The 71287-nt window shown below is 40.8% G+C and overlaps 2 protein-coding genes across 3 annotated transcripts in view; one reads left to right on the top strand and one right to left on the bottom strand.

Moving 5' to 3' along the window:
- Positions 1-11152: 11152 nt before the first annotated feature.
- On the bottom strand, positions 11153-45121 carry gabra6b (gamma-aminobutyric acid type A receptor subunit alpha6b). Of its 2 annotated transcripts, XM_084374430.1 has the most exons (11): positions 45017-45118; positions 44662-44901; positions 44361-44485; positions 43874-43941; positions 42674-42894; positions 42024-42106; positions 40973-41116; positions 40347-40499; positions 34157-34434; positions 23536-23792; positions 11153-15176 (listed from the first exon to the last, which is right to left on the bottom strand). In XM_084374430.1, the coding sequence occupies exons 2-11, from the start codon at positions 44748-44750 to the stop codon at positions 15164-15166; spliced, it is 1431 nt and encodes a 476-aa protein (XP_084230556.1). In that variant the 5' UTR covers positions 44751-44901; positions 45017-45118; the 3' UTR covers positions 11153-15163. The 2 variants fall into 2 exon arrangements, with proteins under 2 accessions (XP_084230556.1, XP_084230555.1); XM_084374429.1 differs by having other exon boundaries at positions 44662-45121.
- Positions 45122-61273: 16152 nt separating this feature from the next.
- The window catches only part of gabrb2b (gamma-aminobutyric acid type A receptor subunit beta2b), a 71500-nt gene continuing 61486 nt past the window's right edge, over positions 61274-71287 (top strand). Inside the window, exons 1-3 of the mRNA XM_084373670.1 lie at positions 61274-61527; positions 61680-61777; positions 62443-62510. Coding sequence (XP_084229796.1) covers positions 61445-61527; positions 61680-61777; positions 62443-62510 — 249 coding nt within the window. The 5' untranslated portion in view covers positions 61274-61444. The remainder of the gene's footprint in view (positions 61528-61679; positions 61778-62442; positions 62511-71287) is intronic.

Raw genomic sequence — 71287 nt, 5'->3', positions numbered from 1 at the left:
TCAGCGATCAACAAAGAAACACACTCGTTTATACGTGTCTGCCCACACACATATGTACACACCTATTTCCAGCAGAATCAGGCAGCACCCGCTGCGCTCCGAGTCCCTGTTGCCTCTTCTTATTCAACTTGCTTTCTAAACCCAGGGGAGGTCTCCTGTGTTCCTCATTAGCATAGGTTCTGTCCACAGCATGCAGCCTGTCATCAATCTTCCACTTAAGATATGCAAAGTTGGAGCAAAAAAAAAAAGACAAGAGGAGGAAAAATCAGACGACAGTATTTTACAGTGGAGCCTGATACTAGTTGACAGAGCGTACTGGAGTTTCTATGATTTCATTTACCCACATTTCAGTTGTTTTTGTCTGCTTTTTGTTCTTTATACTCCACAGGGTTTCATCGCTACGTGTTAAGAATTGGATTGTTTGCATTAAACATGTGTGTACAGTGTCACTTCTGTCAAAGTATGTTTACTTACATGTACTGCTGTTGTACAATGAACCTACAGCCACCTTAAATCCGAGCTGCTCAGCTTTCTTGTTTAAATTCCTCCTGTTTTGGCTACTGAACTCCCCCAGCTTCATCCTGCTGTCTTTATAGCCAATAGCTAAATGCCACAAAAAAAAGCTAAAAGCATTGATTTAAATGAGGAGCCCTTACTGCTATTAGGCTTCCAGTGAAACTCCTTTTCCCTCTTGAGTGCATGGAGCCAGGAAGCCCAGCTGATGTATAGAGATGCTTTAATGCAAAAGTCACGATGCCTAATGTACTGTTGGAGGCCATAAATTGCTTATATAGCTGTTTATGTACTGCTTAAAAGCGCTGGACAGGTTGGAGGTTGCGTGTGTATCGCTGTATTTTCTCTTTTCGATGTAAAAACAAATATAAAAATATACACAAACCATAATAATAGTTTACATTCTGATGTATTACACACGGGACATATCAGCTTGTTTCTTATGACATGTTATGTGGATTAATGGCCGAGTGCTTCCACTGCGCTGTATAACTACAGTATAATCTAGATGTTGAGGTCACACCAAGCTGCTTAATAGCACCAGTTCGTCTGTAAGTACAGATCGGATTTTCCCATCACCCAGTCTCTCTCTCTCTCTCTCTCTCTCTCTCTCCCCTGCTGTAATCCTCACAATGAATGTCTTTTGCCTAAACTGCAGTGTCAGTAGTAACACTACACTTCACACTCTGAATGAATGTGGGATTTAGGTGTACGGCTAGAGTTAAAACATACATTGCCGGACAGCTGAGCAATCAGCAGCCAGGACTGTGTGAACTGTGTGGTAGGTTTGTCAATAATGTGCAAATACAATTCAGCCATTTAGAGGCATGGGTGAATTTATGCCACAAATACAAGGACACATTGAACAAGGACTCCTTTAATGCAATCCTATACAATAGCCCTGCATTAATCAGAATCAAAAGTTGAACTGTTGCTGTGTTGTTGGGGTGCCCATTGGCTCAGTTGGTACAGCAGGCGTCCCATGTGCAGAGGCTTTGCCCTCGCTGCAGTGGCCTGGGGTTTGAGTCCGGTCTGGACCCTTTGCTTCATGTCAACCCCCCTCTCGCTCACCCTGTTTCCTGTCATCTCTCTGAAGCTATCCCATCAATAAAGCCCAAAAAAGTTGAATTGTTACAATTAGTATTTATTCACTATTTGAGACCGTGTCAGAGTGAAACAGCCTCAACTGGATAGGTCGATTGTCAGCATTCCCCAAATGACATGTATCACCGTTCCCAAAACAATGTCTTTGACTGTCCCAGTTTGGTTAGGTTTAGGCAAGAAAACTTGGTCAGGTTGAAGACAACATTGTTATTTGGGTTAAAATCCCAAGTAATCAAAAGTATTTTACATTACCCTATGTACATGACTTCACTACCTTCGTAAACTAAAATAATTCACCATTGACTCCCGCTTTTGGATACAAACCGCGGTCTCCTGAATGAAAGCCCTGTGCTTGTTTAACCGAAGCGTCCATCTCCGACCTCCTCCCTATAAAGACTTTTCACTATTTATACTGCTTCTCCTCACTTCTTACTTTGCTGCTGTAATAATTACTACAGCCATTAGAGGTCGCTGTTTAACAACAAACATAAGTAATGGTCGTAATAAGCTGCTTTCATTTTCTACCTATATGGTCATTTACCTTATGAGGACAGGCTCTGTCAGAGAGTAGGTTAGGTTTAGGAAAACATCATGTTTTGGCTTAAAATATCTGTTTTTGTCGCCACAAACACCACAAGAAATTGTCCCGAGGTCTCTTTAAAAATATGGTTTCACACGTGCAAATGTTGAAACGCAGACTTGAACAGTGATCACTGGCTTGTCGCCTGTGACTCCCACCCCCTTCATCATTGGACATGAAAGTCAGGTAACAAACATGTAATGTGAATGTAAAATGACATGTTTTGTAGAAATGTAAACACGGTATGTAGCCTGTAACGTGTATAAATGTGAACGTATCCGTGGTTTGCAGAAGTGTTAACCGCCGACATTTAATCCTGACAACTGCTGTGGTAAAAACACAACGCAAATTAAACATTTAATACTGATACTACAAATGCTACTACCTGTGCTGCAGTCCTTGAGGATCAATAAAAGTAATCAGGGGTCCTATCTCCAGTACCTCAGTGATTTTCCCCATTAATAAACCGACAAGGGAGTCAACCATCAGCGCTGTTTTGCCTGGCATAAGACACATCATCAATATGACCCATTAAGCGCTTAAAATCACTCCCTCTTGTCTCTTTAACCCCTTTTCACATGTACTGTACGTACTCAGAGTAGCAGGTCCTCACCCGTGGCAAATTTAAGCTCACTGAAGCCTTTGTCTACCGTGATCAGCTTTTCCTCCTCTTTGGTTTATGCACACTCCTGCACATATGAGGACATTTATCTGATGGCGTAGGCTGAGGTGTTAGGTGAGGCGTGGCTCCACTATGCGACTATTTACAGGTTTATTTTGTTGCCATAGTGTGATAAAATACAAGCACACACACACACACAAGCACAATTGACTGCGATTATTCTCTTAAAGTTTCTCTGCCACCACCTCCGGCTTGTCAGTTGTCTCACAATAGCAAATGTTTCAGGCTCAATTTATCACTTTTTACAGCATTTCCTAATGATGTCATAACTTTTAAATGAACCATTGTTTTTCCCATCTGCATATCTCGTTCTTTTATGCACCTACACTTCATTTAAAATGACATTTTCCAGGCATTTTGAGTAGAAAAAAAAAAGGAGGAGGTTTATTGTTTGACAGTTTTGTTTTGACATTTTTTTATTTTTTTTTTGTCTTCTACGGAGTCTAAAACAAACACAGAGAGAAGTGTTTGGAGCCAAGATGTCTTCATTTGTCATGCCTTGTTTAAATAAGATGATTTTGATTAGAAATTTAGTTGGCGAGTCGCCCGGGCAACAGAATCACATCTATTAATTCCTCCTCATATAAAGTGGTCGTACAAACCGCAGCAACTTCATTATTAAAATGTAGCCTTCAACTCAGATACATTCGTTACACTCGGTAATCAAATGCTATTTTGTTACCCTGGCATAGACGGGCTGTGAGTGATACTCTGATTTTAATCAATTAGAGGAGCTTGCTAGTCTGATATTTGTGAGCTCACTCACAAATGAAACATCAAACTGCGGGAAGCACATGAATAAATTACTCGTCTCTACGATAGTCTTGGAGATGGTGTTAAACCCTGCAAGAAACACAACAACAAGTCTGAATGTTGCATGCGATGAGAGCTATCGAGTGTCTATAGGACGAGAGTAACACTCATGAAGAAACAGATGTGTACTCATGAGTAATCGTCGGAGGAGAGTGCAAGCTCGCTGCAGAAGTTGAGATGTGACCTTTCCCCTGCCAGCGTGGGAGACCCAGCCGTTGGTACCCTGCCATCTTCCCTACGAGCTCCAACTGACCTCTTGCAACGAGAAAAACTTGGTTGCTATGGTATCTGGATGAATTTTAATGATATGCTCGGAGGAGTTGCTATGTAGAGGCTTTATAGAGACCAGTTTAGTGCGGCTGAGGAGCGCGCCGTATCTCCATGTGTGCAACGGCAGTAAGTTATTTGAACTGCCGACCGTGATTAGAACGACGCTTTGTTGGAAATGGGGCTCAGGTGGTGGCGCATGCTTTTGTCGTTTTGTCTGGATGTTGCACAGAGTGCCATTAAGCCTTAAATATAAGATGATTTAACCAAATTAATCTAGGGCAATACATATTTTGACACCAGTTGTATTGCAGCAACATCCTTACATTTTTCTATGTGTCTTCTTTCTCTTTTGTGAATTTGTCGGGAACGTCACATCACTTTTTTCTCATAGTCCCAACTCAGTCTAATCAGCAAACATGGATATCACACACATAGAATCAAACACACGGTGACACTTTATAAAAAACATCTAATTTATGGTTAATCAAGTTTCAGTTAATAGTTATGTCACTGTTAACAAATGATGAATTGGTTTATAAACCACTTATTAAGCATTTGTAAAGGTTTATAAACGTCAGTTGCAACTTTATTAAGGCCGTTCAAAAAATGTTTATAGATGAACTACACAGTATTTACAAAGTATTATTAACATCAGTTGCAACTTGTCAATAAACAGTTGCTTAACAGTTGTTTTTTGTAAAGCATTTATCATCATTTTGTTAACAGTTAAATAAGTGTTATCTAAGGTTTAATTAACCTTAAATCAACCATTTAATAGTGATGATTATAAAGTATGACTAATAGTAGCTTAGCAATACACCACTCTGTGACATTATGAGGTGCTGACTGGTGCTCCAGGCCAATATATGTCCCTTTTCTGGGTATTTGCCTCAAAAGAAAACACTAGAAACGAGCATTTAAAGTTGTGGAGAGGCACTCTATCATTATGTTTCAACTTTTATATTTGAAATTTAAGGATCCGTTTCATCAAAGGATTATGATCTTTTTGAAGTTCACATTTCAACATAAGTTTAACCAATTGATCAAATAAAGCTACAGGCTGTGTGCACATTTTTTTGATCTTTCATTATAGCGCTCATCAGAGCTCCTCATCTGCCCAGTGTGGTGCTTCCATTCCAAGAGTGCGTGGAGTGCTTGAGTGTATCGAAGGAGGTCGTTCTTCACTTATTCTGTGGGTTATTTTTAACCATCCCCCATGTGCAGGTCTAATCAGAACAGGATGTTCCTCATCAAATTAACCAGGAAATATATTTTCATGAAATGAGACTGGGTCTGTACGTGTAACCTACCATGATGTGGCTGACTAAGGTCAATTACACAGCGGGGTTACTGGGGCTAAGTGCAAATCAGGTTTTTGCAATTCCTCCACTTATAGCTTTGAATCAGACGAGGTTAAGCGTATTTGTTACTACATAATGTTGCAATAACCCGCAGAAAAAAGGCACATGTTGTGTACAAGTTTCTACTGTGTTTTTAGAAAATGGTAAAATTGTAATCTCCACCGTTTGCAATCTTGCAAGTACATTTTGTGGGATCAGGACTTTTGGCTTTTAACGAATAACTACTACTATATTGTGCCAGTACCATTAGATATATCATGATTGTATCTAGAGATACAGTATATCAATGTTTTACCTAAAAATTAACTAACTTAGGGATGAATTTATTCTTACCATAATATAACATTATATGACATGAGATGACATAGCATAGCATAGCATAGCATAGCTTGACATGACATGACATTATATAGCATAACATAGCATAGCATAACATAATATAGCATAGCATAGCTTGCCATACATGACATAGCATAGCATAGCATAACACAACGTAGCATAGCATAGCATGGCATGACATGACATGACATTAGATAGCATAACATAGCATGATATGACATGACATGACATTATATAGCATAACATAGCATAACATAATATAGCATTGCATAGCTTGACATGACATGACATAGCATTACATAGCATAACATAACATAGCATAGCATAGCATAGAAAAGCTTAACATGACATGACATGACATGACAATGGCATAGGTTAGGATAGTATAGTATAGCATAGCATAGCGTAGCATGACATGACATGACATGACATGACAAGACATGACATAGGATAGCATAACATAATATAACATTACATTGACTTTTAAACACAGGCCTGCTGACAGATTTTATTTATTGTGTTAAAAAGTTTGTACCATACTTGGATTGACATGAATTCCAACATCATTCTGTGAACTTTTCACCCATTTTAAACCCAAAAAAAACAGCTGCCAACTGAGAGATTAAGCTTATTTTATTCCGACAACCACAGAATTTTAGGTTTGGTATTTATGACAGTTCCAGTGGTGAATTTAAGCAAACAACCTCTGAAAACATGCAGTATGGTATCATTTTCCTCATGTCATATCAGTTTTACTTCCTGTATACAACCATCTCTGTAATCACATTTAGCAGACTTCCCCCCTGCTGCTGTGTAAGCAGTGTTTTCCTCTTGCAGTACCCTAAGATCAGGAAAATTATCATACTTGTGAAGTGAACAGGTAAAAAAAAAGGCACCTTGTTTATGTTGTTATCAACCTAAAGAGCAATCTCCTAGCTCAAAATTATTTCGCAAAAAGTGAGAGTTCGAAAGTCACTCCAGCTGTAATGAGACCTCATTTACATTTCAAACAGTGACACAGTGCATAAAATCACTAAAGACAGAATATTTGCTTCTTGGGTCGATGAAAGATACACCGAATAAGGCCCACAAACGCCTTACTGGATCAATGCTCTTCAAAACACTTCAGGCCCATATTATTCGATATATTCAACAGTTGAAATGTGACACTCAGCATCTAGAAAAAACCTCCTAAGCATTGTTTCATGCACCGTACTGCCACTAAGCAGCAAATGGAATTGGAGATCTGTGTGCATGACACCACATTACATCCTTCAGAGGAAAAGGAGATGGAACGAAATGAAATGAGATCCAGCCGGCACCTCCACACATAATACCACAGCGAGTGTTTCTGTGGCTCTGTCACACAGGGAGAGGCTGACAGAGAGAGCCTGAGTATGTTTCCCATCTGTGAGACACTCAGCGTTCCGGGTTATTGGCTGGTTTGCGCCGCCGTGTTTCTTCACGAGCACCAGCTCGGCATGTCAGGCACGGGAGAGCCAGAGTTCTGCTTGTGTGCCCCTTTTATTTATTCGTCTTTTATGTGAATCCCCTATCCCCCTCTCTCTTTCTTCTTGTTATATCTCATTCCTCCATCCACTCACCAGACTGTCCTCTCGCCTTTCCATCTTTCCTCTCGCCGTCCTCTTACTGCTTCCTCTCTGGCCCCTCCATCTCCCCTTCCTTCTGTCTCTCTATCTTCTTCCCTCCTGGGTTGACAGTGTGGAAAGTTGATGAATCAGACTGCATGTGACAGTCTGGCATGAGAGTGAATCTGATGTGGTTAATATGGTGCCTGCTGACAGCCCTGTGGAAATCGTTCACAGTGAAGGAGCACTGAGACACGGCTACACTTTGGCCTAGCTACTCACAATCACCCTGCTGCTGATAGTGTGACTGTGTAGGGGGGTGCATGTGTTTACTTCTGCATGCGTGTGTGTGTGTGTGTGCATATTTGTGTGTGTATAAACAATATTTCCTGGGGTTCAAAGGTCAGCAGAATAAGCCGCCTTCCTATTTCTCTGCCTACACATTTCGTCCTGCTGCTCCCTCAAGAGTTTACTATGACAGTGAAAGCAACGGAGCCTCACCGGATGGATTAAAGTGATACTTGCATCCACCTCTTGTCGTGGTGTTGGGCTTACAGGAAACAAAGTAGACGCTCAAAAGCTCATGTTAGACGACGGTTTGCTGTGGATAAAATCATCTCTAGAGAGGTGGTTAACTTTGGGTGTCTAATTCTCGTTTACGCCAACAAAACATGTGCAAAACATTTGATTTTCAAAAGCCCTTTCCTTATTCAAGCTCTACCCGTCACCTAAAACTAATAATTGATTCAGTGACACTCTTTAAAACATAAAAACTGAGCATTGCACTGATGTTTTGACATTTTTTTTGCTTCTAATATACAACATTTTGTTGTAGAATGTGTTGTTAGCTTCATAGATTTAAAGGTACAATATGTAACAATTGGCCATCTGTTAAATTTACACTCAAAAGTAGCTGACATTAGCTAGTTAGCTCAGTTAACCGTGCAGGTAGTGGTTAGTGTTAGTTAGTGTTTACACCACTAGCACAGGGACAGCCGTGGCTAGCTAGTTAGCATGGTAACTTCAGTAGATATCTCTGCAACACAATACAGTGACATAATAATAATAATAATAATAATAATTGTTGACTGAGTCAGCTCAAATGATTTCATCTTTAAATTCCATGAAATATTCGTTACAATGTTATTGTATGAAGTAGAAATAACTATCTAAAAATATTTTAACTTTGATGAATCACTTTAATTTGTGTTATCTTATTGGAATAAATAAACTGCTATAAAAAAGTTAAATAAACACATAACTAGAGGCCCAATATTCTTGACTGAAAGCACTGCTGGGCCTCTGTGGTGATCACAGGTGCTCTTTGGAATCTTGTTTCTTGAAATATAATCTTAATAAAAAACAATACAAAACGCAAGACTCTTTCAACAATTATTCAAGGCACACTGTAGGCTTTGTACAATATTACAGGTCTTACAATAGGTCAGCAGGTGACAACACACTGCTCATTTTCAATACACAATGCCATACACAAATAAAGGCATTTTTATTTTGCACAACTCCTACAGTGTGCCTTGGATTGTTTTGGAAAGAGACCTGCATCCTACATTCTGAATTGTTTTATTTTTTTCAGGATTAATACAAATAATGCCACATCATTGAGACAATCTGTTTCATACATATTTTGTGGGGGGCATTTTAAGCCTTTATTGTGGATTTGACAGATGAGCAATTACAGGAAATGAGGAGGAAGAAGGACGGGGAATGAAACGCAACAGAAGTCTCCAACCAGTCTGAGACAATCCTGCAAAAAAATGTTCTTGTTACTTTACTCAGCTGTGCAGCTTCATCCGAGCACTGATTGTCCAAATCGAATTCACTGTGTCTGTAATGCATTTGGTGATTTGTTGAGTTGTGAATGTTTGTCAGTTTCTACACTGGTATGAATCCATGTGCTGTCATTCTGCATATATTAGTGCATGCATGAGCATCTGTGTGCATCCTCGGTGTGTGCGTGTGGCCACTGCGTGTGCTCAAACTGTGATTTTCTCTGTGCGCGTGTAAAAACATATGGTGAGTCAGTGTGTAGGAGTTGAGTGCCAGTGCGGCTGTGGGAGGAGGGAGAGAGGAGAGGTGGTGGTGGAGAAGAGAGAGGATTCAGGTTGTGCACCAATAGGTGGCACTCTACCCTTTTGTGATTGGCTACGGTGACCCAGACTAAGACCGGCCTGAAAGCACATGCGTTTGCATCCAAAGGGAACAGGAAGTTGGATGATAAAACTTCCTCTTTTTTCCCTTTTTTTCAGTTTTCTGGCTTTTTCTGCCGGCCAGGCTGCTCTCAGTCAAATGACAGCAGAGTAGAGGAATGTGTGATAAGGGGGTGGGCGGTGGAGGTTATACCACTCTGGGTGGATACATGGGAAGTTAACACTGCTGGGAGTAAAGGCTCACTAAATTCATGACTTTAAGATGTCTCATGTAAAAAAAAAACAAGGTTTCTTTGCCATCTACACCATATATGTGTGTGCATGTATGTATATATAGCTGTGCTTGTTTGTGTTTAAGTTTGCAGTGTTTAAGATGTAGTTAACAGTGACCAATTCACAGAGTACAGCTTGTTAAAAGTGAATTATATAAATGAGCGTTGATTTAAACCGCATCCCTGCTCTTCTCTCAAGACATCTCATATCACATCATCACTGTAATTGATAGGAGTGGTAAAGGAGTCACGTTTAGTGTGCAGTTGCATTCATGTGTGAAATGAGAATTATTGGCTTTCTACTCTGCGTTAAAAGTAACAAATCAAACTGGTTAGATTAAACTATTGTCATCTTCTGCAATTATCCACAAATGTCAATTTCGGCATATGTTTGGATGAAAAAAAGGTTTCTTTCATGTCATAATGAAAATTGAGGCAGTAAAAAGAAGAAGAACATGCCCTGCTAAGAGGGGCTACAGAGATTGCATCTCACAGCAACGACTGCATTTTTTAAATTCCTCGGTAACATTTTGTTTTAACATTTGTGCAAATTTCATGGTGAGTAGGTGGTAAAAAACAATCACTGAAATTACCTCCTAATTATGACAATAATGACTTCAAAATTGATTGAAAATTACCCCAACAATGTTTTATGATAATATTCTGCTATTTTCCAAAAACAGTTCATAAATAGCTGGTAATTTCTCCCATTTAGTGGCCTCAGCAGGCCACTAAATTGAAGCGAGTTGTTGCATCTTAATTTCCAACTACTAGTTATAACTCTTTTTTTCCCAGCAATTTCTATAATTTCAGCAGATCAGCCCAACTTTAGAACAATTTTCCTACAGAGTCAGTGTTTTTTATTTAATTGGTGGTTAGTCACCACAAATTGCCAACAAAAACAACTTCATCGTAAAGAATCAAGTGACTAATCTCCCAATTTAAAAGTTTCACTGTGGCCTCATATACAAAATATCAACACAATGTGAATGAATAACAGTTTTGACATTATGATGTCTGTGTATTGTGTTGCAGAGATATCTACTGAAATGCTAACACTCCTTTGGTTCCCGAGCTCACAGTCCTGCACAGCTACAGTTACAGTTAGCAACAATCAGCGCTTACAGGTGGCCAGTTCTTACATGATGCGCCTTTAAGCAGCAACAACTAACTTCAGAAACTAGTTGGAAATTGAAATGACATGAGGGGCGTAAGTTAATCAGAAAGCAGCTGGAAGTTTCCTGGAAATGTATTGAAGAAATGAAGAAATAGTCATTGTAGGTTATTGCGGTAATTTGGGGGTAATTTCAAATATGTTGCTTGGTACTTCCTACCTACTTTCCATGAAATTTCTGAGCCTGTAAAATGAACTGTTACCAAATCCTACAATGAGCAAAGCCTCAAAAGCCTGTGGGTCTCACTGCACAGTGGTAGTTACATACAAAGTGGAAGAGAGGAATATACTGTATATATACATAATCTGGCTTTATTGAACATATTAATATACAATCCTGTGGGCAAAGTGAGTATGGGTTCATTTATTAACAGGGGACAAAAAGACCTGAATATGCAAAATAACGTTTCCTGTCGCAATAAAAACTGGCCATTCTCATGACGATGAAAACTAAAGGAGAGCAATGTGTACAAGGAGCAAATGTGGAGAAACTAAAAACCGCGAAAAATACAAAAGTCGTGGTCTGTCAAACCAAATGTTAGTCGATGCAGTGCGGCTGATCGTCAAGCAGGGTCATACAGTTGGAATACAAATAGCAACCTACAGAAATACTTAATCATATTCACAAAATATACACATACATAACAATGTAGAGCATTCATCGTCTTCTAAAGTGTGCCCACAATTTTCTTGGCAAAAAAAAAAGAAAAAGAAAAATGACAGTATAGAAATGAAAGTAAAAGAGGATTAACGCTGGCTAAATGAAAGAATCAATAAAGCCCATGCCTGTGGGATGAAACGAAATGTCTAAAGGGCGGTTAATGGCCGCGGTCACCATAGCAATAGAATTCTATATTCTATGGAGTTCGCAACCTTCTACATTCAACAACCCTAACAAGCACATAAAGGGTCGGAGGTCATGCAAGTGCGGTGGTGCGATGGAGCTGAGCAGCTAGGCTGGGGTCAGAGGACAGATCAATTGAGTCACTGATAAAAGCAAAACCAGCTCAGTCATATATATAAAAAAAATAAATAGCACGCACACTCACGCACGCACAGACACACACACACACACACACACATTCATGCTGCATGTCTGACTGAAGTTGATTTTTGCAGAAACACACTCAGTCACTGCTGGAGGTGGGAGGTCGTTGGTGTTCGGAGGCTCCACTGGGGTTGAGCCAGCAGTTCTGTAGCGGTCTGAGTTCACTGGCAGTCAGGTTCTCCCACAATGGAGCCTGACACGCAGGGCAATAAGGGCTGAGATGCCCCGTCTCATCATCCTCTGCCTCGAAGACAGAGGGGAGGAGGGTGGTGAATGGAGACGAGAGAGAGAGAGAGGGGAGGATACAAAGACAGTTCATACAGTCTGACACCGCTGTTCTTTCAGTCCTCTGGTGTACACGTGAAAGAAACATGCAACAACAGGCCTCAGAATGAACAACTCCCTGGCGTTCCATAATTGACAACACTATAGGTCACAGTTACACATCATTTCAATGTCAACTCAGGGAAGATTTAAAGTACACCTATGGGTCCAAATCTAGCAGATTGTCATGCCAGAGGCTGGAGTTTGCACCCTGTCAAAGACCTGCAGTTAAAGTTTTATGTTTTAGTAGCCTAACTCTAACCATACCTCATAGTTGCCATGCACACAATAAAGCGACAATTTAAAATCCTTGGCACTGGATGTAATCCGAGGTTCTGCAGAATTGTCCGATATTGGTGTCCTTGTCTGGCGATAGAGTTGCTTGTTCGCAAGTTCATGAAAACGTTCAGACTTCAGAATACGGTTCGAAGCGATGGACCCCAAACCCGGGGCAGGGGTCCCACCGGAGTCTATATTGCATTTTTTATTGCGTTGCATATTGTGTTACTCTTGAAAAACTATGTTTTTGATGCAAAGTTTTAGTCATGCATTATTTATTTCACATGTCAGTGTTGCTGAACTGAGCTCTAACATGCTGGTCTGTTCACAAATCAAAGTGCTCATAAGACAATACACATAATCACAACAAATGAAACGTAAGTTTGAAAAGAACCAGGAAATCACGTTGCTTCTTGTCTAACTTATAAAGATATGAGACTCTGCATGTGCAAGACTGAGTAAAAGAACCAGGGGGCAGATTACACCAGTTGTTCAGCTGTTTCGACATGATGTTTGTGTGGGAAAAAATCAAATATTAACCAAACAGCCAGGGGAAGTGTACTGTTTTTAAGACTACTAACCTTTTGCTGCAGTGTGCAGGTTTTCTCATTTGAAAAGGTGCCTGTGTTAACAAGAGACACCTTTAATGAGAGCATCCTCCTGGATGATGGATGTCGCGAGGAAGCAAACACACAGCAGCTTATATATAGAAACCACATGGCTTTAGCATGTTACCCTCTCCACTTAATTGGAAACGGTGTATAATCATATGCAAATCCTCACAAGTGGATTATTAATGAATGTGTTTTGGCATTTGGGATAATTGATGATGATGGGTTTAGGTTTCTATTTTTCGCTGCTTTCCTAATGGTAACCAGAAGCCAGGACTGTCATCTCAATAAATAATTGGCAAGCAGAGCAGGAATCCTTTAACTTCAATTAAAATGAGTACAATAAATAGAAACAATAAAAAAAAGAAAACGATAACAATGTCAGCGTATAAAGACCTAAATCTTCTCCAGGGGAAATACAGGTCATTGCCAGGATACATAAAGACCTCAGTGTGTGAGATGCTAACGAGTACATATGCATTAATATTGGCTGCATGTTTTCTTTCATTTCATTATATGAATGTCTGACGTGAGACTTGCACACTTTGCATCCATTGTGTTTACATTCATATTGCACTTAACTGTGTTGCAGGTCATGAATTTTGCAGCTGAAACTAATTACTCAGGATTATATTAAATATCTGGCTAAATTAAAGGTGCACTATGTAGTTTTTGGGGAATACATGTTATACAGAAGAGAAAGACAAACAAACAAACAAACTCAAGACTGAATAAACCAAAAAAATAAACTGACCTTAAAAGACAGTTTCAATGTTTAATTTTGTTTATATTTGGCGGACCCTGCCACCTTTCTAGCTTCAAACAGTGTTCTGGGCATTATTTTCCTCTGAAAACAGCTTTTTTATTCAGTTAAGGAAAAAAATGAATTATTACCTCCTGAATATTGAAAATATTAAAATCCTGAGTTTGATTTTCTTCTCCAAAAAACTACATAGTGCCCCTTTAAACTTTGCTTTCCTGACAATTTTGCACTGTGTCTGTGACTTTTCCAAAAAGTGGTACCAGATGGATCACAGCTTTGGGCTAAAACAAGTTATTTTATGATACTCATTAAATCATGCACTGACGTTTTTTACATTTGTCAAGAGGAAATCTAGGGCGTATAATCCCGTCACTGTGAAAATCGTGAAAAAACCTCAAGTGTAAGTAAGTGAGTGGTATGTGTCTGTATTTTGCTCTGTATTCGCATGTGCACGTTTCTCCATCCGCTTGTGCATGTGACAGCAAATCTTCAACCAGGCAAATGTATCTGTGGAACACGCCATGAAAAAAACCCTTTGAAGATTTCGCTTCACATCCTTTGTACTCCATCAGCGGAGGGAAATTAAGCCAATGAACCAAAAAATGTTGTTGCAAATGAGTGTCGTGGGGGGAAAAAAAAATTTAAAAAATGAAGAGCTGTGAGTGAAAGAGTTCCTGCGAGTCAGTCAGACTGGATCCAGTCAGGACAACGGGTACGCCCGTTCCCTGAAGTGTGTTCAAAGTATCGGGGAATGGCTCATTTCAAACACACATGCGAGGTCGCTCCCATGTGTGGAAATGCATGCATACAGAGGAGTACAACAAAGAAGTGGCTCTGCCTCTGGGGTCTGCAGCCTAGCTAGCTTAGCTGACACATCTTGGCCTTCCACTTGGGCAGGGAATACAGGACCAACACTGAAAACGTGTCTTAGCTTGTACTGTTTTTTTTTTTTTTTTTGTTTTTTTTTGAACATTGGGGAAGAGAAATAAAGAAATGAAAGAGACAGAGAGATATAATACCTGTTTGAAATGGTTCCAGAGCCTAGGGCCCACAAGCTGTGAGCTCCTGGGTCAAGTTGGCAATAGAAGGTGGTTCATCTGCTCTCAACACACTCACTTTCCAAGGGAGTACTTAAAAAGAAATACAATGCACTGAGGCGGCATAAAAGAGTGCTTGGCAAACGTCTGTCATCTATTTATTGTGTATATATATCTTAGTGTGTGAGTATGGAAGTGTGTGATTTTCGTGATTTCCAGGAAGACGAACTCTTGGCTTAGACGGTGTCCCTGAAAGACAGAAAAAAGAGGAATGAAGGTAAAATTAGTGACAAAATGTCAGCTGTGCACACTGTGTGTGCTAAAGAGAGACGAGGAGAGAAAGAAGGGCACTCTGGTACGCTGCCTTCGAGTAAATGAAGGTTTTCTCTGCGAATTACGGATGTGATATTTAATCATATTCAAACATAAAGATATATGCATACAGACACCTACACACACACCTACTCCATTTCACATCCGTCCACATCTGCCTGCACACACGCAGCACATTGGTATGATGTAACTGCGTACTCCGGCTCAGTCTTTCTGTGAAGGCTGGCATCCATTCCAGGCTGAATTCAAAATTTGAAATTATTCAGTCCCTCGCTGCCAAAGTTGTTCACAAAGACCTTGTGAAACTCGTCTGGGAACCTCTGCCAGGTGTAGTTCACACCTCCACCTCCTCCGCCTGACGTGTTAAAGCAGGAGACACTTTCGACAGCAACGAGAGCCATTTTCAGCCAGAGAACTTACATGGCTGCTGGCAAAAAAAAGAGAAGAACGCCAGCTTTCTGTGTGTTTTTGGTTTGGTACATAGGTGAAGAGGCGTTTTGGCTCATGTGCTTTAAAGAGCTAACATGCGGCTAAAATTCCTTTTAATTCAATTGATTTTCAAATTTAAACAATTTTTTTTTAAATGTGTACAGTATCCAAATGTTCTGTATGTTTCAGTGTGCATCATTTTTTCCTTAAGATAAGCCTTATGTCCCAGGTGAACAATGTTGCACTGAATATACGCACTAAATGGCGCTAAATTAAAATGAAGCAGTTGACAGATATATACACATGTATGATTTGGACTCAGCAGGATAATATGTAGCCTGGCCATACACTGGATATTTAGATACATTTACAATACTGTTACATAATATGAATTACATTGTGTTGGATTTAAATAAACCTTATTTAATACAACTGTGTATGTCTTATTGTCCGTGTGCGTTGTACAATGGCAAGGCAAATTTCAGAAGAAGGTGACTGATGCCTATAAATGTCTCAACAGCCTGCCAGTGCAAACAAACACATGATGGGAAGAGGTTCAGTCTACATTGACTGCAGTCCAAAACAGCAGAAATCTTACACCTGCTAAATATTTTCCCTAAAAGTGTGGGAAGCACCAACACATGAAATCTGATGGAGCTGACCGGTCTTTATTTTAAGAGTTTGAATCAGCGAACCAAAGCTATTTTTCAGTTTGATGCTGCTACACGTAAGTGTTAACACATGGTGTTACAAAATGTATATGAAAATAACTATGTTTAGGCTATATACACTACACAATATATATCTCAATCGAGGACGTCACTTTATGTTGAAAGGTGGTGGGGACATAAGGGCTCAGTCAAAAAAAACCAACTCTTTTATAAATGTCTTCAACCTATGCAATTTAAGGCATAAGCAAAAATGAGGATATTGTATTAGGGTCAAAGTATATGGGAGGAAAAAAAATGGATAACATTTACATTAACGCTTCTTGGTGCAACCTTTTCTTTTGGCACATTTTCAACTAATAATGCTTTTTATAAAGTCATGGGACAAAATCGGTCATTCCATATGACACCTATGATCTCCTCAAAAGAACTTCATAAATGCTCATTTTTGACCAAATACCAAAATATTGATAGCGTGACAACATCGTGGAGATGACTATTGGTACTGTCACAAAACCAAAACCAAACAGCCTGGTGAGTTCAAAAAATGACATCACTGTTATTCAGCCTTTAAAACCCACGTAAGACAGCACTTATGCAATATTACGATGTCCAAAATCTAATAAAAAAGTGCATATATATATATATATATATGTATATATGTATATACATATAGTGCATATATATATATATATATATATATATATATATATATATATATATATATGGAATATTATAACAATTTTGAAGAGCAGTTGCCAGTTAATCAGAAAAAGTAATTCCTGTGACCATTATGTAATGTTTCCTTACTCCCATAACCTCTATGTACTTGCCAATCTAGACTTTCAATTATCACCACTAAATACTTAGCCATTATTTTTGTCAATAAAAATGGGTCATGCAACCGCTGACAGACAGTAGCTCTTACGGAGCCTGAACTTGTGACCTCATGGTGACTGGACCATTTCTCTTTAGACGGGGCTGCCCTGCTACATTTAATGTGTTTGCTCAAGTAAACAAATGGCCAATATGCTTCCATACAGTCCGTAAAGGAGACTGACAAGACATTTGTACGGCCCTACAGAGACAAGATTCTTTGCTCTGAAATGGCTAGATGATTAATGCTGAGTGGATGAGGTAGAGAGGCACCACTCTGCTCAGCTTGTTGGGCTGTCCTGTCTTATCAAAGGGGAGGCAGAGCACAGGCAGTTCACCACTGGAGAGAGAGAGATGGAGAGAGAGAGAGAGAGAGGGAGAGACGGGGGAGGGGGTAGCAGAGAGAGGGTGAGAGAGTGACTGTGAGATAAAGTGAGAAATTGAGAAAGCAATTGAGTGTGAGAGATAGTAGGAGAGAGAGACAGAGCATGTATATGTGAGGCGAACGCCGGGGACAAAGAGCAGTCCTCTTGTGTGATAACAATTTATCTCTCCGCGAGGATTTGTAAATGTTCACATTCCTACGCTCCACAGACGTCCATGTAAACACAGGTAGATGTGTGAGGAATGCATTCGCGCAAACTAGGTGACAAAAGGCGGATGTAGCAATTCCCTCGTGGCCGCAGAGAGAAATATGATAGATAGGGGATCTCTGTTTATATCGGTCTTTTCACTCGCTGTCTGAGTGGCCTGTAATTGAATGATCATTACGCCAAAGTTATGGCTACGGCCCCGCAGTCGAAAACAGGAATTGAGTTAGAAACAGCATTTAGTGGTTTTGATTTATGAGCAACAATGGGGGAGTTGTTTTTCAAGCCTGGCACTCTGATGGGCAATAAAGAGGAGCAGGGCTTATCACCTGCTGTACCCACTCTGACACACATACAGCAGTCAGCCTGCCAGCCAGCCAGCCAGCAACCAGTCACCCAACCAGCTGGGGCCCTTCATGGGAGGAAGTGTTTTCAGCAAATTTGTTTCCTTCATGTCTCACCCTGAATGGCGCTATTCATTAAAATAGCCTCCAGTCGGTAGGCACTGCTGCCATGGCACATTTATACACTTGTTCGCCTGTATCCTCACAGAAGTAGACACACGCACACGCACAAATCCACCTGCGCACACACTCACACAAACAGAGTTTTCTTCTGGTTCAGCTCATCTTTGCAGGAGGACCCTCTATAATAAAAGCAATGCCACAAAGAGAGAAAAGGGTCTGTTGCATGCAATACAATCTGCTTTCAGTGATGGCCACTGGAGCTGTATTTTTATTTCTCTGGAGTGAAAAGGACTGCCTGCTTTTTTATTTAATGGATGTGGTATTTTTGATAAAGGTGGATCTACCTTTGAATGAAGGGGTCACTAGTGTGGGTGGTGCTGCATAGAAAATAGCAATGAAATATAAAGTGTTAATTGTGGCAGTGCGAGGCATTGTACAAATGGGCTTCAGCTGTGGTCCACATCACTGAGCAGGAATGCTACAGTGGATCAGTTCTGACTCAACGTTCGGCCTTAATCGCACTTGTTACTCTCATCTTAACTCTTATTTATACTTAACCACTCATGCGCATCTCCAATAGCCAGATCTCAAATCTGATGGCAATGCATTTTGGTTTTACCAGGCAATATGCAAGTCAGGGCTGTGGTAATGCTTCAAGGCTGGTTTTGCAGCCCAGACGCCAGGATATAATGTTAGCAGTTAGCATTTCTGCAAGCCACAGACATGTCCAAGTTCGTATGTGTCATCAGCTCTGTACCATATTGACATTTGTATCAAGCGTCCCATATCACATTCACATGACATGTTTATCACCTGACTTTCACATCAGGAGGTGGAATGGATGGTGGTGGCGTTACAAGGGCACAACCCAGATAGCAAAATTGTTACGGCCTGGCCCACATACCTGAGGGTGTCTGGTACAATTTTGCTACCGGAGAGTCTGCGTTTCGGCACTTGCAAGGGTGACACCACTGGATATTTTTAAGGAGATCGGGGGACATCTGCCACTTTATATGTGATTGGAAGAACACTGGCAGTCTGGTCAGTAAAGGTTAAAGGCGTTATTCATAACATACAGCCACTAAATGTGGCGTTCCATCTCCCGCCTTTCATTGTACTCACGCCAACACAGTGATTAACCATTTTGAATGAATCATTTTGGACCTGACAAGCATGCTCAAATTATGAATAATTAATTGTATAATTATTAATTATTAATTCAAAATTATAATAATGTTTTAAAGGAAAAGATATTTTTATTCTGCACCTCTGTGGATGTTTTATTATTTTTTAATTTTGTGTCTGCATAAAAATGTTGACAATATGACCTTGAACATTTATTTATTTATTTTGTGGTAGTCCCGTTGGCAAGATGCAGGCGCCAAGAGGAAATTCTTTGCCAAAAAAGAAATTCAACTTTATCAACTGATATATCCAATATATAAAATATCAACACAGCAACAAGGACACAGACTTGGTTGCTGGAGTCTTTGGCTTGTTGGTCGGCAGCCATTTGAGTTAAAATAACCCAACTGTAAATTCTTCCACACCATCTGCAGCAACCGCGTTTTGTGCCAGTACAGTGAGAATAACAGTGATGTAACCACAATCAATCACAGTGACAACCTGTGGTTGTGCATGCTCTTTGCACTGGCTGGTCAACTACAGGCTCCAACACCACTGGGATTTCCAGCTATCAGCCCTGGGGCAATGTGTGTGGTATCTCCTTTTTTTTTTCTTTTTAATGCACTTGTTCAGTCAGACTCTTGCAAGTATTCCATACACAGAACTACAAATTTAATTGCTATATCACTATAATGTTATTTCTAATTTCTAATTGGTGCTGATTCCCAGTGCCTAAAGGGAACCACTCTGCTGTTTTCTTACAAGAAGTTTGTCAGAATATGCCTTCTCACTTACAGTCCCTATCAATTAATAGAAACAGTTAAGCAAGTGTCACTAAGAGCGTTAGTCACACAGAGCTATCCCGATGCCTGCCAACACTGTCATGTCATCTGACTTGTCTCAGCTCGGGCTGCAGGGCTTTTCCCTTTTTAGAGAAAGAGCAAGGCAGGGAATGAAAGGAGCTGAACCCACACAGTTTTAAAGCCCCGGAGTCACGAAGCGCATCGATAGTGTGCACATAAATGCACAACCAGGCATATGCATCTGTTTAGAGCATATGGTCGGGACAAATCAAACAGAGAAACTTGCATGCAACCATGCATCATAAACAGAGCACTCTCCTTCAACCAGCATAACCCTCAGCGCTCTGTCAGAGTGTCAAACCCCACAGGATCCGTTGAGGTGATGTACGAGAGCAAAATGCATCTCTTGATGTCATCAAAACACTGAGGCCTGATTTTATTCTTTGACAGACATACTGCTTCCGCAGTAACGATGCCAAGACTGCTGTTGTTCATATCTGCTATCAGTAACAGCTGTGAGTGAGTCATATACATGTCTCAGTTTATCATGTAGCTGCGTTTAAGAGGCATGACATTAACGTGCCTCTGAGACTCCACAATTCACCTTGACAACTACAGTAGCTATGTTGTTTGCTGATTCAAGTCTCATTCGCTGTCGGCTTACTGTGTTCAGCAGCGTTGATAGCTTCTTATTTAAATCCACTATCTAGAAATCTTATGCTGTTGAAGAACTACAACGCAAACATTCAACTGAGATCTTCGAAGCTCATGTCGTTGGCTGAGATTGCAGAAACACTACAGATTTGTGTGGGAGCCTAATAAGCATACAATATGAGATGGTAAGGAAATGTGTCTCAGGTAAAAACAACAGGTGTAGTTGACTTGCCGTTGTGCACTTTGATTTTCCCTGGAACTTTCTCTAAACAGGTTAATAGCCTGTCCTCGCTAAAAACTGAGACTCGATAGTTTTGTACATTTCCCTTTGCTTTTCAACGTAGCACTGTTGGTCCTGACTGAATTATATTGTGAAATACTTGATGAATTGTCAGTAATTTGGTTTATGACCAAATAGCTGCAAAAATGTCACCCTCAGCTATCTACTGTGTTTAGTGCAGATTAGCATACATATTATGTTGCTAGCATGCTTAAGTAAGATGGTGGTACACTGAAAATTACCTATACCTACAAATTACTTTGCAGCACTGGTGGACTCCGAAGTCTGCCACTGCTTTGCTGATTCAAACCTCTTTATTCAGTCCCATTCAGTTCAGTTTAAAGATTTGTAGTCACTGACCACTGAGTTCATTCAGTTTCTTTCCCAAGCGAATGGTTGCATCACTGTTTAATTAAACTTTAGTGCTCACATTATTATGTTCAACAGCAAGTGAACGCATCACTGTTCATACAGCCTGACGTTCTGACTGTTCTCATTTCAGAGGGGCTGTCCAGAAGACAGCATTGTGGGCTCTGGCGCTTTGGTAGTAATCAACTACTGGGGATTGGGGGTTGAGTGTGAGTCTTGAAGGACTTGAAGCCAGACATTGTGCTCTGTGATGGACAACGTTCCGCTACAATGAAACTAGCCTATAACGGCAATGTACACTAAACATGGTTAATAGCTCAGCAGCCAATTATATATGTGTGAGCTGTCAGATTGTAATTGTTTCTGTTGCTTTCACAGTCTTTTAATAAGCTTTTAACGAGGAAATCACCTGCTGTGAATCATGGCTGAGCTGACAACAGCACTCTCAGTCACCAGTGAGTGGAGCCCCACTGCTAAAAGCTACTGATTACAGTATGTCAGACACTATGGTAATTCAGTGAAGTCGAATCACTTTGAAAAAGATGTGTTCATGAACACCTTTACATTCATCTAAAAGCACCACTGTGATTGAGTGCAGCTTTACGCCAATTTGTTATATACTGATGTAATTTTTGGCTGATAAATTAAACTTTTTTTTTTCCTACTGCCACTCAGATACACACTAGAAGTGGATTTGCAATTTTCTTGCCATCATTTAGGCCATAGTTCACTGTGTATGGAAAGCACAGACACCTACAGGCTGTGAGCACTGCAGCCCGTTGGCACTGTGGAGTGCGAGACACATTGCAAAACATTGAATGACAAATACTGAGCCTGCCAGTGATGCCTGGTGGTCCTGTCTTGCAATTATAACTCAACTACTGTATCAAGCCTGTGACCACTCTGCTGACACATTTAGAAAAGCCATATGGTAAATAATCAGAGCTGAAAGTGTAAGAGCTTTGTGTGGCTGCTGAATTATATATGGGCTCTCAGGCTGGCAAAGAAAAAAACATATAATAGAGCCAGATACATTTTGCACCCATACTACCCACACACACACACACATACTCATATAATAGACCGTTGGGCTCGGGAGTACACACACAGTACATTATAGACTCCAAGTGCAACTGATATACAGTGTGATGTGGCCTTTTTTCACCTTAAAGTACTTGGGAACAAACTGCAATATCACACAGCAATAACCTACAGCATATTGTTATGATTATAATACTAAATAATGAGAAACAAGCGGCCAACTTTAACAAGTTTGATGAACTCACACAGCACCAACTCTGTGAGCAGACAAAGAAAACTGTGTCGGCAAAATTTGGGAAACTTTCACTTATTCATTATTATTATTCATTCAAGCAGCCCATTAAAATCTCTTTCTGGAACATTTAAAGTAAAAAATAGGCCATCCAGTGGCCCGTCTTTTATTCATTTTTAAACTAGTTACTCTTATGAAACATTTTGCTCACAGGATTTAGGAGATTAAAGAGGTGGAAAGTCTGGCCATGTTTTATTATTTACTTACTGATTGGCTGTCTTAAACTTGTTCTCGTTTCTGATGTGAATGTGTGGATTATAACCAACACATTTTAAGGTCCAGTGTGTAAGATTTAGGGGGATATTCGGGAGCAGAAATAAAATATAATACTCATAACTATGTTTGCATCGGTGCATAATGACCTGCGAATCGTTGTATTTTTGTTACCTTAGAAATAGCCTTTAATATCTACAGAGGGAATGGGTCGTCTTCCACAGAGTCTGCCTTTCTACAGTAAACAAACCAAAAACTGTCTCTAAAGAAGGCCCTTGTGCTTAGCAGCCACAGTAGAGCAGCTTTAGGCGAGGGGTGTTCAGTATGTTGCAATCTGCAACCTCACCACTAGATGCTACTAAATCCCCACACACCGGAGCTTTCAATATACACACAAGTGCAGAACTTCTAACTAACATATTATATTCAATATAAAGATTAGTTTTAACAACCATGCCATCTGTTCACCTGGACATCTCCATCGTGTCCTTGGTGAGATAGACGATCCAGTAGACCAGGTTGAAGGCGCCAAACGAAAGGGGGAACAGGATGCGGGAGTATTTGTCGATGATGCTGGTGCCAGTCAGAACGTTGTTGGCCGGTACAGCTGAACCCTGCTGCAGGAAGGCTTGGGCGTTGACAGGTGGGTTGGGAAATGTTTTTGGAGGGCGGTCAAACAACGGGGCAGAGTTCATCCTCTTCTTCAGCACACTACTGGCATCCACCTTGGAGAGGCAAAGAGGAAATATATAGAATCCGTAAGAGGAAATTCATATTAAAGAGAATACTTTATGATGGAATATGAGGGTATTAATAATTAAACTGTCGCTGTGGATATCTTATGTGCTAAGAATGTAAATAGAAACTGGTTGTGTATGAAAAAGGGTGACGTGTTATAACATCGGAGGTATCTAATAACATCAACAAATTACAAACATAAAAATCAGGCAAAACAAAAGAAAATAATCAAGACAAATACATCCTGATGTTGTTGCCATATTTGCGCAGCTGTGAGTTGATCTGTGCATGTGAGGAATGTGTTTGTCTGCCCAGAATACCAATGAGTACCACAGTAATTAAGCCCAACAATGGAAATCAATGATGTTTTGTTTCTGATTTGATGTGATTTCAATCAACCCGTCGCATGAAGATTGATGCAGTTGTGGGAAGCAAACAAAACATATTAAACAAAAGAGTCTCACAGTGTATTGACACATGGTTATCGCTATGCCTCATCAACTTTCAGTAAACCAGTGTGATCTCAGCACATGCTCCCTGCTCCAATAGTTGTAAATCAGCTACTGTACGTGCGCGGAGAGAACGGGAGAGTACATCTGGGAAATGGGTCAAGGAACACCTTGTTGCCTGAAGGTAGAGTCAAAGAGTGAGTGAGAGACTGAAAGAGACAGCTCTCCCTTTAGAGAGCAGTATACGTTCGTGTATCAACCTAAAGTACCATATGGAACAGTCACTTCTTGACGGATCCAGGTCGTCTTGATATACCTGAGAGAGGGTACTTTGAATTATTACGGAAATAACCATTATCTTATAAGGACAAACAATGTGTACCTGTTTTGTCTTACATTATTAACAGTCAATTTAATTTAAATAGCCCAAGATCACAAATATAACCATTTTTAAAAACCTATTCTAAATCATTCACTGAAACAAGTTTGGGATCTTTAAAAACAAATCATACTTTTCAGAATAATGACAATGTTCACTACAGTGCAGAGTTTGAATAGTTGCTCTCAAGTTTTAGTTCATTGATCAGACCAGCTTCTAGCTGTATTTGGTTCACAGTGGATGGGTTTTTTTTTTCAGACTATAGTCTTGCAGCAAAAACTGTACTTGTGAGATTTGGGCTGGATTTGTGAGGCTACCGGATTACATGCTCCTCTACAGGTCGAGAAACTATTAAACTGTTACAATCCTCTGGCTGAAGAGAACCCATCCAAAAATGCATGATGGCCAATCCCAAAATAGGACTAGATTGATCCCTGAGTTATTTCTTTCCACAAAACTTGACATAGTTGCAGATACAAGGGCTTCACCAAACTTTACACGTACAAAATGTTTATTAAAGGATGGAATTATGCTGTAGACATGTAACAGTCGTGCCCCATCTCTCCCCATTGATTTTGTATTGCATCAAGGTACCACCTTGTCAGACCCGGCTGCTAGAAAACAAGAGAGAAATGCCCAAAAGCTCCTATGTGGTGGGACGCACTCACAACTATGGGCGCACTTCCAGGGCTTCCAGGAGCCAGCATTTTCCATGGTAACATGCTAATCCTCGTTCTCATAGAGCAATTGGTTCATTCATGAAGATTTAGGTTAGTGACTTTGTTGAGGGAAAATTACAAATATTATTTTTGCTTAGCCCACTTAGCAAGCAATTAGACGTGAGGCATCAACAGGAAGACTTGGGGAACTGTGGGATACTGAAAATCAGTATGCCTACTTTTGCAGCAAACATTTTGTCAACTAACAAAGTAAGTAGCTATGTATTGGTCTTGTATTGGTATTGTAGTATTTTTAAAGTGGGTGCTAGTGCCACAGTAAAGAAAGGTAAGTATATTAACAGCCAAGTATGAAATTAGCATAGGATATTATCTTAGGTATGCCGCTCAGTGACATCATATGTCATCAACAAATGAAACAAACAACTCACCATAAACTCTTGAAATATGAAGTTTTCTACAATAATATGCTACTAATTAAAAAATCTGCTTACAGACAATACGTCTAACAAGTCACAGAACAATGGATAGAACAGAATCGGGGAAACATCCTCACATGGCTGCCACATTGTAATACTGCTACTACTAACCTGTCTTATAGTAACCTGCACTACTATTAACAGCCACTAGGAGGCTTCAACCAAACATGCAGGATCCGCATTGAGTCCAGAACAAACTAACTAACAAACTAACTAAGCGATGCAACATCTTGCAGTAGCCACTTTTCCCCTCTGGTAGACACAGGGTGCTACAATAATCCTCGGACATGCTGATTTGTAATGTTTTAGCTAGCTGCAGGCATTTGGTTAGCGTTTCCGCTCTTGATCATATTCTGGCACCAACTGTTTTCCCCCTCGAGTGGACGTGATTTTTAGTGTATGACGCATTGCGCTCTGTCTCGATTCAACACCGTGGATTTGATTGAATTGAGTCATCCCGTCAATCCAATTCTGTAGGATGGTCTGACGTCAGGAGCATGACCACGGGAATGTCTAACAGAAATAAGGATTCAAATAGAGTGCATTTTTCCTTATCTTGACTGAAGGTCTACAGATACAGACTCATTCTCTTTTGTCTGAAACAAAAGCAGAAAACCTTTCTTCTTGAGTGGTAAACCATAAAGCTGTGATCAATGGTATCCCTAAAGCATAAGATGATCCTTTACTGTGGTATAGTACTGATTGTTGCCAAGTTGTGGCAAAGAGACTAGGAGAGAGGGAAAAGAAAGAAGGATGCTGCACTATGATCAATTTTTTTTTTAATAAAACTCTTCAATTCTCTTCAGGCTTTATTGGTGTGAGTCATTTTGTTAGGGCTCTGCAATCTACATTAAAAAAGTAGGGCGAAAACAGAACTGGGTGCTGTGAAAGGTATGTGGCGTAGAAGAAGAAAGGGATCAAAAACAACAGATCAGGATTTGTGAAACCCTATAGCAACATGACATGTGGGGAGGGGACGGGCTGTGAGAGGGTCCAGGTCATCTGACAGCGGGTCATCCTGAGGTTAAGCTTACTCATCGCTCAATTACATTGTGTCCCTCTATCTGTAAATTAGGTATGCTGTCCCTGTTGAGTCACTGCTCAGGGTCAATTTGTGATTGGTTAGCTTTGCCCAAACAGGAAATTGCTCTTCAAGTTCTATTTGTACGAAATAGCTGGTATCCAAAACTGAAACAACACCAGCATGTGAGTTCAGCTACCTATCACTATAATACTTCCTTTTAAGGTAAAAGATCATAGAGTGAGTAGATGTTTGCGTGCATGGCCTGAGCGGAGTGTGCATGCCAGTACTGTACTTTGATGCAGCTGATCCGATACACAAGCTATTTTTGATAATGACAAAAGGCTTGCTTGGCTTCTTCCTGGTCAAATCCCAGAGGGATCAGCTCCTCCTCTCTTTATCTACTGGTCTAGATTTCAACAGGCACACTTTGACACAGGGAGGATAAGCATTGACTGATGGATATATGGATATCTTTGGGCGTGGGCACTCATGTGTGGGGGTGGGTGGAAGCTACATTTAAGTGTGTTCCATAGTGTATGTGTAGGTGTGTGTGTGTGTATGTGTGTGTGAAATAAGGTTACTCTGTATGGCAGCGAGCGCATGGTGGTTTATCTATGTGGGTGTTGAGTGGGTGTTAATACACTTGTGGGCGATTATTAGGAAGTAGTGGAGATGGATATTTTCATGTTAATGTACTTTCTATATTAATGCATATGAAGCATGGCAGTCCTGTGTTTATCAGCGATGACGGCTCTTCTTTTCTGGCTTAGGTTTGAAATTAGTGAGTATAAAAACTGATATGATTTGAGGTTAAACATCCAAAATACACAGATTATATTATCAGTTTGTGTATCTGTGTCATTTCTCAAATTCTTTTCAAATTTTCAGTTTTATCTTTTATCGCTGTGCTTATGCTCTGGTTAGGTTTAGGCGCAAAAACCTTCTGGGTCGGGTGAGGAAAAGATTTCGGATTTGCTTAAAATATCCTGTGTGAGATGTCCTGACTTCCTGTTTCTTTGTCACCACAAACCCGGCTGGAGATGTGCCAACTTCCTGTCAGAAATCTCCCGTTTTCTACACCACAATCATGGCTTTAAATGTCCCAAGGTCTCATCAAAACCACTCATTTTTGTCACCACAGACAAGACTGGAGCCGTCCCGGCTTCTCGTCAGCAATATCACTTTTTCTCGCCACAAACACGGCTGAAGATGTGCCGACTTCCTGTCAAAAATGTTGTTTTTTGTCACCAAGAATACAGCTAGAAACTGTCCCGAGGTCTCCATAAAATATCAAGTGTGTCACACGTAGAAATGTTGAAACATAGTCTCGAGCTGTGGTCACTGGCTTGGCAACCTCCTCACCTGTAACGCCACCACCACTTGCTCAACCTCCTTATATGAAAGTCAGATCATAAATATGTAATGTGAACGTGGAATAAAATGTTTTGTGTCATTATGATGAGTAGCCTATGAAACGCACAAATGTGAGCACATCAGTGGTTTGCAAGAGACATTAACTGAACATTTCATCCTGACGACTGGGCTGTGCAAGAATACAAGGTGAACCAGTTAAGAGATGAAATGAAGCTGACATGTGAAAACAAAGACTACCTGATCACCCGCTGGAAATAAAATGTCATTTTATTTGTATTTTATTAGATTGTATGCCAGTACAACATCCTCTAAGGTGCCTCGTGGCCACATCACAAATTACCAGTCGTACTCTGCGTCATGCCTGAGGTTTCTTCCCTTCTTTCTACCTCTGTTGAAAGGTTTTTCTTGAGAGGTAGTTGTTCCTTACTCGAATTGAGGGTATGAGGACAGAGGGTGCCCCCTGAGCCATTGTTACTTTTGGGCTCTCTAAATAAAATTGAATAGACTTGACGTGACTAACAGGAATCTCGACTCCCTGACTTCTGATTCTGACAGAGCATTCTCTCCCACCACTTTAAGTCCACACTCTAACTTGTAGTCTGGTATAATATTAGCCACTAGCCTGCTATGTGACTTGGTCCAGAGGGAAATATGAAGAAAAGTGAGAAGGCTTTCAGAAAACGCTAATAACAACTCAGCCCCATTTGTTAACGTGGCGAGTGATTCAGTCATAGAGTGCTCGTCACGCAAAGCTCCGGGGAAAAGTCAAAACATTTCCCAAATGTCTTCGCTTTATCCGGAATGATAACATGGTCGCCGTGGGCAAAACGAACATCCAAGTCCAACATTTCCACAGAGCGAGCCACTCAGTTAAGTCATGCCAAAATGTTGGATTCAAACAATGTTGTTGCATCATTCTGGGCTGCCAGATGGCAGCACGAGATAAGGAAAATACCTTTTTTGGTAACATTTTATAATAACCACAATTAATGAATGGTAAATGTATTGCTGATAAAACTCTTGATAATAGTTATTTCACTGTGATTAAACAATGAAATTCTTTTTAAACCATTTATTAAGTGATTGTTACTGTTTAATAAATACAGTGCAGTTTATCTATGCACATTATTTGGATGGCCATTTTAGTATTGAGTTAATTGTTTGCAACTGCTAACAAATAACTAAAGTTGAATTAACTTTAAATGAATGGTGCTTAATATAAAGTGTCACCTTCATTTTTCTACCAAGGATTTCATGTTTTATTCATTTTATAAAACAGGATTTCTACAGTGTTCAACAAGCTCATTTCAATATTTTTTTTTTCATGGTCATACCGGTAAAAGAAGTATTTCATTATTTACTTTTAAGTAAATAACTGTCCAGCCATTAATCACAATAATTGCTCGTACTGTAATTAATTAGTTAAAGGGTCCTCAACCCTGATTAGCAGCAGAAAATTTATGTTTTTTTGTGTGTGAAAACTGACACTGAAAATGTAGCCAGCAGTAGTTAGAAAAACAAATATTAATAATGATAATTGTAATATAACGTTTTGATGGAACCCCTAAGGTTTTCACAGGGAAATATGTTAGTACTAAGTTCATGAATGAGGCTACTCACAGCAACATGAACAGTCTTTACACACTAATACGGTTATAGAGAGATAGATAATTCAAAGACATGTATAGAAAGTAATTATGCCCTCTTTGATTAGCATTTCCGTTTTTATTTGTGTCAAGCACTCAAATGAGAACACACGTAGCCTCTTATATAATCGCACTTTTTTGCTGATTGCAGAAGTCAGTAATGCCAATATGAAGAGCAAGTTAGCCATAAAACACAAAGAAGAAGGTGGCAAAGAGAGCCGACGCCAAACTGGCATTTATCTCAATGATCAGGGGTGTGTATGATCTCTCTTAGTTCCACATTATTACACCGATCCATTGTACAGTTGGTAGTCGTGGGCCTCATGGACACACAAAATCAAAACTGTCCCTGATCAGAATGTCCCTTCACCCAATCCTGTGATTGCCGGCACCTGTGGCCGGGCCTATAAATAAAGGTCCCTTCTTTGTCTCTCTCTCTCTCTCTCTCTCTCTCTCTCTCCTCTCCCTTTTTTTTCTCCTCCCACGACTGTTTTATTTTCTGTTAATTTCCTGCACCACATACTGCACCACCTACTCACACACGCCACTGACGATGCGCGCAGCACCCTTCACACACACCGATAAACACCCCCTTCCCCTTTGTGTTTACAGTTGTACATTTGATTCATTAAACGCGCCATTTATCTTAGGCTGTTGTGATTCCTGTTACCTGACAGTCATAACAGGTCGTAGTGTTTTAAATCGTGACTGGTAGATGGCTATTTCTATTCCCAATGATACACCATTGTTTTTTTCTTCCCTTTCCTCAGTGTAATGAAGAGTCTTCCCTCCTACATATTTGTTGAAAGCAGTCATTTTCCATGATGCATCCCTCCCACTCTCTCTTTCTCTCAGTGTAACTCTCGCTCATGCACACACACACACACACACACATGCACAAAAACAAACCACGCTGGCCCCTCACATCCATCTCTCCATCTTTGCTCCATAGAAATGGACTGGGCCAGCTTTCTCAGCCCCCTCTCCGCTTCATTGTGGTGGCTGCCCTCCTTCTTGTGTGCCCGCAGTGATCTGCTGGATATTCCCTTAATCTATGGCTCTTACATAATCTGCAGCAACATCGTCCACAGAGCCACCGCCTGTCTCCTCGCGTCACTCTCTGTGGTTATCACATAGTTACAGGGCAGAATAGAGGACCGGGGTGAGAGGGATGGATGGATGGATGATAGATGTACAGTAGATGGATGGATGAGTAAGACATTGTATAGATGAGTGAACTGTATTGATGCCGGAGATTACATGTATGCATCCACCGCACACTGTACTGCCTGTGTGTGTAGTTGAGTGTGCGCTGCAGATTATGTGTGGACGAGTGTCCTTGTGTGGGACTGTGTGGACAAGCGTGGATAAAGTGGAGATTGTGGTGTTTTCAGTGTGTACTGTACATGTGGACATGCAGCACTGAGATTCAGAGAGGCAAAGCAGGAATGGTCAAGAGAGTTGTGTGTGTGTGCACGAGGGAGGGAGGCAGAGACTGTGTGGCAAGAGAGAATAGAAGGCTCACATGAAGAGCGCAGCGGGGGTCCGGAGAAGAAGCAGAAAATCAGGGATAATGCTACGTTTTGGTGCGTGTGTGTGTGTGTGTGTGTGTGTACTTGAGGAGATGGGAGAGAGATTTTGTTGGCAGACCATCAGCAAAAAGGAAAGTAGCAAAAAGGACACATGGGTGGTGAAAGAATGTAAGCAAAGCAGAACCAAACACAATTTCATACAACGCTCTCATACAGTAGAAGCAGCTGGCCGTGACATTCACCGCACTGACCAGTACGCACAACCTGATATCACCGTGTTGGGATCGTTCCTGGAACAACATAATAAACATTGCTCCAGGACCGTCATTGCAACTGACCAATCACAGTTTTGTGAAGTCATAGCTTTGTGACTCGGGATAAAGTCCATAAAAATGGGAGGAGTTAGTCTTTCAAATACGTGATTAATGTGGTTTGGGTCAAACTAAACCTAAACCTAACCGAACAGTCGGAAAATCTTGCAAAAATAATAAGTGAGCAGTGCAGCAATATGTTTTGGACAGAACATGAAGCCCGGTCTCCTGCGTGACCCCCAGTTTCCACTGGGCCAGTCTGCAATACGGTCCCTGGAGATCCCTGACTGGGCCGTTCGAGACAATGCTCGTGTTTCCACCAGCTGCGGCACTGCTAAGCAGCTTCCCAGAAGCGACTCTAATTAAACCGATGTGCCAACTCGGGCTCTACAGCACAACAAAGTCAGAAATATTAACAATAAACAAGCTTAAAACAGACAAATAACAAAACGATTTAACTACGTAGGATACTCAATCACAGTTGAAGCACAAAAAACAGGGAGAAATGATGAAATAAACACAATCTGCGCAAATCAACAACATCAGGCTGGCATGAAACGCTCCCAGTGGGATATGAAGTCGCAGCACACACACCAGATAACAAAGACGCCCGGTGGAATCAAAGGGTCAGAGTCATTACAGCTTGGTCCAGATGTTAGATGTTAGATCTTGGTCCTGGATTGACACTAATTATGACATTTCGGGAAGAACAATAGAAGAATGATGGTCCTGGAACAACAGTAATTAATGATTATGTTGTAGGAATCACACCAACACCAACAGCAATGTGAGATACACCTGACCAGTACAACCAGTAGGCCTTAGAGCCACAGACGGGTCCCATCTATTAAAACATCTGAAAAAAACGCCTTGATCAAGAGTCCAGTACACAAAGGATGAAACACAGAAAATCACAGAGCAAACTGACCGACTTTAAATCCGTCAACAGGGATATTCAACTGGCAGAATGTCTAAATAACTGAACAGAAGCTAAATCTTGACAAAGGTCAGAGAAACACTGAAACAGATTTCTTCTTTGCATGTCCAAAATCACAAACCACAACAGATTAGTATTATAAAAGCTTGGTTAAAGTTGTCCCGGGCTATATGATGAAAAATGTAATTTTCTATGTCAGCCTGGACCTGTCAAAATCCATCTGTCTCTAACAACATAACCAATGGCTCATGTGTCAATAACAGATGGAGCTTGTGACATGAACATATTTGTACAGACAAACTACAAGTACGCCATTCACAAGCTATGCAATGACGCACTTAACTTAATTTCTGTTTTCTATTTTATTTTATCACCTGTGCTTTCTTTTCCTTTATCTGCTATTTACTCTTTATGCCTTTGCGACACAGATGTGTTTAAATGACAAGCCAATAAAGCTACTGAAACTGAAAAAGACTAAAACACTGACATTGAAATAGTCATAAAAGGCATAAAAAAAGAATGGATTTAGAAGAGCGACAAATAGAAGAAGACAGGCAGGAGGAGGAAATAAAGGCAAGCTTAGCAAGAGACTAGAAGTGAGCAAGCCAAACCAGGAACGTGGAAGACATGAGGACAAGATTACATGTAAACATCCCCTGAACAGCACCCAGCCTCAGTACTGCAGGCTGTACTGGCAATATTCACTCTTATTTGCTTCCCATATGATCTATAATGCTTAAAAAAATGAATTTGTCTTCTCCGAGACATAACTCAGTCAAAACAGAATAAATAATAAATCATGTGGATACTGCCGGATCTATCTGTATAACCATGGTTACACTGCAAACAGCTGATATACTTTAAACTGTTCACTTGTTGGGAGTAACTAATGTTGAGATGTAAATCTGCTGCTAATGCCAAACCGCCACTTTCTGCATGTGCTTCACTGAATCGTAATGTAAAGGCAGCGGTACGTCATCTCCGTGAAACCGAAACCAGAAACAGAATTGATGTGCCTTCTCCAATTTAGAGATGTAATGTCAGTAAGTTGTTTTGAAACATCACATAGACAAAATGCATTTTACGCTTTACATGTACAAAGTTCAGTAAAGGTGAACGGCTCAGAGGACGAGCACTGACGTTACTACGGCAAACGTTCAGGAAGTGGAGTTGAAAGCCTTTTGAAGAGTTGCGTTATTTAGCAGCTCAGTTTAGATTTGTGAGGGAAAAAAAGACAGAAGCACACGGCGGTGAAGTGGTTTGATGAAGAGATGTAGAGGCATCTAATGAGGCCAAGTGTAGCCTTTTTCGCTTCCTGTGAGTGCAGCCTCCACTCTGATCACCATTTATCACAGCCTCTCAGTGCATTTTGTAAGGTCTGTATCTGTACACAACACCAATAATCCCTCCACTGCATGTAACTTGTGAGACGAGTGGAAAGCGATTGTGTGTCTGCCGTCGTTGGGAGGTTAAATCTTGAGTCAGCACACATTTGTCAATGCATGTAAACACAACCACTGTGAAGAGAAGAGGGCAGACTTACCGAGGAAACCTCTCCATCGTTGCCCGTGGCTGCGGCCGGGGCTGCAGCTGCAGCTGCTGCCTCCTGAGCCGCCGCCTTCATGGCGGCCGCCTTCCGCAGCTCCCGGTTGGCCTGCAGGGTGGAGAAGTAGTTGACCGCCGCAAACTCAATCAGGGCAGAGAAGACGAAGGCAAAGCAAACGGCGATGAACCAATCCATTGCTGTGGCGTAAGAAACTTTGGGGAGGGAGTGGCGGGCGCTGATACTGAGCGTTGTCATGGTCAGGACAGTGGTGATACCTGGATACAGAGAGGAGACAGACGTCAGGAACATGCTGCTCTTCATTCTTACCATGGTACTGACATTGGTGGGCTTGTGGCAATATGAGTGAGTTTAAACTTCATTTTTGTTTTTAAATATACTAGGTTTCTTCATTGCAGATAGTTGGGCGATGAGATCGATACCACTTTAGTGTCTGTGCCTCAAATATGAAGCTTGAACCAGGATGCAGTAAGCTTAGCCTGTAAAATTTTCAACAAGCGGTGATTGCCGATGATATATTCGTGTGGGTGTCCTCGCTGCCTCTCTGCCGTTGCTGGCCCCCGTGTGTGCTACTGTGTTAACTCGCTTAACAAGTCTGTCACTGAGCAGAAGCTCTCACTTGCTCTTCTGAGACAGACCATTAAACCAAAAAAGACAAAAAGGAGAAAAAAATCAGCTAAAAAAAATGCCTGAAAAAGCATTTTTAAAAGCCCAACCCTATTAGCTTTAGATGAAAACTGATGCAGTGAAAACCTTCAAAATTTAGAAAAAATCCTTGCCTACCAACATCTGTGAAGCTCACTTATAGACCATTTATTCCCAAACACATGGATTTTATAACATCAACAATGGCTGCATTCCATTAAGTGTGCTGGTTCGTGGGCTCTGGTATTGTGCATGCTCACTCACTCACATGGCTTACTGGGACACTCAATAGAATGGAGCCATTGTTAAGGTCATTGGTCACACCGCTGCTTTTCCTGTTTTGGCAAGTCTGCCGTGAAAATGGGCTACTGACTTATGTTTAGGTTATGTTTTGTTTGATTTAATCTGCACCCAGGCAGACGAGTCCAGCAGATGTCACTTTGCTAATCCGCTGTTAGCCAAAAAAACATGACATAACATTACTCTGCAAGAGTCCCCGAGATAAAACATGTTAATTAGTGAGCTTCTGATGTGCTAGTGTGCTATCTTTTGTTGGACATAGCTGTTTTCTCCTCCCTATAGTACATTCTTAATGCTAAGCTAAGCTAACTGCCTCCTGCCTCTAGTCTTATATGTAACTCACTCTCATCAAGAAAGTGAAAGTGACTAAATCAAGTGCTGTTGTACGATGAAATAATATTTTTTTTTGTTCCTTCGATAGCAATATCAAAGTCACACAACCCTTGACCCGTGACACAACCCTGCACAAAATAAGCAGGTGTGTACAATACATGGATGAACTTTGGTTATTTACTGTGAACTTCAGTCTGAGTGCTGTGACTAATAACGTTCCAGGTACGTATGAAGTGTGTGAATGTCTCTGATTGTGTCTGTATTTGAAAAATCAGTCATACAGCTAACCTACCTGGGAATGTTTGTCGGTGAATAACAATGGGAAAAACTTGATTATTAGAGACCGTTGCAATCAGTTTTAAGTGGACGCACAAAACCACACACATACAAAGAGAGCTGTAATGTCACACTATACAACAGAAAACAACTTAAATAGCTACCATTCAGCCTGCCAATGCATCAAATCTATCAGGTTTGATCACAAAAAGCTATTTTATACTTTAAGTCACATACAAAACTGCGGCGTCTCTTTGTAAAGTACCCCTTTAACACTCAAAATCTACCGACTGGCAAATAATGCCCATGATCATTTCAGCATTGCAGAGATGGTAGCAGTCGAAGCACTCACGTCAGTATCTATTAGACCACGATGCTGCAGAGATGATTCAATGCTAGGTCCGAGAGAGGTCACAGCATGAACTGTAGAGAATCACTGACCCACAGGTCTGAAATCTGTCAGAGCTAAAGTGAGTTTATTTTCTAAAAATATTGGTTTAATCCATTTTGATTTTCTGAAGACTCGGTTTATGGATGAAAATGCAGAAGATGCACGGTGCATGGTCCTGCTTATGGTGTAGATTATAATTATATTTTCTCTTCAAAGGGACTAAATTTGAGTTTTCTTTCAGTGGAAAACTGTAGCATGCACAACATTCCAGTGTTCAGTGTTAATGCAGGTAACGAAAGGCAATAATATGATGTGAGCAAGTGGAAAAAAGCACAGTAGAGTGCATACCTCCGCCAAGGCTAAACAGTCTCCTTTAATTTAATCAAGCCTAATCCAGTATCAAACTGAATGGCCCTGTTTCGCTCTACATTCTACACCACTTCTTAACAATAATTTATGCTCACCAGATCTAGGATCCGCATCACATCGTGCTCACTGATAGATACCAGCCATATAAATACGCCTGATTTTTTTTCCATCAAGATTCATACATTATTCCCTGAGAAGTTAACAAAAATGTTTAAAAAAAGCCCAAAAGTGATTAAAAAAAAACAACCAACAAACAAACGGACATGGGTGAAAACACAAACTCCTTGGCGGGGGTAATAATCTCACCAAAAGTAATTGGTTAGGTTTAGGTAAACATCATGGTTTCACTTAAAATAACTGCTTCTTTAACTGCTGATTAACCCTAACCTCCTCCTGACGTGACTTTCTGGCTCTTTCAACTACATCCGTCCTTTCACCTGCTGGTACTGCACCTTTAAACACGTGTGTCCTCTCTCTTGAAGCATCTTGTAATCACCTATTAATCACTTGGATGGGAGGGTGTCAAAATTTGTCTCTTGTCTAAAAAAATGACATAAATCAACACAATGTGAGTGTGACTTCAGGCACAATGTTGCTCTACATGAGGTTTCTTCCTTTTCTTTCCCGTTAAAGGGTTTTTTGGGGAAAGTTTCTTATCTGAATCAAGGGCCTACAGACAGAGGGTGACGTACGCCGTACGGCTTTATAAATAAAACTTGACCTAACGTGGCAAGTATTAAATGCACTTTCATGTGACAAATTAAAGAAAAATGGCAATAAATCATGGAGTGCACACAATTGATTCTGCCATGGAATATTTTTAACACAAGGCAGAAACTCTGTTTTTGTGGCATATAACAAGAATGTCAGGCCATTTGGCATTTCAGCTCAGTGAGGTTTGCCAAAAAGTCACTTCAGCGGATGCTAATCTGTGCATAAGCTGACTAACCCGTGCCCCCGCACTGGCACGCCTATAAAAGGGACCAAATGTCTGTAAACAGTCTTGAGAAAGCTGTCCAGTGGGATGACCGGACATGAGCCCCAAAGCATTTGCTAATATTTGTTCATATGTTCATAAGTATCACACATCACGAGCCTCGGGTGAGATGATAAAAGAGATTAGCAGGCGGATTAATGGATGTGCGGAAAGATGACGATAAAAGACAGAAATGGACGGTAGGTGTCAATGGATATGCGGGAGAGTGAAAGCAAGATGGCTTTTGACATTTTTCTCAGCTGAAGTGAGACTTCACTAGGCTTTTAAATCTTAGAGAAGTCCGTCAAAAGTCCCTCTAAACTTCTGGCTATGGCTCCAGTTTGAAGCAACGACTACAAGGATCCCTTTGAGCACAGCCTCAGAGAAAAGGAAGAAAAAACACTGTATAGATCTGAGAGCATTCATAAATCCTCTCGGATACATCATAGTTCGTGTAGAGTTTGGACCACACAAAAGGTCCATGGCAGGTGCATTTTAGAGGCACTTTTTGAAGTGTCAAACTATCAAAAACATGCCAAAAAATAGATATGAAGTGCAATTTTAGCTCCAAAAAAACAAAAAAAACCACCTTGTATTCACTATAAAAGGATTTTCCACTGTCTCGCCCAGATTCCATCCTTATTAAGTCAGAGAAAGATGCTGACAATGAACATCTCTTTTAATGGCCCATTAACAAAGTACATATCTAATTCACTTTCATCAAGCTAAAGCAAGCAGGGAAAAAGGGCCATTGAACACTGCTGTCCGTGCTTTTACCAAACGCACGCAGTAGCCGTGCACATTTCATTAGCAGCCGAGGAACTTATGGGGGGGATTTAATGCACCTAATAGTGTCTCAGAGCATTTTCTGCACACCACTTCAGTGGTGAAAGCCAGCAACTCTCAAACACAACCGAGCGCTGGCTGTCTCGAGCCCGAGCACAAGTTAAATGATTGCGAAGGGGAGGAGGGACACGGGAAGAAAGCCTGTCAGGGTAGGAGGGAGAGGCAAGAGAAAGAAAGAAAGAAAGAGTGTAGGAGGGAGGGGGGCGAAGAATAAAGACAGGATAGAAATGAAATGCTCGGGGCATTTATGTGCTTTTATAGGGAAAAAAGCAAGGTACAAATTAGGCCACACTCAATTAAGTCTGTGAGACTTGTGCTCAAGGGACTTTCAGCTCTTAGAGAGGTTGTTGACAATCCAGCGCACAACATACGATGACTTAATGCAGTCTCAGAGTGGAGCATGTAGCAATTTGTCTTCTGGTCTCTCCTTCCTCATTTTAAACTTTCTATCTTATATGCAACATCAGCAGCATGCACGAAACTTTCCCAGATAATGGCTTCGTTGGGCATATGGAACTACATACTGCAGCTCCATAAGCAGGGCGATTTAATCTGAGGAACAAACTATCACGGTTGAAGATAGACTTTGTCCTTTTGCCGTAAAAAGTCCAATATTTGGTATATGCTTACTTCCTATATAACCTAAAGTACTCTGCATGCCCTGGGCTCACCCACAGCTCCTTTTTAACAACAGCCAATTCAACGAATGAGCCGAGTTTTTTATGCTATACCCAATATTGAGAGAAATGAAAACAGCAGGACGAGTGGGGTTAATGAGTTGCCACAGATGTGCTTTTCCGCATGGGGCCTCGGCTCCCACACGAACGCTAATGATTGGGATCTATTCTCCGAAGAAGTGCGCAGGCTCGTTGGAGTGCTGGCTCGCCTCCAAAGACAATCGCCGACCACACAGCCATAAGCTGCGAGGGCCAGCAGTGTCACTCCGCTCAGCTGCAGCTTGTTGAAAATTAACGTGCGGGGAAATTAAATTATAAAGAGTAGGAATTCCTAGTTCCACATGCTTTTCCCCCCATGTTTTTCCTCTTTTGCTTTGTCTCTGTCTTTTTTTGTCTCTCTCATTCCTCTCTGTCTTTGTTCGGTGTCTCTCACCCTCTCTGCTCCCGAGGCTAGAGCTTGATGGCAACTGTAGCGTAATGTAATGTGAGCAAGCGGAACCTGTGAGTGCTCGGGAGAGGGCCAAGTAAACATCCTCCCTCTCCCGGCCCCTTGCATGACCAATTTCAAAAAGGACATTTATTCCCAATTAATGCAGCTCCACCACAGTGGAGGAGGAATAGAGATAATGAAGAAAGGTTAAAGCGCGCCGTGATGACTGTGTCTGTCTTTGTTCTGTTGCGGAAAGGTTGTATTTTTAGGGCCGCTCTGTGCGGTTTAATCCAATCAGAGTGCAGTGGATAGAGAAAAGTATGTTCGCTTAAAGTTTGCAGAGCTTCACTCACACTGGGGTCAAGCAGTGGGCTGGGAGTCGATAAGCCAGAGAGAATCTTCATTTTGAGTTTTGCAGTATTGAAAACGATAAAGTTTTGAGGGCTGAGAACTCAGTGACGAAAACAAAAACTTGATATAAACTACTGTAAGTCTCATCAGAAAGTCGAGACCTTGCACCGTAATACATCACGGGCACAGCGTTAGAAATCCCGAACTGACTCGTTCTGCTTAGTGAATTGACGTGATTTACATTCTTCTCCACATTATAGTCCTCTTTAAGTGATTGCAATCATGCAAAATGACGACAAAACAAAAAAAAGCCTCTCCATTTCCTCCTCCATTATCAGCGAGACCATTTTGTTGCAATTTTTGGCAGCCATATGAGAGCAGTCCTGAATTAAAAAAAAAAAAACCCATTCCATTCCAACATGAAAGTAAATGTGCAGCATGTGTTCTTCTTCCATTTGCTTCAGTTTGCATAAATATCCTTTTTAACCTGATTTTTTTCTCTTTTTAAAATCAGCTTGAAAGTCACACAGGAATTCCACCAGCATGTGAGTAAAGAGAATTTAAAGGGAGCTCACCGAACACGGTCCGAGCGGGAACCGATTCCTTATTAATCCAGAACGAGACTTGGGCCAGGATGACCGTCATGATACAGGGAATGTAGGTCTGGATCAGGAAGAAGCCCATTTTCCTTTGCAGGTGGAAGTGGACGGTCATGATGACATATTCACCTGACGGAGTAAAGTCAGTCATTCGCATTTCTGTTGGTGGCAAATCAGCAATTCATGCACGCACGACTACTCGTCCTGCGACTGACAGCATAATAACATCTTTTCAAAAATGTAAAATAGCAATTTTGTGCAGAAATGGTGATACTGATGATAATTGCTGTTCAGTTAGTCTTATAATTGTGAAGAACTGCAATCACATTTAAATGTTTTGCTTGCATGCAAGTTATCTCATAACAAAACTGTATCTTTTTACCTCGGTGTAAGATAAAAAACTCTCACTGCACAAGATATTACATAACCCTGAAGAAAACCTCATTAAAAACATGTCAGACAACACATCAAGAGTTGAAACCACAGATCACACTCTAATGTGCATCTCGGAGCTGTGAAATCATGATCTGAAGGGTTTATAATCACCACACACTTCACACTGGACTGGACAAACGCAGTTCTGGGTACAGGTCTTTGCTCACCTGTGTTGGACTTTAGCCTCTCGCTCGACACCGTCTGACCGATGAGGTCGTACTGCAGCAGACTGGATGATTCCTGTGGCACCTCGACGGACGACAGAGGACCTTTCTTCCAAGTGTACACGATCTCGCTGATGGGGTAAGCATCTAGTTGGGACGGATAAAGAGCTTTGTTAAAACGTAGACATCCGGCGTTTCCTAAAAAAGTGCTCATTAGCTCCACCGCGGAGGTTGTGCTTTCACCCGTGTCCACTTGTTTGTCGGTCGGTTGGTTTGTCAGCAGGATTACACAAAAAGTACTGAACGGATTTTCACCAGATTTGGATGGTGGATTTTTGACATATCCGTTAATATCTCAGGGAATAATGCACGGATGTTGATAAAAAAAAAAAAAACAGGCATATAGGTGGCTGATATCTATGACTGAGGACAATTGGATGCCAATAGTTAACTTATTGTTCGATGGGTGGTTTTAAATTTAGAGTGATACAGCGTGATTGAGTTTCATATTGGATTAGGTTTGATCGAATTAAAGGGAACTGTTGGGCCTTGGCTGAGGTATGCCTTCTATATTCTAGTTTTTTTTAAATAATTTAATTGTAGCAAAGACAAACCACAAAAAACAAAACAGCCAAAATAGGTTTTTAGGCACTGTAGATGCATACCAGTACGACAAAGGCAGACTGGCAGAGGGTACGCTCCCTCCGTAAATATATCAGCTCATTCTAAGGTCACAATAACAAAACAACTTCTTTTCAGGTGTTTATACACTAATGAATGAATAACACTGAAAACCTAATACAAAATCATGAATGAATGAATGAATTTCTGCCGGTAGATTCCCATATTCCCAGACAGAGGGCCTTTAGTGACCTTTTTCATTTTTTCTTACACTTCCTCAGATGTAATGTATATGACATTTCATATAGAGGTCTTTGGATGTATGCCAGTCAGATTACTCCGTCAATCGCTCAGTGACAGAGTGATCATTTGAGAGTGACACCATCTGTCAGACCAGCGAGGCTAAAACAAGAAAAAAAAACAACAAACTCACAACTCCCAAACTTGAGCGGGCAAGCATGGCCGTCCATCGGGAAGTTCATCAGGCGCATGGGGCACTCTGCATTTATAGTTAACCTGGCAGAACAGAGAAGAGTTGAGAGGAGTGTTTGATTCATATTTGATACACTGGTACTGGCTAAGTTCTGACTACTGTTTTAAGACGGATCCAGTCGGTGTGTTGCAATGCTGCGCAATGGCTAACACACTCGTTAAAACCACATTTGATGTGAGGTGGATGGGTGAGATAATGTTGTATATCATAGCAGTGTAACGTATCTTAAAGTAGCTGTACCCCTCTTACAAATATGGATCAAATCAAGTGCTTTAACTAAGTAAAGTCAGTCCACTGAAATAATCATTTTAAGAATCTGTTTTTGGGCCATCAGTAACTCAGGGGGATTTTGTTTTCTCATGCTACATATTTCCTTTTGGAGCAAAGCTGGAGTCATGTTTGTTTGAATTGCTTTCCAGGCCTGTTTTCAGTATCAGATGGCACATATCTTGTTTTTGGAATGGCACTCCTCATTTCTTTTCATGTCTGTGCATATTCTTGGATGCCTTTTTTTGCTTGATTCGCTTTCCAGGTCTGTGCTCTATTCCGGTCTTGGCTGGGCTTGGAGCTCACTGTCCAGCACTGTTTACCTCATGGTGTAGAGGATAGTTCCGTTCTGCATGATGCGGAACAGCTTGTTGGGGGTGGTCATGTTGTGAGAGATCGACCTCTTGCCATTCCGGAAAAAGGTGTCCGGCGTCCAGATCTTGCTGACCATTAGGTTGTTGAGCCGCAGGATCTCGATGGGGCCCTCGAATTTCAGCCGCTCGTCGATCCATGTCTGACGGAAGAACACGTCCATGGTGTATTCCTGGATGGGAGTTAGAGTGCGCGTTAAGGATTTATTTACTATGCTCCTACTACTACCACCTCTACTGCTGGTGCTGCTTCTGCTCCTGCTGCTACTATCTCCACTACCCCCTGAGAGAATGGCAGATGGGTTTGTGAGCCATGGTTTCGTTGGACCTGCTGGATAGTGTTCTGGCAATGTGATTTTTATTTATTTTTTCTGTTATTTCTGGACTATTCTACCACGGTTGCCTCATGAAATGAAAGGGTTTGCGCCTAATTTTAAATTTTACAATCAAAACATTTGACGAATGTTTGTTTTTGTGGGAGCTGATGAGGCATTTTTAGACACTAACATACAGCCGTTTTCTTTACGATACAGCGCAATACGATACAAACAGAACCCCGCACTTAAAACATCTTTTTGATGTGTGATGAACTCATTGAAGTCTTCACAAAGTTAACAATAGAAGTCCGTCCTGCAAGCTTTTAGATCAAATGGATGGCCTCGCTGCCCTGAAGAGCCTTTCACATCCCCTCTCTATGGAACGTATCACATGGCAGTTCAAGTAGGCTTTAGATGCAGCGCAACAGTATCTAAAGCCTAAAGCCACTACCCAAACAGTGTAGAGTACAACGGCGCTCAGCCTATCCCATGTCAGGAGCGGCGGACCTATCCGTCCCAACATCAGCCGCATCTCTCTCTCTCTCTCTCTGTTTCCCTCTCAGGCAGGGGGGGGGGGGATTGTCAACCAGATTAAAATCCTAAGCTGCACTAATGACATCCTACCCAAATGCTGGAATAATGAAGGCTGGGAGAGCCACGACTTGATGCCTATATGCACAGCGGTGCCAGGAGAACTGTACATATTCTCTTTTGTGTTCATACGCTGACACCGAATTTTGTTGACAAGCGATGAAACACATGCATGCGTGTGACAGCCAGTGAGTTAGTGAGCCCCGTGCATCCTGATCTCAGGGGGTCAGCATGCTTTACATACCATCTCAACATCTGACACAGGTCCAAAGCTGGTGACAAAGATGTCAGTTTTGACCTCTGTAACTGGACCTACAGCAGAAGGATAAGTAGTTGCTTTGATACAGATTTTTAAAAAAAACAACAACTTTGGGTCAGACATTTGAATCTTTTTCAAAACATAAAGCTGTGCAAACATAAAGCTATATTTAATGTATAGCCTGTAGGCAGAGCAGAATAGCCACTGACAGTCAAATTCGTTTAACAAGTAAGAATATGACATGATTTCTAAGTTGTTCATCAAACTGAGTTTTAAGTTATTAGCTTGTGATTTTGTCATAATTGCATCAAATTAAAAAAGAGAACTGTGAAAATGAAGCATTAAAGCACAAAACCACATGAAAATGAGGCACACATAACTACAGGAGTGAAACTTTATCCTCTAACCTATTCAATAATTAATGAGGCAATAATATCGTATAAATTACAGCATGACACGGTCATCATCATACCTCCAAATCCAGGTCGTAGCCTGTTGTCATAGCCATCCAGTAATCTATCCAATATGCGCGTGATGTTATCCAAATAGATACTGGTGTCACCGTGCTGATTTCCCCAAACACTGCTCGCACTGTAACTAAAGTACACACACACACGCACACACGCACACTCATGAAAGCTTATTTCAACACAGATGGGGGGAAAAAGAGATCAAAAAAATACAGAGTTTCTCAAATGCACATCCATCCACAGCCTCTGCTCGCCGTGCGTAAAAGTCCGAGAACATGCCGAGAAAAGAGTTGCCATACTCACCAAGACAGGAATAAGCAAGTCAAAAGGAAAGCCATGCCTCGCAAACACCCCACAACTAGAAATCCCTGGTCAACTTTTAAAATCAGCATATTCCATCCTTTGGAGGCATGTTTAAGCGCTGGGTCAGGTCTTCTTTTAGTTGTGAACCGTGCGAGGATATCGCGCCAGTCCAGCACGACTTGACTTCCCCCTCTAGTGCGGTTGCGCCCGCCTCAGCCTGAATCGCTCAGTTGGAAAAACCTGAAGAGTTTTTAAGAGAGTGAAGAGGAGGGACGAGGGGGGCATTAACATTAATCGAACGAGGCATTTTTTAAATTTTATTTATTTATTTATTTTTTTCAAGCAAGAAATGCACCGGTCTCAAGTGCGACTCGGATGTTTTGGAGAGTGTTTCAGTTTGGTGGGAATAAAAATGACGCTTAGTGAGCCTGTTTGATGAAGGCTGTTGAGGAGAAAGGAGCGATGGAGAGGGATAGAAACAGAGAGAGAGAGAGAGAGAGAGAGGGGAGGGAGAAGTGGAGGAAGAGAGCCTGCACACATACAGCACTGTGATATCAATGGACAGTGACATTTTTAAATGCAGTATGATTTCATAATTCTGCTTCTCAGCCTTTGTTACCTGTGTGTGTGTGTAAGTGTGTGTGTTGGTGTGAGGGCGTGAAATTTTTTGGCCATGCAAAGACAGAAAAAATTTGCTACTAGAGATACACCACGATGAACTGTGATTCACATAGTGGTTGGGTGGTTGAGTGGAGTAGGTGGTAGATGCATTTAGTGCAACTTCAAACTCACAATAGCCATAGAGCAAGAAGAAGAAGAAGAAGAAGAAGAGTGGGGGAAATACCACAAAGGCTGACACGAGTTTATTTCTGTTGCAAAAAAAAAACACAATTCAAGAAATTGCATCATTTTTCACCAAAGCAAACAGTGTGTGGGAGGGATCTTTTGACTGCACCACCATTTGTGATTTAAAAAAGCTTATTATAACCCTCACACTGAACAGAACTCACCGTAACCCAATGTGACCTTTAAACTAAAAATAAAACCCCAGTTCTGTGGCGGAGAAAAGAAATCAAAGATTCCAGTGTTTGCCTACTCCAACTTCAGCTCCAGTCTTCTCTACATTATGTCGCCATTGATCATGGAGCTGGGAATATGGTATTTCAGCACGGCATTACTTTTTCATTATAAGTGGTATCGTAGTTATGTTTTCAATAATTCACGCCGGGGAGAGGAAAAAAAAAATATAGGATATTCTTCTGACAGCATTAAAATGTGGAGACTGATTACGCAACATAATCCTTCAACTCTGGTCTCTTTGTGCTCAAAAAACACAAGTTATATAATGATCTGGAAAATATGATTTTCAATATGCAAACAACAATGGATCGCTTGCGGATCAAGTGCACCCAGAGTTCGCCCTTTAAAAGAAGATTGGACTTTATACTGTAATGTGTCTGGTGAATGGGAAGATCCCCTTTGGTTTTCATTGAAAACCTCTGGTGAGCTCTGTTTGAGTTAAAGTTCAGGAGGATTTCAAGTTTACAGCGTAGTTAGAATATGTATTTCCTCAAATCTATAGTGCTGCAACACTAAGGAGAGTTGGAAAGCGTGTCTTGTTCAGGGAAATTACAGTAAAAATACCGTCAGCTACAGTTGCCAGCATGAAACTGCTATTCCACATTTTACCCTAATGTAATCTACAACAACAGTTTATTACTGTAAAACAATATTACAGTACTCTGATGTATAGAATAGAAGTTTTACAGTAAAATACTGGAAGCTTGCAGTTGCTAGCATCAAACTGTTATTTTAGTGTTCCTACTGTAAACAGGTTTATTAATGTAAAATCTATCCAAGTAGTGTATAATGTGGTCTTTACAGTGTAATACTGCTGTGAGCTAATGATTAAAAAATAGTTAAAGTAGCACATGTTCCTCAAAGACATCAACATTTACAGTATTATACTGTTTTTTACAAAGAACAGTACATCGCTGTACAACATTTCCTGCATTTTCACAGCAGTTTGTCACAGTGATATGTAACCTTGCTGGATGTACTTGGGATCAGACCAGATATCTTTGCGCTACAACCCACCATCCAAGAGTTGCAGCAACAGAAGACAAAGAAGTAGTAGCAGTAGTAGGAGTAGATGTGTAACATTAATTTATGTATCAGCAGTACAATAGGAAGAGCAGAAGGAACAGTAGAAGCAAGGGGGGAGATGCAGAAGAAGAAATATAGTCACATGTACATTCAAGAAGCAGCAGTTAGCGGCACTTGAGAAGGAATCCTATATAACATGCAAGCAAGTTGCTGTTTCAGTCTCTCTGTTGGCTTTGCTGAGAGACAAAATAACGTGACCCTAATGCTGCGATCAACTTGATCTTATCAACCCGTGAGGTCAATCTGACCAACCACAGCACGCTGACCATGAAATCATCCTGACCTGATTCACTTTGCCGCCACTAGATGAGGTTGGGATGAGCGGGGGGACAACTTATTCTTAATTGGTGCGAATGCGCTTAGCGTGCTATATGCAACGGCTTCTGTCATCACATTGCAGTGTATATCTACACACACACACACACACACACTCACGCATACATGCTCACATGACATGGACGAGAGCCATTACTCTTTAATCCATCTCTATAGCTTTAAGCATCATACATGGACACAGCTGCACAGTCGTTATTAATCCCTGCTTTTTAGGTATGCCGTTAACACTTTGTAATATTCCACCATAATAAATTATGCATTTATCATTAAAGGGGCAATATGTCAGAATTTTAGTTGAAAAAAAAAATATATATATTTATATATACGTATATATATATATATATATCAACCGAATGTGAATAAATGGCAGTTCTGACATTGTGATGTCTATGTACTGTGTTGGAGAAATGCCCACTGAAGTTAGCATGCATCCAGCTAACCTCCCGCCTGTCCCAGTCCAAGCTCCTGTGCTAGTGGTGTAAACGTTTACACTCCCCTGGCCCCCGAGCTCCCAGTCAGAACCATTAGCTTTACAGCTAACTGAGCTAACAAGTTAATGACAGCTACAGTTAGCAGCAATTAGCAGTTGATTGAGAACGAATTTGACAGGTAGCCAATTCTCACATTTTGCGCCTTTAATTAAACTTTAATTAATAGTTTTTCACTATTCATAAAGCATTTATTAGTAAACAACTGCTAAATAAATGGGTTATAAAGCATTTCATTGTTAACAGTGAAATAACTCTTAACTACAGTTTAATCAACTATATATTACCATTTATTAATGATGAATGATTCCCACAAATTAGCACAGTACAATACTGAATTCATACTCTTACTGAGAGGAGCCTGCAGCCACACAGTACTGCACAGATTAGAGATGACTGCCACCTATATCAGGATTCTATATATGCACTCACATTCTTGCACGTACCCGTGTCAAGTATAGAGATCATTTTCCTACATATAGTAGCTTGCTGGCTGGTTAATTGTCTGACTGGCTGGCTAAATTGATACAATGGTGCACTGAGTGGCTAGATGCATCTCCTGAATGACTGTCTGACTGACTGACTTACAGGCAGCGATCAGAATGTAATGCCTGTCGTCCTGAGTGGTTCCTGGATACCAAGTCTTAAGTGTTCAGTCGCTCAGCCGAATTGTATTGTGGACGCTCAGCCAAACATCCACAATAAGAGCTACAGAGAATAGAGAACAGATGGTTAGAGAATAGGAGCTATGTAAATGCAGATCGTTATATACAACATATATTAATCCCACCTCCTGAGAGTCAATAGCTCGTACAGTTGTATTGATTAACCTGCCATAATTAACATTTTCAGACACCTCATTCTCTTTTCCATCTGGCCCGATTCATACCTTCCCTGTGATTGGTCATTAGTTTTTCAAAGCCCGTGTCAAGTGAACAATGTTAAATAATGGGAGGCCATTATATCTAACAGACAATATTTCCACAAAATATAATCACTGAACCATTCATTAGACTTAAGGTCTGAATTGAGATGAAAAAGGCACAGTGATTATGATGGATTGCAATTAGGTATGCCTCATTCAATGAGAACAATACACCTCACATGCCGGGGTGGGTAGCAATTCAATTATGTCAATTTAGGAAGTACAATTGCTTTGGGAAGATAAGGGGACATACTTCAAAATCCAACGTGTTTTGATGAAGAAGGGGGAAAAAAAGCCTTCAGTGGGAGTTTGTTAATTAGTTCATTATTCAACAAAATAGGATTTAATTAAACATGTCATGATATGTACTCCGGATTTGATTCCCACATAACATGCAGCCGGGTGCCGAGCTAGCAGATTACTGCGAGAAACTTTCCCCAAAAACTCGCTGACCTTTTGAAGGAAGAGGAGCTCTCAGATGGCGGGGCTTTTTTTTCTTCTCTTTTTGCTAAGCCGTTTGCTCAGTGATAGTCATTCATTTCTTTTGTTTTCCGTGGAAAAACAGACTGACACTGACATACACAAAAGCACGCTGTGAGGAGGAGAGAGAAAAAAAAAAGGAAAGCTGCAGAAACAGATGACAACGGCAGAAGAAGAACAGACGAAAAGACCTCTCTTGTTCCAGATCTGACTATTCTGATACCTTCCAGTACATCTTATGCTCAGCGCCACGGACAGCTCCAACATCCAACTTATTTTTATCGCACTGAAGTACTGTACGCAATGACATTTCAAAGTCACTGATAATGTACTAGTACACCGTATGCTCGCTTGGGCCTCTCGTACAATGCGGCGCTTCATTGCTTGTTATTACCCAAAAAAAGAGTATTGTCTAAACTCGTTTCTGGCCACGCCACAGTGCTTCTATAAATACACGATATCTCCCACGTGAGATGGACCCACTGTACTTCATGAGCCTCACCATGTGGTATCTATGGTAACCACTTACAGTAGGAGAAACTCAGCATGTGTGGTGAAATGTGTGTGTGTGTGTGAGAGAGAGAGAGCGTATTTCTAGACTATTAAGAACTAAATGTGTTCACGGGAATGGAAAGGTGGGAAATTTCTGGTCATCGCATCTAAAAGCGATCTGAATGAGGTCACGGTGTAAGGTGAGGGTTAAGTTAGAATGAACTTAAGGCCAGTGTACGAGTTAAGACTCAATCAGTGTGCGGTGGGCCAAAAGGTTTAGGGTTGAGACTTGCATTTAGGATGTTGTTAGGGGTTAGGTAGTGACAGAAGGTCCGGAGTAATGACTGAAAAATAAAAAAATGCTCCCACAACTTAAATATATAGGTTAAAGGTTGTGAATTGTGCATGGTACTGTGTGCACGGGCGAACGTATAGTATGTGTTGTAACTGCCTCCATGTCCGTGACCTCATTCCCTAAGAACAACATTAAACTTAGCGTCTGAAAAACTTTCGGACTCGATCCAGCTGCTCTCTCAACCCCCAGAGCCACACATCGTCAAGAGCACACACAAGCAGTAGTTCTTAAAAAACCTCCCCGCTCCTTAGACGTGATGTGCTGCACCACCTCCAGTGGATTCGACGTCGGGGAAAGAAAATTTCCACTGCAGTTTCCATGGAGACCAAACCATATCATAGTAAGATAAAATAAATGTTGATTTTGAGAAAACAGTTGTCCTCGCTGCCTCGGTTGACCTTTCGCCCGGCTGCAGCCAAAAGCTTCACAATGAACTGCGCTGGACAGCTGCCAACAGCCTGCAGTACCGAGAGAGGAAATAAAGGCAGTCAAGAAACACAGAAAGTCAATTCAATATACTTTATTGCCCCGGGGTTTGTATTGTTATTGAAATGTAAATGTTGTGCTTATAATAATTGATCTTGACACAGACATGTCAAGACAACACTTTTCAGACACCAAATTTGCACATACGCACCATCACAGACAAAAAAGCACAAATATTAATAGGCTTGTATGTATATATATATAATAGTTTGCATATGTACTGCACATGTGGAAACTCAAGAATGCACCTCATGAATGCAATACACACATTAAGATAAGAAAATAAATGTGTAACCATTTCTATGGTAACAGATATATTTTCTCTGCAAGAAACTTTGTTTAAAAAAACTTTATTTTCTTACTGCCTCGGCTGACCTGCAAACCACAGACAAAAAGCTCATGAAAAAAAAGGAAGGAAAAGTTGAGCAGCGGAAACTCTGCCAGCAGCCCCCAGTGAAATACAGACAAATACAAAAAATGCAAATTTGAAATGAACAACGACAAAGTTCTTCAGTATTAAAACCTTCATTTCAGATAGATACAGTAGATATGTCATGGTGTGTGACATGAGCTCCAAACTATTAATATGCTGTTGTGAAAGCATTAGTGTATATGTGCAAAAATGTGTGTATGAATGTATCATTTTAGGAACATGTTTTTATTTATAACTCTTTCTATTTTACTTGGGGGTGAAAAGCGCATTTACACTCTTTTTTTTTCTGTTGCAGTTCTCAAAAAAGTAATTGCTATCAACACATCAAGCCATGCTGTGCAGCGCGAAACATGCCCTGGAAAATGCTGTAACTCAGAAAAAAACCCACTCAAGTCTGATGTCAAAATAAAGAAATTCATTAATGAGTGCCAAAAATGAAATGAAATGAAACTACCGTTGCTACAGTGACAACAGTTATGTCTATCAAATTGTTCATGTGATATACTCTGAATTTTTATTCCTCATTAAAGTTAATGACACTTGCTACTCAAAGCCCCCCTGGAATGGTGACAGTGACCGCTTCACTAACACATCCAGACTGTGAAGTCAGAAATTCAACCTCAAAGCTAATGAGAACAACAAAACACACACTCAGACACATGAAACGCTTCAGTTAGATATTCTTCTTCTCGCAGCGCTTGTTTCATGATGATCATGTAGCCGATGCTAAATTTGGGCTCACATACTGAAAGCATGCATATGATATTCCTCCCTCAGCAGATGTGAGGATAGAGAGTTAGTACTCTGTCTCTATGGTTACCACTTGTAGTTATGGAAAAAGTATCAATGTCAAGTTAAAGTCAGCGAGCATGCAGAGGTGGTACTTTGCCAACTCGGCGGAGCTGTCTTCAAACCGAGTTGATCCGATTACGCCTGACCTGGTCAGAACAGTTGGTTGTCTCTCAAGGTTGCAATTTATTCAGCTGACTTAATACAGTTACTGGTTCGCTTTCAGCAAGGATGATGGTTTTATGCCAACATTGGGAAGGGGGCAATGGCAATGTCTTAAATATAAGTCATAAATCTTCATAAATGTCAGATCTAAATATAATGGGATATAATGCAATGAGGCTTTCAAACATTTCATATTGCTTTCAATTTTTCGGTTTTCATTTACTCTCCCAAAGATCAACTCCTGCCATCTATTCTTCAACACTGTCTATGTATTTATGGGTTTTAAAAATCCAAATGATCCACACTGTCAAAAAAATCGCATGCTGCTGCTTTTTGCACAGCTGTCTTTCTACAGCTGCTGTGTAGCTAATACTAAATTAGCTTTTCTTCTGCTAGTGCAGCTAGTCAGCAAGTTTTAAGTCTGAGCAGACAACATAATCTTAACATTACTTAGCAAACTAAAATGAGGCCAACGTGCCAGTACCCGAAACTGCAGTTCCTTGGATGGCCACTTGAGGCTGGCTAATGGCTAATGTTTAAATTCCAGACTTTAGAGCAGGAAGAAACATATGTACAGCCTGGTGGGGAAAAAAACCAGTTTTGTTCTCTATATCTAATTTCCCCTTTCATGACAACTGTACAGGGGGGTGCATTAACCAGCAGACAGCCACTAGGCTGACGGGCTCTGAAGGACACAGTCGTGGGCAGAGCCTGGAGCTCGTGGAGGAATAAACACCTGGAGTTGAGGAGAACAAAGACTTTGTTTTTAAACTTTTGGGAATTGAAAGTGGATTCATCTTCACTCTCGCTTCTCAACCCTAGCTTCTCTATATGTGTTAGCCTTAGATAGCCTGGCAGCTTCCAGGTAGGTGGGCTTATTCAAATAACTAGGCTTGCTTCACTTCTGCCTGTGCGCCACCTCTTAGCCTGCAGTTTGGCTGAGTCACTTTCTGCCAAGATAATACCAGTACGACCCACTTTGAGCCTCCCTCTGCCTCCTCAGAAACCTGATGACGTCATAGTGGCCCTGTCGACTATTTTTAGAGTCACTGCTTGGAAAACATTAACTAGAAGATCACTAGCTCCATCACAACTCACAGCTTACTTGGTTTTCACACTTTTTGGAAAGAAATGTCCTAATTTTGAATATCAGCTTTCTATCCGCTTCTGGCTCCCCCATGGTTATCAACCATGCATAGTTACATCTTTGTTTTGTTTCATGCCAGACTGCAATATTGCTTTTGAGGTTGTATACTGCCCCTACTTACATCACTGAAGGTATTATCGCATCAACCTAGCAATTTGCAACTTCCTTTGCAAGTCCTCTGCTACATTCATGATTTTATTTGGGGGAAGGGGGGCAAATGCACTTATTCTAAATATTGAGGGGGACGCCCCTCCTGAAATCTGCACCTATTCCTAAAAATGTCACTGAAATCTGTTTATTCCATAATCATAATCACTCTACTTGATGAGATTGAAAAACCTTGGTCTCAGTTTTATTGACATACCATCTTATTTTCTTATCTACAGTGTATAACAGAATGTCCTTATATAGCTGAAATCCCTTGTTGATACTAAAGCGAGATTCTGAATGGCATCAAGTGTAGGCCTCGCTCTGTTTCACTAGCTCTTGATCTTTGTAATCTGCAGGTGGCATGGTGAAATGTTGACACAAGAGGCCAACGGCTGTGTTATCATCCTGTGTCACCGTCTAAATCATCACTTCTGGTGCCAAGAAACCAAAAGAGTGGCTTTTGGCAGAGGGCCTCAAGTAATCCTCCTATCGTCTTCCATCACTCCCTCCATCTTTCCACCGGTTCCAACTGTGGCTAAAGCTGACACTCGGCCTGGACTCCTGTCAGCCGTTCTGGCAGTGATGACTAACGTCTGTCAGGGACATAGTGGAAGACTGAGGGTGCGATGAAGAGGGAGAGGGAGTGTGTGTGTGTGTGTGTGAAGGTAGGCAAGGAATTGGCAAACCATGTGCTGTTTTGGTGGTGGTTATTCAGGGAAGGACACCGCGACCTTGACGAGGTAGCAGGTTGCGTCTCCTCTGGTAGAGGGAGGGTAATGAGGCGCAAAGGTTGGCTGATGGACTTCGTTTGTCCTGCTTATCTACACTTCAGAGGTCGAAACCACCGCAGTGACATTTTGCCAGGGACAGGTGGAGATCCTGGCCAACAGCATCCCTCTGGTGGTGCCAGGGCTTTCATGGAAACCCTGCAGTCCAGGACACATCCAGGGGCATTTTCAGACAATGCTGATGGGCCTTATTTGCTTCCAGTAAAGGTGAACAGTGATGGATGGAGTGCAACCACTGTGGTTAGCATAGTGGACTATGGATCTGTGAGTTATGGTGACAAATATATGAACATAATTTCAGGTGAAAGTGTCAGCTCATCACAGCCTTGATGCAGGAGGAAAGGAGCTATTTGGGTATCCTGATCATTCAGTGGGATATTTATACATTACTTTTATTGTATTTATCCTTTTTTATTTGTGTTTGGTACTTAACTCCTTTCGATTTTTACATTATTTTAAATTGTCTGATTTCCTCATTAGAGTACTGAAATGTTGTAATCTTGTTGTTGTTAATTTTGTTTTTGTAACAAATAAAGTTTGTTATGAGGCTACATTACAACCATATGCCACAGCACCCCAGTGCTATATACAGTAAGTGGAATATAACTACTGTGTGTACATCTACTTAAGTACTGCGTACAAGGTCCTTAAAAACTTCTTTGTTCAATCAAATATAATAAATATAAGAAAATCAGTGTTGAGATCCTACAAAACACAAACATTTCTTCCAAAGGTATAAGATTTATGATCTGTTTACATGGGAATGCCACACATCTCTGTGCACCAGTCAGAGTTAATCAACACTTAAATAAAAATCTCATAACATATTTTGACTAATGTTGCCAGCACTGTCATTAAAATCTGATCAGGCCACCCACATACATCCCTAACAAAACAAATAAATGGGTTTTTGACTAGCATAAAATAAAATAAAAAATAAAATGGATACATAATAATTAATTTTTTTCTTCTCACTTCAGCTTCGGACATTGCTCGTTTGAGTATTTACTGTTATATAGATAAAACTTACTTTATAAATATAACAATGCTCTTATGGATGGACCGTAGAACTTTAATGTGTCTGCCAACACATTAACATGAATCCTACATCCATATCATTAATCATTATTGTCATTATTATTATCATTTAATTTAGCTAACACCGATGACAGTCTACCTCTGGTTCCTTATGTAATCATGTGAGGATGCTAACACTAAATCACAGAGAGGCATCGATCCATAACGGCAAACTGGTCAGCCAGCTATGTATTATTGAAACATACTGGCCAGTTATCTACAGAGGTTGCAAGTAACAAAGCACAAATACTTCATTACTATGTACTAAAGTAGAAGTATATGTACTTGAGTATTTACTTTTCTGAGAACGTTTTACTTTTACCACACATACTTACAAAACAGGGCTGATACTTTAGTTTTAATGCATTTGAGGGGAGTGAAGGCTTGTAGTGACAAAGGCTCAGGTTCAACTAGCATTGCACAGAAATTGCTGGTAGAAATGTCCTGCAGATGGATACTTTTCTCTTATACTTTGAGTAGCCTACTGTACAGTTGGGAGCCTAAAGCCTAAACTGACAACCCAAACTGTCTATTGTAAACAGTCACTATAGTCTACAGACTGACTTCTGTGCTTGCCATAGTTGCATACACTCACTGTTTTCCTGTGCAGTGAGGGATTATTAGGGGCCTCAGTTTTTGTCTTATTCTAAATAAAGTGCTTTAGATAATCTGGCTTAACTGTCAGCTGTTTACAAACTCTCTCTTAAGCCCATTGTTAGCTATGTCACCACATTCTGAGAGACTTTAGTGAGTACTGTGTTATCATTAACATTAGAACGTATTAGAATTACTTGAGCTATGAAAATAAAACCCAAGTTGTATTAAACCGCTGTCCTTTAAGTAGAGTTTGGATTCTGATGGCAAAAAACAGACTTTAACTATACTTCAGCTATAATTTTGTAGTCCACAACATTTATTTGTCAGTAGTTTGTTTGCAAATCAGGCTTTTATATACAAAATATCTTTGCTATTAACAGTTAAGAAAACCTAACATCATTGTGGAGAAGTTACATGGTAATGCATCGGTGATCCGATAATGTCAGATATAATACTTTAACACTGACAGATGCCACTCTGCATTTTAGCTACTCTTACTTTTAATGCTTTACAGTAAGTACATTCTACTGGCAATACATGTTTTATTTTAGTTTGACTGTAAGTATGCGGTAAGGTGTATTTCCTGCCTATAAAAATGTGCTTTGAGCAAAAAGTTAATTAATACATAAAACCAATCATATCCCACTCAGTTATAATTACACTACACTTCCCTGGTTGTCAGTTTTTTGGTTTCTGGATTCTTTTTGTGTCTCATTGACCTAAATACTCACCTTCTCAATAACTAGGAGGCTATCATTTAAATGTGCCTACCACGGGCCTCTAATAGAGCTCTCCTACTGAGTTAAGGAGCTCTAATCAGCAATGTCAATGCTGTAATTGCACTACACATAAAACGAGAAATACAGAGAGGTGTTTTAATTACAGAGAGAGGCAGAGTGCAATTTTCATCTCTGGCTGACAAATTGTGTTTGATTATACTATAAATGTTATATATGTTAACTGTCAGAGGTCATGTTGTTTGGTAATTTCTGATCTGACATCCAAGCTTAACTGGACTTTTATGAGTTCTTCTTAATCAAAGTATGCACACATACACATAAATATAGGGACGTAAAACATAAATACAAAACCACCATTTGTTCATATTCGTCAAATCTCCACAACAATGATGGAAATTTCAAAGACATATTCATGACAGGATTGGGAGAAAAGATGCCACTGTATTTCGGCCATGTGCTTTGGCATACTGCCGCTCCATCTCCGTGGAACTGGATGGATATCAGACAGTCAATCCATGGGAGGTGTTACCTGCTGAGAACAGACCAGGTGCAAACTCCACAGTAAGACCACAAGCTGTAGAGGTTTATTAAGCACTGCATAGTAATCCACCCTCTTCCCTTGCCACCTTCCCTCTGGACATGTCTGAAATGTGTAAATAAATAAAAGCTGATCACACTGGCTTTATTAGTTTGCCAATATTTGGCGGGGGTTTTACAATGGCTTTAGCAAGATTTAATTGAGGAACATTCATTAATGAGACATGTGGTGGGTAGAGATAGAATTATAGTCACACCACTTAACACGGATAAGCTCCGCATTGTAATGAATATGAACCTGTTCTTGTAATGAAGTTGGTGTCTTTTAGAAATTTAGACTGATAGAAGATGAATCAAAAGCCCCCCCCCAAAAAACTGAGTTTGGTAACACTTTACAATGAGGTACACAATAATGTGAGTAGTTACTAAGGAGCAAGTAAGGAATGAATCAGCAACGATTTGATAGTTAATGAATCATTAATGACTAAGTCCTGAATAACTTTGATTTGAGGACTATATAGTTGATAATGATGAGTTATTAGGGAGCAGACGGAGACACTATATTAATGAATCATTAGCTAATGATTAGTTCATAAATATCTGTGAATCGACATACTGACCACTTTCTTCATGAGTTGTTCTTGATTAACTATGAACCAGCCACTGAGTGACACAAACTTGTAAAAACTCATTAATTACTAATTACTTTATCGTTAGTTACTTATTTTGTGTACTGTCAAGTAAAGTGAAACATGCTGAGTTATTACCAGGTGAAACCAGGTTATAACAATACTTGGATGTGAATATTGATGTATATGTTGTGTGACTCTAATGATTAAAATAATCCTGCTGTCACTGGTCTGTTATTAAACAACCAACTTTGAACTCACAGGAAAAACCCACTAGCAAATTGTTATTATTATGAAGTAATAAGGGACTAATGATGTATCACTTTACTTTAGGGTGAACAAAAAGACTAACTAATGATTAAGTAATAAGTAGTTTGTGAATCTACTTGGTAACTATGCAGTATGATGTTCCACTTGACTTGATCGTACAGTAAAAGAGTAACTAATGATTAAGTAATTAGTATTTAATGAGTGTACTCGGTAACTACTCAGTATTATGTTTCGGTACCTAATGATTCAGAAATCAGTGATTATGAATCATATCTAGTTTATATTAATGATGATATTTATGTTTATATTAATGATTCATTAACATAGTTTCTCCCAATCTGTTCTATAGTAACTCATCATGTCTACCATAAAGTTTCGGGCACAGTAATTCAGGAATTAATCATTAATGATTCATTAACTATCAAGATAGTTAGTTAGTCAGTTAGTTAGTTGGTTAGTAACTATTCACATTTTTGTGTACCTTATTGAAAAGTGTCATCTTTACTTCTACTACTCGAAATGCAGGGACAAAAGTCTTTCCAGTGTCACAGTGTCAGGACTGGCGTGTCTGCCAAAGGTAAAACCGGGATAATGCATGCCTGTATTTGCATGCATTTGTGAAGAAGTGAAGCTTTTGGCATAGAATTTTCTGCCCAATGAAACCCCCAGTGTGTGATATTGTGCGCCAATATTTGAGTTTTTTCATCATGTTGGTTGTTTATTGCAAAAATAAAAGTCAATGTCATAGCAGAGGATGGACTGAGATCTGATATCTGTGTACTCAGGCACAGAGTCCTTTCTCTCTCTCTCACACACACACAAACAGAGCGGGAGAGAAATCACAAGCCTCTTCCCTACGCATGCACATTTTCCATCATCTTGCCAAGATGCCAGCAAACAAGCCCCTGTTTACTGACATGAAACAACATGAATGCTTTTTTCAGGCATTGGGGACATCCTTTTTTTATTCATCAGCACAGGACAACCTGAATATTGCACTGGCAGGAAGGCACAGTGTCTTTTTGTTTTTTGTTTCACTGAGGGGCTCAGAAAAGCAGTCATTATCTTCCTCTGAGTGCAAAGATGCAGAAAGACACAGATAGATAGAGAGAGAAAAGGAAAGAGAGAAGCTAGAACCCTTTTGGGGATGTTAAACAATTTAGTAAATCAGGCATTAAGAACAGCATAGCAGGTCAAAATATTTGTTTGCTTGCCTCAGTGCCAGTTTCAAAGGGATGTGAACACCCACCAACTGACATTGAAGGGTTACAATACAACTCAGTGCTTTTTTTTTCTATTTTTATACATATTCTATTGTGGTTGGCGAAATGCTCTATGATTCCACCATCTGTTCGCCCTCTGATGGATATTAGTGTGAAATGAAATGCATGCTGGGAGAAGTCATGATTTGTAAACCTTGATTGATGGTGATCGTGTCCTTTGTGTGCCACACAACCAAACTCGTACTTAGAGAGTCGTGACAGTCACTAAAATCTGTGAAAGCACGAACAACCGTAACCTTTAGTCCGGTTCTGACTGAAGCCCTTTTGTGGATGATTACATAATTGAAATAAAACATGGTTGCGGGCCCATTAGGGAAAGAGATACAAAATGTCATGGGTGCATTCAATGGGGCTGATTCTGCTACAAGCCCTTGAGCAGACACAGGCACTTCCTGCTGGCAGGTTACCAGCTTGCACCGTGCCTTTATTTCCCTATAGACCACTTAGGCTTGAAAACCTGAAGATTTCAGGGGGATGGCAAACTTAAAATACAAAAATCCTACGTTATGTACACAGAGGAGACAAAGTATTTTTTTTAACATAATCAAAAAAGTACTTAAGCCCTTAAGTAATTCAGTTACTTGTTAACATTTACAAATGCTGTGCCGGAGATGGGCCATTTTAAGTTTAATGCCAGGTCTGACATTAAAGGACAAGTTCAACCAAAAATAAAAATTCAGTCATTATCTACTAACCGCTAATTGCCTCAGATTTGTGTTGTGTTGTCAACACTAAAATCATGGGTAAGCTATTTTAAGCCACTCTAAATTTATTTTACAGGCATTTCAATTACATGTTTCGACATATGTATGGGCTTGTAAAGCAATTTTTTTTTTTTTTTTTAAAGCCACAAATGCAGCTGTCTCTCTCACTATTTGTCTCTCCACAATTTCATATCAACCCCCTGCGGATATGTTATCAATCTGTGCAATGAGGCTGGGAATAAAACATTAATTATTATTCAATTCAAACTGCGTTTAATTTGCTTTGAAATTATTCACATTTCACAGCGCCCCCACCAGGTCAAATAGGAGGCAGGATTTTATATTATTTGTCTGTAATAATAAAAGGGATTCCCAGTAAATAAAAAATGTCATCATGGACACAGTCATCATCATTTTTCACTTGTGCTTTTCACATTCAGCATCCTCCTGGTTGGATCACTCCTCTCCCACAGTGGAGCCGCGGGACTCCCACACGGGGCTCGCTGCCCCTAACATCCGCATCTGATCCCACCAAATCCGTGACGATTCGTGTCCGAGTTTACACGGTGGCGCACATCCTGCTCACCAGTGCGTGGAGAAAATCACACGCGTCCACGTCTGCGGGAGATGCGCTGAGTGTAGGCTTCAGCGCATACTGCTCCGCTCCGCGCGTCCCGCTTCCGACCCCGAGGCGCTGCATTGGCACCGCGCCTCTCAAAGTACGAAGCCAGGGCTCCTCGTTTTTCTTATTTATTTATTTTTCATCAGAGGCCCCGAGTGCGTGGAGATCGATGCGTGAGCAACTGTTGGTGCAGGGATGCGTTTATAGCACGGAACCCCCCCACCACCCTGTCGTGTGGAGAGAAAGCGATAGTGAGCACCACGGACAGAGTCAGAGAGAGGGAGGGTGACTGGAATTTACTCATTTCAGCACCATGGACAGAGTCATCAGCTGAGAGTGAGAGCCAACACTGAACCTGCTGTTCCCTCAGCTGACAGCTCTCACCAAGACTAAGAGAGCAGCTCAATCTCTCTGCCTCAGGTGCAAGTTCACACCCACGCACGACTGATGTCACCGATCAATATTTGATCAGCATTTTGCAATAAATAAAGTTTTGTTTTTTTTTTCAAATTAGCCTACTATCTCACATTCCACTTTCATGAAGTAAAAGTTTGGATTGGCGGTCAGTGCTCCCTGCAGCGCTGCTCTGCATCACGCACAAGCACTCAGACGCATTAACACCGGGAGCTGACCGCTCTCCAGACCTCAGCTGGGAGCTCCGGAGCAGCGGGGTTAAGTGCCTTGCTCAGGGACAGGGCCGGATGACTCGGCTGACGGGCGGAAGAGGAGGCGACCCCACCCACAGTCCCTTCCTCGCCCCACCACCCGCGGATTCAAACCCGCCAACTTCCATCCGCTTGTAAAAACAAAAAAAAAAAACAGCCACACCGGCTTGCAAAGAAACCGAGGGAGACCCCCGTGTATCCCCCCCACCCACCTCCCCACCCCACCGCCGAGTCACTTGCAAGACTTGTTTCTCCTTTAAATCTCCTCCGTGGCTGCCTGGGTAGCCTTCTACATCTGCCACTACCATCAGCGGCGGCGGCGCTGCTTCTTCATGTTGTGGTCGGGAGTACGCATGCGCCCGGCATTGGAATTACTGCACTGGCAAGAATAAGTTGGACCACGTCTGTCTTCATTCAAAAGAAACGGGGGAAAAAAAGAAAGAAGCGCACAACAGAAGTATGGCAGTGTTGAGAATAAGGAGAATGAGGTGTTTTTGCGTGTGGCTGTTCCCTCTCGTAGTGACCGCGGTGAGCGCCCAGAGGTAAGCGGAAGGGTCGGAGGATGCTCCACTCATTTTTTACTAAGTGCACAGACAGGCATGGGGAAATACTTGGACACTTTCTGGTTCAAGAATGTCTCGTTTTGTAATTCTGCTGTGCGCCCTTTGCTCTCCTTCTCTGTTCTCTCCCACAGCGTCGGTGCCAACGACCCCAGCAATATGTCTGTGGTTAAAGAAACGGTGGATAGGCTGCTGAAAGGTTATGATATACGATTGAGGCCAGATTTCGGAGGTAAATGAACTCGCACGATCACCAACTCTGTTTTGAATGTTGCTCCTTGTCAGCCTGTGTAATACAGCACAGTGTTTTTTAAAGGTTTTTTTTAAAACGAGTGCCACAAGCAAGCAGGTTTTTTTTGCAAAATTTCGGAAAAAGTAAACGAGATGTTTTCTTATCGGGCTTCAGCAGGTGACACAGTCCTGTCACATTTCACGGGATAGAGTCGAGGCAACGCAGATGTGGACGATTAATGAAAAGAAATACAAAATAAATACAAAAAAACAACCAGCTCGTTGATTTGAATGAAAAATCACGATAGTAGAAATAAGGTGGTCAACTCCCAGTGCACGTCTGTTGGAATTTAACACCATAAAACTGCCAGTGTTTCTGTTTTTACTGTTATTATTCGCGACGGTGATGCGTTCAGGGCTGGGTGATTTAATGTCAACAACTTTTAGGGGAATTGCCAGCACTTTCCCCCGCAGCTCGGCGCATCTAATCCCAACCCGAAATGAACACTGTAAACTATTATCCCGGCTGACAACTGCTAAATTCACAAGTGTTAATCTCTGTTCCCATCACGCACACTTGTGCGAGCCCTCGTTCATGAATCACACACAGGCTGCACCTGATGTCCAGTTATCTCTGCTGCTCACCGTTGTTTTGATCTGTCCCAGGTCCTCCGGTTGGAGTGGGAATGAATATAGACATAGCCAGCATAGACATGGTATCAGAAGTCAATATGGTAAGTAGGCCGTTATCACCTCTGCTTTGTCAATAGGTGGATATTCTGGACTAACGATCCCTGCTATGCATGAACCCACCAGGGGAGATTCCCTCCCATACCACCGGGGAAACCCCCTCTTAACGCAGGTCTGTGTAAATGTCTCCCCCCTCCGATCATCGACTTATGGGTTTGAGAGCTCAGAGGCAATGATTGGTTTGTTCGAGGCTTGATGAATTTAACCTCCAGAGGGGTTTGGGATCTATTGACACAGATGGACTGTTTGTTTTTAGACAAGCATCACTAACTTTTCTCAAAATCAGTGATTTTTTTTAAGGGGATGGGGAGTTTAAAGTTCATCCACTCACTCACTGTCATGCATTTGTCAAGTTTTGGTATGTGGACCCATGTATGTCATGTCTGTTGCTTCTGTATGTCTGCTGTGGCTGCTGTGTGAGTGCTGGACTAGAAAGGGTGACTGTGGAAGAAGTTGAGGTGCTGTGGATGTGAGGAGTGGAGATTAAGTTTTGCTTCATACAAGTGCACCTCCTAGTGATGAGATGGTAGAACTGCGCCTCGGTTTACAGACAAACTCAAGGATGCATTTTGTCACCATGGAAGGTCACTCTTGACACTTACGATACAGTTGACAAGGTGAGCAAAAATTGATATTTATGGTAATGTGGACGAGCTTTTGATGGGTCCATTGTCATCCGTTGTTTTTTTTCTTCCTCCTCCCTCTCGGTGGTTGACCTCTACTGGTGGAATAAGCAGGTTTTCATCTTCTCCGTGCAGATGTGTCCTGCTGTTGCAGTTGTTTTTGGTGTTGCTGGCTGTGATGTGAGTCATGTTGTTGTGATGTCAGGGAGTGATTACACGCGGATGTATTTTTGGCAGCAGCACCCAAAGGCTGTTCCTCATGTTGTTATCTTTGTGCTCCTGTGGACTATGTTGATGTGTGGAGATGAGATGAGAAAACAGATGATGCAAATGTCTATTTGCATGTATTTATGCAGAAGACCCACACAAGCATAGGCACACACACACACACACACACACACACAGACACAGACACATACACAACGCAGGTCTACAGAGCCCTCCACAGTGGCATTGAATTCTTAATTAAAGGGATGTTTTTCCTGTTGTAACCGATGCAAGAGCTTGAAAGCCGCCTTACGTTGTGAGTGCCTGCAAGTACAGTAGGTTTACTGTAAGTGTGCAGACTTGATTTATTTCCAAGTATCAAATACTTAAGTGTTATGCAAGACGCTATATCTAGAAACATAATCACATAATGTACAAGAGCTATTTCATTGAGTTTATACATAGCTTTTTAAAGAAGGAAGTGGGTTATTTTGTGTTAAATGACTGAATAAGTGTGCTTAGTACCAGAGAAATGTTGATATAGCACAAGAAGGATTTTTAGCCATTGTGTTAAGGCCTGCCACGAAAATGTCCTTATCCATTTATCATACTTCATAGCAGTTTTTGTTAACAGAGCCCAAGAGTCCATATTTTTTTTATTGTTTTTCTGATTTAAAGGTGCACTATGTAGTTTGGGGGAAGATATTTTAATCAGATAAGAAAGATCACTATTGACTGATTTGTTTTTTATGCCTAAACAAACTAAATAAACAAACTCTCTTTGCTTTTCATGACTGAATAAACAAACTGACCTTAAAGGACAACAATATTTCATACTGTTTTACTTTGTTTATATGTGGCGGACCCTGCCACCTTTCTAGCCTCAAACAGTGTTCTGGACCTTATTATCCTCTGAGATCAGCTTGTTTATTCACTAATGGAAATACATATTTCTAAGTTTGTATTATTACCTAATTCATATTGTAAATATAAACATTCTGAGTTTGAATTTCCCTCTCCAAAACTACATAGTGCCCCTTTAATCTCATTTTTTTTTTTTTTTTTTTTTTCTTCATTTAGGTTACTTTAATATTTGTTTCACACTCCATGTCTGGATATATTTAAGTAGTAATAAGTTCACTGCTTATTTAAGGGGTGTGTTTGAATTATAATACTATTCAACTCCATTCACTTTGTGTTGAAAAGCAAAGGGGACATAAAGGACTCAGATTTTTTTCTTTTAAAGCCATCAACGTATAAGATTTCAGGAAATGTAATGGGGGTAGCATAGGTGGTCAGAATAGTTAATTATAGTATGGATACTTAACATAACGTATATGGATATTTCAGTGTATGCCAATTTCTGGGATCATATGTGGGCCAACAAAGTAGTCATTGTGACAGGCCTAATGGTGTTGATTTATTGTAGACAGTGGTCAGTGTCCTATAACTGAGCCAACAGGAGACTGCAAAGTTTGTTGTGTTCACTATTCTCTCCACTGCTATCATCTCCTCTGGGCTACAACTTTCAGGAAAAAAAACACAGAGTATATCCCGGCTTTATTACTCCTGCCCAGAAGTACGTCAGCGCCTGCCTTTTTTATTCACACACACCCACACACATGGCCAAACAAAAACCATCCCACTCTCCATCCGAACACACAAAGCCAGTGCCGCGCAGCTTCTTTGATCATCCCATTCTTTTGTCAGGTTTGGCCCACTAAACACCCTCTAATGTGAAAGGGGAGTCATTACCACCTGACCCATTGGAGTCCCATGAAAAGAAGAGGCCACATGTGTGCGTAAATGGTTTCGGCATCTTTGATCTGCTCCCCTTCCTATAAATGTAACCACTTTTCAGGATAGCAGCTGGTGTAGAAGCACTTTCCTTTCTTCCATTTCCTCTCCCCCATCTGGCTGCCTGTCTGCCACTTATTTTGGTGCGGGGATAGAACCACCCTGTGTACTTTCTTTTTAGAGCTGATAAGGAAGAGGCTAGAGGATAATGGAGATATGTCACTGAGGGATGTATCCAACAGTGTCCCATTAGCCATTATGGCAGAGCGGGACATCCGTGCTTTGGTGTATATTAACAACATATTCTTCTACCAACTACCCACCTCTGCTCCCTGTTGAAGACCTGGCATTAAAAGCAGAGACATAAACGGGTGATAACATAGTGTATTCATTTGATTTTTCCAGAGGGGCCATTAAAATAAAGAACTGCAAAGAGGTTTGTCTTAAACCATCTGTTTTAGCACTTTGTTACCGATGTCACAGAGCAGAAACCCATTTAGAAACAACACAGGCCTCTAGCTCACTTTAGATGAGTCACCAAACTAAGTATGCAAGCTTTCAAGCGTGAGTTGCTCAAAGAGCATGAAGTCCTCTCCACTATTTCTCGTGAAAGCCGTTCTTATGTCCCAGTGCAGTATGAAGTCAGTGTGAAATAGCAGTGATGGAATGTACGGCCGTTTACTCAAATACTGTACTTAAGTACAATTTTGAGGTACTTGTATTTCCATTTTCAGCTACTTTATACTTCCACTCCACTGCATTTTAGAGGCAAATTTAGAACTTTAGATACTAGTTATTTTTCAGATTGCATGCTGCATTCAAAGTAGTGCATATTTTAAAGGTGCGATGTGTAAGAATTGGCTACCTTTCAAATTCATTCTCAAAAACAAATAGGGGGCAGCGTATCACCAGAGGAACCACCAACAGCTGTGAACTGTAGTGGCCGTTAGCTAGTTAGCTGTGCAGTTAGCAGTTTGGTCTGGGAGCTCGGGGACTAGGGGAGCTTTGGACTGGGTAAGCTGGTTAGCATGCTTACTTCAGTAGATATCTCTAAAACACAATACATAGACATCAGCGCTGTTTATAAATGTAGCGTTTCATAGATTTAAAGAAATGTGATTCAGGCACGAATATATTAGTTCGAAAGTTGTACCAATTTAAACAAATCTTATCGATTGAGTTTTGTGACTATTTTGCAAACTGCCATACTGATACTTTGTTGGTTATCCAAATACACAACCTGAACTAAACCAGGTTGCAGGGCCTTTCCCAAAACCCAACACTACCTTTTCTTAGTGAAAGATAAGCCTCTGAAAAAAGTAGTAACCAATGACTGCCTGGTGTTCTACCTCTGCACCAATAGCTGGCTCTACTACTAAGTCATATACCATGTAGAAAACTACATTACATGCCACTTAGGCCTGGAGCTAGACACAGAATGAGGAGGCAATGGCTGGTGTTCATTACATACCCATGAAAGGTCACTTGTTCCTGGGTGTCAGAGCCAAAGTCCCAAGCCTTCTAGGGTGAAAAAGGACAGGATATGATTGTGCAGGACCCCGGGGTCAAATTCTTCACCCTTGCATATGTGACAGAGAGGGAGAGGGACAGAGATAGATGGCGAAGAGAGCGCTGACATTAACAAGTTACCATGTGGAGAGCCAGAAGCAACGCTGGTGTTGGAGGGAAGGTCATGTACCTAGTGCTGCTGAGGGTTCATTCTGCATGACTCAGAGGTGGACATACAGAGAGGAATACGTACACTGAATACCAATGTCATGTTAGACATTCAACCCAAGGCAAGTGGCTTCGCAGGCCTTAATTCATGCACTGGTAAAAATTCACAGCAGGCATGAGGAGGAATCAGTTGATTCCTTTTCATTTCTCACAGCAATTTTCCACTTTCTCTGCTGCCATTTAAGGCTCAATATTTGCTTTTGGTTGAGCTACTGAGCACTTGAATCCTAAGCCAACAGTTTTCACAGGGGAAGAAATACTCCTATCTGAGGATGAACTACAGTTCTTATCCTCCTCCAAAAGGCAGAAATACCATTATTGATGTGCATAAAGGTCAAGAGGAGCTTATTGATTGTTGGAGAAAGACTATGAAATTCAGAGCCCCCCATTTTAGTACCCGGTTTTTTCCACCTCACAGCAGAAGACATCTCTGATGGGTTGTCTGCTGTAAATGCATCATGATAGCACTCAAAACGAGGCCTGCACAATATATTATACAAATGTGATGCATTCTAATGGATGCTGGCTGAAAGGCATAGAGATTATTGCTCGCCATATGATAATAAAAGGGAAGAAAGATTGAGGAAGCACTTATGTGGTATTCGGTAATATCTCATCCGGACCTGAGAGCTTTAAAATGATATTAAGTCTGCATCTGTAGTTGTATATAAATCTATTTCACAGCAACCTTCAATATTATATTGCGGATGTGGGCGGAACTGTAAATTGATGAGCAGCCAAAATAATAAGTCAATCAATATGATTAAAATGGATGTAAATGGCATGGATTTAAACATGTAATGCCCAGTATGTAATGGCAAAGGTGAGGAAAACGTCACCTCAGTGAGCTCATTGTAATGTTAATGATGCTTATTAATTGATTATCTTTGAAGATAATGAATGCGACTTTGACTTTCTTGACATCATACGGTGACACTGTTTGGCCACTGCGCACACACTTCTGTCTGGCTGGGTTTCACCAAAATTACACACAAGAGTTGATCGCTGCAGTCTTCCTCAGCACTCAAATTATCTTTAAACACCTGCCTCCATGGCGGTTGCATAGTAACTAACGAGGGAGAAGAGCTAATGTGAGAAGTTTCACAGACTGAAACACATTTGAATTCTAGGGTGAAAAATAAATGTGGCAGACTCAATTAAAATGTGCAGACATAGTATAAGGGCACTCTATTTGTCCTATTGCAAGAGTGAACTGTATCATGTCATTGAAATTATCTTTACATTGTATTCAAAACTCATAAAGAGCTTGTCCTCATCAGGAAAATGACTATATGAAGTCAAAAAAATCAAGGATGTCAGTACGACCCATATTTACGTTTGTTGTTAGGCGGCGACCGACTGTTAATGTCCAGTGTGAAATCAGAAAACAAAGTTAAGTTCTTTTAACTTACTTACGTAGTGAAGTCATGTCATGTACATAATGTAACTTAAATTACTTGGGTACATTTGTAACAGAAGTAACCAAACCTGGATGTTTTCCTAAACCTAACCAACAATTTGTCTTGCCTAAGCCCAACTAAGTATTTCTCTTGCCTAAACCTTACCAAATGTTTTTCTTGTCTAAACCCAACCAAGTAGTTTTGCTGGAATGGAGATATATGATGACAAACGATCTAGCCAGTCATTTATGTATAAGGATGAGTTGTGAGCAATGGCGGTCTGCCTTAATCTCCAGACATAAACCTGGGTGATATTTGATGGCCAAATACAGTTTAACAGATTAATGTAACATGGATCCAAAGAGCTGTTGTTGGTTGGCACAAAGTAAAACTGCAAACAAAAAAGCGCACAAGAATACTTTTAAATTTGGAAATGTGTAATGCTAATCACAGGAATTGAATTCCTGAGTTAGCTACAAAGGGTAATTATAGTAGGAAATGACTGCATTAAAAGTTTTAGTTACTCCTTTGGAGTCACTCTTGCAGTGTCCCCTTCAAACCAAGAGTCTATATTTAGCTTGCTATCATAATGGGGCAGACATGGACATACTTGTACACTTGGGATGCCTCTAGTTAGGATGTATGCTCTCATACATTCATTAATCCCTAACCCCCACCAGTCTCCAGTCATTTTTCCTCATTAACTGGTATATTAACTGAGCTACTTGGAAGTAACTGAATTACGTAAGAGAGAGACTCACCCAGGGTTCAACAAGGATTTGACTTGGACAGAGCTCGAGCAAATACAATGTCAAAAAAAGCCAGGCTCTAACATAACAGTACTGATTCATTTTAACTGCTTAGGAAAGATGATACATTGGATGTAAGAGATGACCCAGACTCATCTCCGAGCCACAGTTCCAAGACAATTCCATTAAAAAATTGGCTTAAACAGGATTTGAAATATATTAAAGGAAACTAACTGGTGCAGTGCACTGGAGAGGGAACCTCATTGCGTATTTAATAACTGTATGTGGAAAGTTAAAGTTAGGATGGAGGACAACACCAGCCTGTCTAGACATTAAGAACATAAAGATCATTGGAAATACACCTCTTGTGTTTAAGATTAGATGATTGGTTAACCATATCCTTCCTGTTTGCAGTGTCAACTTGTTATAATCACTGCACTGACTCTGCTGTCACTAGAATATAAAACAGTGGGAATCACTCAATTAAGAGTTACACAAGAACAATCTCTCAATCTCAGAGGCGGAGACTAATTTCAGTCATTTAAATGTGCCATGAAGAAACCAAATTAATCCCCCATGCAGCGCAAGCATGGATGCAGATAAATTTAACCATACTGCATGTCGACAAAACCTTTAAACTCAAGGCAGCAAACGACATCCTAAAAAACACAAGTTGGGCATATTATCACCTGACAAAGTTGTAACAGGATTTGTGCTAGCAAACAGTTGCCTAATTACACATCCAGCAAAGCAACATTAGCATTCATTTGGAGTCCTATACCTGGCCACCCAATTAATGTAAATCCAATATTTACTCTCTATTTAGTCTCTTTAGCTGCTAAAGACTCTACAGTGTTCACCAGGTAGTGACTTACTTAAGCCTGTTTGTAGTTTGGTAGGTAGGGAAGGTATTCAAACAGCTGCCTGTTGGGAGCGGCGAGACTGAGCAAAACCAGCGAATATGAACCATAAACCTAAAACAATGCTTTCAGAACGGTTCATCCCAGTAACCCCATGATCAGGAATGATGGAAGCCAAGTGTAAATGTCTCTGATTGGTTTGTGGACAGTTTTTAAGCAAAACGGCAGTCACCATATTGTTTCTTTTGGAGCCAGAATTGAGCATATTTGGACTTGAGGATGGAGCTGGGGAGGATACTGATTGGATCTGACTGAGAAACCAATGACACGCCATGGTAGCAACCTGTCACGCCCTGCCCTAAAGCATAGCCTACTTAATTGTCTATTTTACTGTAAATGTGGCCATAATTTACTAAATGAACATCATGATGTATCAAACAAGACTTGAAACTAGTGATTGAGACCATAAACTCATAAGGAAACTGTTTACTGGGGTAATAAAGCAAGCCCAAAGTAGGGTCAATTTCTCATAAGCTTACATATAGATAACTGGTTAACCAGCCTCTGAAACCAGTGGCTCTGCCCTCTCCTGGCCATTAGAAAAAATGCAAGTTTACTTGTCCATTGGCTTTACTTTTCAGGCCCCGAAGCTCCATCCATATTTCATATACTAAATGATGGAAGTAGACTTTTGGACCATAAATAACTTAACCCTAATTATATGCCAGTTCTATCAATATCATACAGTGTGTGTGGTAGGTTCAGGTAGTAACCTGAATTTCCGTCTATATTATAAATTGATCGAATGCTTCTTAATGTGATTCATTCCCTTCAACTCTTCACTGTCAACTCTCCGGTGCAGTGCCTGTAACTCCAGCTGACCTAGTGGTCAGGGCTGACTCCAAATATAGGTGATGGTTGATTATATTTACTGAAGCCATTATCCTTAGGGAACATTCATTTATTTTTGTCCTTTATTTATTAGGCTTTGATGCATGGTGCCCCTTAGGTGGTAGAATATTTTCAGCCCACTCTGTAATTTTCTGTTTTTCATTTTTATAACCCTTTCATTAGACCATTTATTTTCCACCTGGCTTCCCCTTTTCGAACCAGAAGACTTGGCAACAAAGAAAAAAACAAAACATGAAACATACACAGAAGATGTATACATTACATACGAACACAGAAAAACACAGCAGAGGAAAGTCACAAGGGATGGTGGACAGGGAAAAGGATGGGTGGATGCATTGTGTAAGCGGAGTGCTGAAACACTCCACCATGCTCCGACTTGCATTATTCATGCGAGTAGGTTTACATACATATGCCTCCCTATAGAGTTTCATTAATCTATTTAGATTACAATCATGTGCCACTTCAATGCGGTGAAT

This window comes from Pagrus pagrus (genome assembly GCF_965226575.1).
Source record: "Pagrus pagrus genome assembly, chromosome: 14".
In the NCBI taxonomy this organism is placed as follows: Eukaryota; Metazoa; Chordata; class Actinopteri; order Spariformes; family Sparidae; genus Pagrus; species Pagrus pagrus.
Note: the sequence above shows the minus strand (reverse complement) of the source record. Positions and strands in the feature narration are given on the sequence as shown.

What these genes read in the sequence shown, in the direction of transcription:
- gabra6b (XM_084374429.1), bottom strand. Translation starts at nt 44,750, where the DNA reads ATGCTGATTTTAAAAGTTGACCAGGGATTTCTAGTTGTGGGGTGTTTG. An exon ending in GCTACGACCTGGATTTGGAG is followed by an intron (nt 43,942 to 44,360) that starts GTATGATGATGA and finishes CTTCTGCTGTAG; the next exon opens with GTCCAGTTACAGAGGTCAAA. An exon ending in ACTATCCTCTACACCATGAG is followed by an intron (nt 42,107 to 42,673) that starts GTAAACAGTGCT and finishes CTGTTCTGCCAG; the next exon opens with GTTAACTATAAATGCAGAGT.